Genomic DNA, 72,089 nt, shown 5'->3' with positions numbered 1-72,089 from the left:
TTCCACTCCTTGAAATTTTTGGATCATTAGGTCCTCTTGCATCCACAACATTTTTTTGGCATGCATATCCACCACATTGAAAACATGTTAGGATCATGTACAAGTCCCTTTCATATAAAATTCCACCAATCTTATTATTAGGGGTTGTACTAGTGAAATTTTCCAAACATGGATAACAAAACCTTGGAGTTCATTTTTAGTGAGTGAAATAATTTTCAAATTTTTTTTTGCATACATGAACTCTAAAATTTTCATTTTATTTTGCCATAATATCTTTTTGTTTACGAGAAAAAAATGGGCGAGTGAGAACTACCGTTTGGATCTGAAAACAAATTTGAGCATCCAAGATGGAATTGCACAAATGCTGGGAGAGCTAGTTCCAAAAAGTATCTGTGATTTTTATGGATAGGCAAATAGTGGGTTGTTTGGCTCTGGTAAATATCCAACCGCTTGGGAATTTGATTTATTCCACTCCTTGAAATTTTTGGATCATTAGGTCCACTTGCATCCTCAACATGTTTCTGGCATGCATATCCACCACATTTAAAGCATGTTAGGATCAGTTACAAGTCGCTTTCCTATAAAATTCCACCAAGCTTCTTATTAGGGGTTGTACTAGTGGAATTTCCCAAACATGGATAACAAAACCTTGGTGTTAATTTTTAGTGCGTGAAATAATTTTCAAATTTTTTTTTGCATACATGAACTCTAAAATTTTCATTTTGTTATGCCTTAATATCTTTTTTGTTTACTAGAAAAAATGGGAGAGTGAAAACTCAAGTTGGGATGTAAGAACAAATTTGAGCATCCAAGATGGAAATGCACAAATACTAAGAGAGATAGTTCCAAAAAGTATCTGTGATTTTTTAGGATAGGCAAAAAGTGGGCTGTTTGGCTCCTATAAATATCCAACCACTTGAGAATTTGATTTTTTCCACTCCTTCAAATTTTTGGATCATTAGGTCCACTTGCATCCTCAACGTGTTTCTAGCAAGCATTTCCTTCATATTTATAGCATGTTAGGATCAGTTACAAGTCCCTTTCCTATAAAGTTCCACCAAGCTTATTATTAAGGGTTGTACTAGTGGAATTTCCCAAACATGGATAACAAAACCTTGGAGTTCATTTTTAGTGTGTGAAATAATTTTCAAATTTTTTTTTCATACATGATCTCTAAAATTTTCAATTTGTTGTGGCTTAATTTCTTTTTTGTTTACGAGAAAAAATGGGAGAATGAAAACTCAAGTTTGGATTTGGAAAAAAATTTGACCATCCAAGATGGAAATGCACAAATGCTGAGAGAGGTAGTTCCAAAAAGTATCTGTGATTTTTAAGGAAAGGCAAAAAGTGGGTTGTTTGGCTCTGGTAAATATCCAACCAATTGAGAATTTGATTTTTTCCAATCCTTGAAATTTTTGGATCATTATGTCCACTTGCATCCTCAACATGTTTTTGGCATGCATATCCACCACATTGAAAGCATTTTAGGACCAGTTACAAGTCCCTTTCCTATAAAATTCCACCAAGCTTATTATTAGATGATGTACTAGTGGATTTCCCTAACGTGGATAATCAAACCTTGGAGTTCATTTTAAGTGCGTGAAATAATTTTCAATTTTTTTTTTCATACATGCACTCTTAAATTTTCGTTTTTATGCCTTAATATCTTTTTTGTTTACGAGAAAAAATGGAAGAGTGAAAACTCAAGTTTGGATCTGAGAACGAATTTGAGCATCCAAGATGGAGAAGGACCAATGCTGAGAGAGATAATTCCAAATAGTATCTGTGATTTTAAGGATAGGCAAAAAGTGGGTTGTTTGGCTCTGGTAAATATCCAACCACTTGAGAATTTGATTGTTTCCACTCTTTGAAATTTTTGGATCATTAGGTCCACTTGCTTCCGCAACATATTTCTGGCATGCATATCCACAACATTTAAAGCAAGTTAGGAACAGTTACAAGTCCCTTTCCTATAAAATCCCACCAAGCTTATTATTGGGGTTTGTACAAGTGCAATTTCCAAAACATGGATAAGAAAACCATGCAGTTCATTTTTAGTGCGTGAAATAATTTTCAAATTTTTTTTTGCATACATTAACTCTAAAATTATCATTTTGTTATGCCTTAATATCTTTTTTGTTTACGACAAAAAATGGGAGAGTGAAAACTCAAGTTTGGATCTGAAAAAAATTTGACCATCCAAGATGGAAATGCACAAATGCTGAGAGAGATAGTTCGAAAAAGTATCTGTGATTTTTAAGGACAGGCAAAAAGTGGGTTGTTTGCCTCTTGTAAATATCCAACCACTTGAGAATTTGATTTTTTCCACTCCTTGAAATTTTTGGATCATTAGGTCCCCTTGCATCGTCAACATGTTTCAGGCATGCATATCCACCACATTTAAAACATGTTAGGATAAGTTACAAGTCCCTTTCCTGTAAATTTCGACCAAGCTTATTATTAGGGGTTGTACTAGTGGAATCTCCAAAACATGGATAACAAAACCTTGGAGTTCATTTTTAGTGCGTGCAATAATTTTCAAATTTTTTTTTGGATACATGAACTCTAAAATTTTCATTTTGTTATACCTTAATATCTATTTGGTTTACGAGAAAAAATGGGAGAGTGAAAACTCAAGTTTGGATCAGAAATCAAATTTGAGCATCCAAGATGGAAATGCACAAATGCTGAGAGAGATAGTTCCAAAAAGTATCTGTCATTTTTAAGGATAGGCAAAAAGTGGGTTGTTTGGCCCTGGTAAATATCCAACCACTTGAGAATTTGATTTTTTCCACTCCTTGAAATTTTTGGATCATTAGGTCCACTTGCATCATCAACATGTTTCTGGCATGCATATCCACCACATTTAAAGCATGTTAGAATAAGTTACAAGTCCGTTTCCTATAAAATTCCACCAAGCTTATTATTAGGGGTTGTACTAGTGGAATTTCCCAAACATGGATAACAAAACCTTGGAGTTCACTTTTCAAATTTTTTTTTTTTTGCTTACATGAACTCTAAAATTTTCATTTTGTTATGCCTTAATATCCTTTTTGTTTAGGAGAAAAAATGGGTGAGTGAAAACTCAAGTTTGGATCTAAAACAAATTTGAGCATCCAAGATGGAAATGCGCAAATGCTGAGAGAGATAGTTCCAAATAGTATCTGTGATTTTTAAGGATAGGCAAAATGTGAGTTATTTGGCTCTGCTAAATATCCAACCACTTGGAAATTTGATTTTTTTCCACTCCATGAAATTTTTGGATCATTAGGTCCAATTGCATCCTCAACATATTTCTGGCATGGATATCCACCACATTTAAACCATCTTTGGATCAGTTAGAAGTCCCTTTCCCATAAAATTCCACCAAGCTTATTATTAGGGGTTGTACTAGTGGAATTTCCCAAACATAGATAGCAAAACCTAGGAGTTCATTTTTAGTACGTGAAATAATTTTTCGATTTGTTTTGTATACCTAAACTCTAAAATTTTCATTTTGTTATGCCTTAATCTCTTTTTTTGTTTACGAGAAAAAATGGGAGAGTGAAAAGTCGAGTTTGGATCTGAAAACAATTTGAGCATCCAAGATGGAAATGCACAAATGCTGAGAGACATAGTTCCAAAACGTATCTGTGATTTTTATGGATTGGCAAAAAGTGGGTTGTTTGGCTCTGATAAATTATCCAACGACTTGAGAGTTTGACTTTTTCCACTCCTTGAAATTTTTAGATCATTAGGTCCACTAGCATCCTCGACATGTTTCTGGTATGCATATCAACCACATTTAAAGCATGTTAGGATCAGTTACAAGTCCATTTCCTATAAAATTCCACCAAGCTTATTATTAGGGGTTGTACTAGTGAAATTTACCAAACATGGACAACAAAACCCTAGAGTTCATTTTTAGTGCGAGAAATAATTTTCAAATATTTTTTTTCATACTTGAACTCTAAAATTTTCATTTTCTTATGCCATTATATCTTTTTTGTTTACGAGAAAAAATGGGATGGTGAAAACTCAAGTTTGGATCTGAAAACAAATTGGAGCATCCAAGATGGAAATTCACAAATGCGTAGGGAGATACTTCCAAAAAGTTTCGGTGATTTTTAAGGATGGGCAAAAAGTGGGTTGTTTGGCTCTGGTAAATATCCAACCACTTGGGAATTTGATTTTTTCCACTCCTTGAAATTTTTGGATCATTAGGTCCACTTGCATCCTCAACATGTTTCTGGCATGCATATCCACCACATTTAAAGCATGTTAGGATCAGTTACAAGTCCTTTTCCTATAAAATTCCACCAAGCTTATTATTAGGGGTTGTACTAGTGGAATTTCCAAAATATGGATAACAAAACCTTGGAGGTCATTTTTAGTGCGTGAAATATTTTTCAAATTTTTTTTTTGCATACATGAACTCTGAAATTTTCATTTTGTTATGCATTAATATCTTTTTCGTTTACGAGAAAAAATGGGAGAGTGAAAACTCAAGTTTGGATCTGAAAACAAATTTGAGCATCCAAGAGGGAAATGCACAAATGTTGAGAGAGATAGTTCCAAAAAGTATCTATAATTTTTAAGGATAGGCAAAAGTTGGGTTGTTTGGCTCTAGTAAATATCCAACCACTTGAGAATTTTATTTTCTCCACTCCTTGAAATTTTTGGATCATTAGGTCCACTTGCATCCTCAAAATGTTTCTTGCATGCATATCCACCACATTTAAAGCATGTTAGTGCCAGTTACAAGTCCCTTTCTTATAAAATTCCACCAAGCTTATTATTAGGGGTTTTACTAGTGGAATTTCCCAAACATGGATAACAAAACCTTGGCGTTCATTTTTAGTGTGTGAAATAATTTTCAAATTTTTTTTTAGCATACATGAACTCAAAAATTTTAATTTTGTCATGCCTAAATATCTTTTTTGTTTACGAGAAAAAATGGGAGAGTGAAAACTCAAGTTTGGATTTGAAAACAAATTTGAGCGTCCAAGATGGAATTGCACCAATGCTGAGAGTGATAATTCCAAAAAGTATCTGTGATTTTTTAGGATAGGCAAAATGTGGGTTGTTTGGCTCTGGTAAATATCCAACCACTTGAGAATTTGATTTTTTCCACTCCTTGAACTTTTTGGATCATTAGGTCCACTTGCATCCTCAACATGTTTCTGGCATGCATATCCACCACATTTAAAGCATCTTACGATCAGTTACAAGTCCCTTTCCCATAAAATTCCACCAAGCTTATTCTTAAGGGTTGTACTAGTGGAATTTCACAAACATGGATAACAAAACCTTGGAGTTTATTTTTAGTGCGTGAAATAATTTTTAAATTTTTTTTTTGCATACATGAACTCTAAAATTTTCATTTTGTTATCCCTTAATATTATTTTTGTTTAAGAAAAACAATGGGAGAATGAAAACTCAATTTTGGATCTGAAAAAAAATTTGAGCATCCAAGATGGATTTGCATAAATGCTGAGAGAGATAGTACCAAAAATTATCTGTGATTTTTAAGGATAGGAAAAAAGTGGGTATTTTGGCTCTCGTAAATATCCAATGACTTGAGAATTTGACTTTTTCCACTCCTTGAAATTTTTGGATCATTAGGTCCACTTGCATCCTCAACATTTTTCTGGCATGCATATCCACCACATTTAAAGCATGTTAGGATCAGTTACAAGTCCTTTTCCCATATAATTCGACCAAGCTTATTATTAGGGGTTGTACTAGTGGAATTTCCCAAACATGGATAACAAAACCTTGGAGTTCATTTTTAGTGCGCGAAATTATTTTTAAATTTTTTTTTGCATACATGAATGCTTAAATTTTCATTTTGTTATGCCTTAATATCTTTTTTTTTTACGAGCAAAAATGGGAGAGCGAAAATTCAAGTTTAGAATTCAAAAAAAATTTGAGCATCCAAGATGGAAATGCACAAATGCTGAGAGAGATAATTCCAAAAAGTATCTGTGATTTTTTAGGATAGGCAAAAAGTGGGTTGTTTGCTTCTGGTAAATATCTAACCATTTGAGAATTTGATTTTTTCCACTCCTTGAAATTTTTGGATCATTAGGTCCACTTGCATCCTCAACATGTTTCTGGCATGCACATCCTCCACATTTAAAGCATGTTAGGACCAGTTACAAGTCCCTTTCCTATAGAATTCCACCAAGCTTATTATTAGGGGTTGTACTTGAGGAATTTCCCAAACATGGATAACAAAACCTTGGAGTTCATTTTTAGTGCGTGAAATAATTTCAAATTTTTTTTAGGTACATTAACTCTTAAACTTTCATTTTGTTATTCCTTCATATCTTTTGTTTTTACGAGAAAAAATGGGAGAGTAAAAACTCAAATTTTGATCTGAAAACAAATTTGAGGATCCAAGATGGAAATGCACAAACGCAGAGAGAGAGAGTTCGAAAAAGTATCTATGATTTTTAAGGATAGGCAAAAAGTGGGTTTGTTCGGATATGGTAAATATCCAACCACTTGAGAATTTGACTTTTTCCACTCCTTGAAATTTTGGATCATTAGGTCCACTTGCATCCTCAACATGTTTCTGGCATGCATTACCACCACATTTAAAGCATGTTAGGATCAGTTACACGTCCCTTTCCTATAAAATTCCACCAAGCTTATTATTAGGGGTTGTACTAGTGGAATTTCCCGAACATGGATAAAAAAACCTTGGAGATCATTTTTGGTGCGTGAAATAATTTTCAATTTTTTTTTGCATAAATGAAGTCTAAAATTTTCATTTTGTTATGCCTTAATATCTTTTTTGTTTACGAGAAAAAATGGGAGAGTGAAAACTCAAATTTGGATCTGAAAACAATTTTGAGCATCCAAGATGGAAATGCACAAATGCTGAGAGAGATAGTTCCAAAAAGTATCTGTGATATTTAAGGATAGGCAAAAATTGGGTTGTTAGGATATGGTAAATATCCAACGACTTGACAATTTGACTTTTTCCACTCTTTGAAATTTTTGGATTATTAGGTCCCCTTTCATCCTCTACATGTTTCTGGTATGCATATCCTCCACATTTAAAGCAAGTTAGGATCAGTTAAAAGTCCCTTTCCTATAAAATTCCACCAAGCTTATTATTAGGGGTTGTACTAGTGGCATTTCCCAAACATGGATAACAAAACCTTTGAGTTCATTTTTTGTGCGTGAAATAATTTTCAGATTTTTTTCTGCATACCTGAACTCTAAAATTTTCATTTTGTTATGCCTTGATATCTTTTATGTTTACAATAAAAACTGAGAGAGTGAAAAGTCAAGTTTGGATCTGAAAACAAATTTGAGCATCCAAGATGGAAATGCACAAATGCTGAGAGAGATAGTTCCAAAAATTATCTGTGATTTTTATGGATAGGCAAAAAATGGGTATTTTGGCTCTAGTAAATATCCAACCACTTGAGAATTTGACTTTTTCCAGTCCTTGAAATTTATGGATCATTAGGTCCACTTGCATCCTCAACATGTTTTTGGCATGCATATCCACCACTTTTAAAGCATGTTAGGACCAGTTACAAGTCCCTTTCCTATAAAATTCCACCAAGCTTGTTATTAGGGGTTGTACTTGAGGAATTTCCCAAACATGGATAACAAAACCTTGGAGTTCATTTTTAGTGCGTGAAATAATTTTGAAATTTTTTTTTGCATACATGAACTGTAAAATTTTCATTTTGTTATGCATTAATAGTTTTTTTGTTTACGAGAAAAAATGGGAGAGTGAAAACTCAAGTTTGGATCTGAAAAAAAATTTGAGCATCCAAGATGGAAATGCACCAATGCTGAGAGAGATAGTTCCAAAAAGTATCTGCGATTTTTTTGGATAGGCAAAAAGTGGGTTGTTTGGCTCTGGTAAATTTCCAACCACTTGAGAATTTGATTTTTTCCACTCCTTGAAAATTTTGGATCATTAGGACCACTTGCATCCTCAACATGTTTCTGGCATGCATATCCACCACATTTAAAGCATGTTAGGATCAGTTACATGTCCCTTTTCCTTTAAAATTCCACCAAGCTTATTATTAAGGGTTGTACAAGTGGAATTTCCCAAACATGGTTAACAAAACCTTGGAGTTCATTTTTAGTGCGTGAAATAATTTTCAGATTTTTTTTTGCATACCTGAACTCTAAAATTTTCATTTTGTTATCCCTTAATATTATTTTTGTTTACGAAAAACAATGGGAGAGTGAAAACTCAAGTTTGGATCTGAAATAAAATTTGAGCATCCAAGATGGATTTGTCAAATGCAGAGATAGATAGTTCCAAAATTTATCTGTAATTTTTATGGACAGGTAAAAAGTGGGTATTTTGGCTCTGGTAAATATCCAACCACTTGAGAATTTGACTTTTTCCACTCCTTGAAATTTTTGGATCATTAGGTCCACTTGCATCCTCAACATGTTTCTGACATGCATATCCACCACATTTAAAGCATGTTAGGATCAGTTACAAGTCCCTTTCCAATAAATTTCCACCAAGCTTATTATTAGGGGTTGTACTTGTGGAATTTCCCAAACATGGATAACGAAACCTTGGAGTTCATTTTAGTGCGTGAAATAATTTTCAAATTTTTTTTTGCGTACATGAACTCTAAAATTTTCCTTTTGTTATGCCTTAATATCTGTTTTGTTTAAGAAAAATAATGGGAGAGTGAAAACTCAAATTTGGATCTGAAAACAAATTTGAGCCTCCAAGATGGAAAAGCACAAATGCTGAGAGAGATAGTTCCAAAAAGTATCTGTGATATTAAAGTATAGGCAAAAAGTGGGTCGTTTGGATATGGTAAATATCCAACCACTTGAGAATTTCACTTTTTCCACACCTTGAAATTTTTGGATCATTAGGTCCACCTGCATCATCAACATGTTTCTGGCATGCATATCTTCCACATTTAAAGCATGTTAGGATCAGTTACAAGTCCATTTCCTATAAAATTCCACCAAGCTTATTATTAGGGGTTGTACTAGTGGAATTTCCCCAACATGGATAACAAAACCTTGGAGTTCATTTTTGGTACGTGAAATAATTTTCAAATTTGTTTTGCATACATGAATTCTAAAATTTTCATTTTGTTATGCCTTAATATCTTTTTTGTTTACGAGAAAAAATGGGAGAGTGAAAACTCAAGTTTGGATCTGAAAACAAACTTGAGCATCCAAGATGGAAATGCACAAATGCTGAGAGAGATAGTTCCAAAAAGTATCTGTCTTTTTTAAGGATAGGAAAAAAGTGGGTTGTTTGGATATGGTAATTATCCAACCACTTGCGAATTTGACTTTTTCCACTCCTTGAAATTTTTGGATCATTAGGTCCCCTTGCATCCTCGACATGTTTCTGGTATGCATATCCACCACATTTAAAGCATGTTAGGATCAGTTAAAAGTCCATTTCCTATAAAATTCCACCAAGCTTATTATTAGGGGTTCTACTAATGGAATTTCCCAAACATGGATAACAAAACCTTTGATTTCATTTTTAGTGCGTGAAATAATTTTCAGATTTTTTTTTGCATGCCTGAACAATATGATTTTCATTTTGTTATGCCTTAATATCTTTTTTGTTTACAATAAAAAATGAGAGTGTGAAAACTCAAGTTTGGATCTGAAAAAAAATTTGAGCATCCAAGATGAAAATGCACAAATGCTGATAGAGATAGTTTCAAAAAGTATCTGTGATTTTTAAGGATTGGCAAAAAGTGGGTTGTTTGGCTCAGGTAAATATCCAACCAATTGAGAATTTGATTTTTTCCACACCTTGAAAATTTTGGATCATTAGGTCCACTTGCATCCTCAACATGTTTCTGGCATGCATATCCACCACATTTAAAGCATGTTAGGATCAGTTAGAAGTCCCTTTCTTATAAAATTCCACAAAGCTTATTGTTAGGGGTTGTACTAGTGGAATTTCCCAAACACGGATAACAAAACCTTGGAGTTCATTTTTAGAGCGTTAAATAATTTTCAGATATTTTTTTGCATACCTGAACTCTTATATTTTCATTTTGTTAAGCCTGAATATTTTTTTTTTTTTACGAAAAAAAATGGAAGAGTGAAAACTCAAGTTTGGATATGAAAAAAAAATTGAGCATCCAAGATGGATTTGCACAAATGCTGAGAGAGATAGTTCCAAAAATTATCTGTGATTTTTTAGGATAGGCAAAAAGTGGGTATTTTGGCTCTGGTAATTATCCAACCACTAGAGAATTTGACTTTTTCCACTTCTTGAAATTTTTGGATCATTAGTTCCACTTGCATCCTCAACACGTTTCTGGCATGCATATCCACCACATTTAAAGCATGTTAGGATCAGTTTAGAAGTCCTTTTCCTATAAAATTCCACCAAGCCTATTGTAAGGGGTTGTACTTGAGGATTTTCCCAAACATGGATAACAAAACCTTGGAGTTCATTTTTAGTGCGTGAAATAATTTTCAAATTTTTTTTTGCATACATGAACTCTGAAATTTTCATTTTGTTATGCCTTAATATCTTTTTTGTTTACGAGAAAAAATGGGAGAGTGAAAACTCAAGTTTGGATCTGAAAACAAACTTGAGCATCCAAGATGAAAATGCACAAATGCTGAGAGAGATAGTTCCAAAAAGTATCTGTCTTTTTTAAGGATAGGAAAAAAGTGGGTTGTTTGGATATGGTAATTATCCAACCACTTGCGAATTTGACTTTTTCTACTCCTTGAAATTTTTGGATCATTAGGTCCCCTTGCATCCTCGACATGTTTCTGGTATGCATATCCACCACATTTAAAGCATGTTAGGATCAGTTAAAAGTCCATTTCCTATAAAATTCCACCAAGCTTATTATTAGGGGTTCTACTAATGGAATTTCCCAAACATGGATAACAAAACCTTTGATTTCATTTTTAGTGCGTGAAATAAGATTTTTTTTTGCATGCCTGAACAATATGATTTTCATTTTGTTATGCCTTAATATCTTTTTTGTTTACAATAAAAAATGAGAGTGTGAAAACTCAAGTTTGGATCTGAAAAAAAATTTGAGCATCCAAGATGAAAATGAACAAATGCTGAGAGAGATAGTTCCAAAAAGTATCTGTGATTTTTAAGGATAGGCAAAAACTGGGTTGTTTGGTTGTGGTAAATATCCAACCACTTGAGAATTTGATTTTTTTCCACACCTTGAAATTTTTGGATCATTAGTTCCACTCGCATCCTCAACATGTTTCTGGCAAGCATATCCACCACATTTAAAGCAAGTTAGGATCAGTTACAAGTGCCTTTCTAATAAAATTCCACCAAGCTTACTATTCGGGTTTGTACTAGTGGAATTTCCAAAACATGGATAACAAAACTATGGAGTTCATTTTTAGAGCGTGAAATAATTTTCAATTTTTTTTTTTGCATACATGAACTCTAAAATTTTCATTTTTTTATGCCTTAATATCTTTTTTGTTTGCAAGAAAAAATGAGAGAGTGAAAACTCAGGTTTGGATCTGAAAAAAAAATTGAGCATCCAAGATGGAAATGCACAAATGCTGAGAGAGATAGTACCAAAAAGTATCTGTGATTTTAAAGGATTGGCAAAAAGTTGGTTGTTTGGCTCTAGTAAATATCCAACCACTTGAGAATTTGATTTTTTCCACTCCTTGAAATTTTTGGATCATTAGGTCCACTTGCATCCTGAACATGTTTCTGGCATGCATATCCACGACATTTAAAGCATGTTATGATCAGTTACAAGTCTCTTTCCTATAAAATTCCACCAAGGTTATTATTAGGGTTTGTACTGGTGGAATTTCCAAAACATGGATAACAAAACCATGGAGTTCATTTTTAGAGCGTGAAATAATTTTCAAATTTTTTTTTTGCATACATGATCTCTAAAATTTTCATTTTGTTAAGCCTTAATATCTTTTTTGTTTACGAGAAAAATTGGGAGACTGAAAACTGAAGTTTGCATTTGAAAAAAATTTTGAGCATCCAAGATGGAAATGCACAAATGCTGTGAGAGATAGTTCCAAAAAGTATCTCTGATTTTTAAGGATAGGCAAAAAGTTGGTTGTTTGGCTCTAGTAAATATCCAACCACTTGAGAATTTGATTTTTTTCACTCCTTGAAATTTTTGGATCATTAGGTCCACTTGCATCCTCAACATGTTTCTGGCATGTATATCCACCATATTTAAAGCATATTAGGATCAGTTACAAGTCCCTTCTCTATAAAATTCCACCAAGCTTATTATTAGGGTTTGTACTAGTGGAACTTCCAAAACATGGATAAAAAAACCATGGAGTTCATTTTCAGAGCGTGAAATAATTTTCAAATATTTTTTTTGCATACTTGAACTCTAAAATTTTCATTTTGTTAGGCCTTAATATCTTTTATGTTTGTGAGAAAAAAATGGGAGAGTGAAAACTCGAGTTTGGATCTGAAAAAAAATTTGAGCATCCAAGATGGAAATGCACAAATGCTGAGAGAGATAGTTCCAAAAAGTATTTGTGATTTTTAAGGATAGAAAAAAAGTTGGTTGTTTGGCTTTAGTAAATATCCAACCACTTGAGAATTTTATTTTTTCCACTCCTTGAAATTTTTGGATGATTAGGTCCACTTGCATCCTCAATATGTTTCGGGCATGCATATCCACCACATTTAAAGCATGTTAGGATCAGTTACAAATCCCTTCCCTATAAAATTTCACCAAGCTTATTATAAGGGGTTGTACTAGTGGAATTTCTCAAACATGGATAACAAAACCTTGGAGTTCATTTTTAATGCGTGAAAAAACTTTCAGATTTTTTTTTTGCATACATTAACAGTAAAATTTTCTTTTTGTTATGCCTTAATATCTTTTTTGATTACGTGAAAAAATGGGAGCATGAAAACTCAAGTTTGGATCTGAAAACATATTTGAGCATCCAAGATGGAAATGCACAAATGCTGAGAGAGAATGTTCCAAAAAGTATCTGTGATTTTTAAGGATTGGCAAAAAGTGGGTTGTTTGGCTCTGGTAAATATCCAACCACTTGAGAATTTGATTTTTTCCACTCCTTGAAATTTTTGGATCATTAGGCCCACTTGCATCGTCAACAAGTTTCTGGCATGCATATCCACTACATTTAAAGCATGTTAGAATAAGTTACAAGTCCCTTTTCTATAAAATTCCACCAAGATTATTATTAGGGGTTGTACTAGTGGAATTTCCCAAACATAGATAACAAAACCATGGAGTTCATTTTTAGTGCGTGAAATAATTTTTCGATTTTTTTTGCCTACCTGAACTCTAAAATTTTCATTTTGTTATGCTTTAATATCTTTTTTGTTTACGAGAAAAAATGGGAGAGTGAAAACTCAAGTTTGGATCTGAAAACAAATTTGAGCATCCAAGATGGAAATACACAAATGCTGAGAGAGATAGTTCCAAAACGTATCTGTGATTTTTATGGATAGGCAAAAAGTGGGTTGTTTGGCTCTTGCAAATATCCAACCATTTGAGAATATGAATTTTTCCACTCCTTGAAATTTTTTGATCATTAGGTCCACTTCCATCCTCAACATGTTTCTGGTATGCATATCGACCACATTTAAAGCATGTTAGGATCAGTTACAAGTCCCTTTTGTATAAAATTCCACCAAGCTTATTATTAGGGGTTGTACTAGTGAAATTTCCCAAACATGGATAACAAAACCTTGGAGTTCATTTTTAGTGCGTGAAATAATTTTCAATTTTTTTTTTCATACAGGAACTCTAAAATTTTCATTTTGTTATGCCTTAATATCTTTTTTCTTTACGAGAAAAAATGGGAGAGTGAAAACTCAAGTTAGGATCTGAAAACAAATTTGAGCATCCAAGATGGAAATGCACAAATGCAGTGAGAGATGCTTCCAAAAAGTATCTGTGATTTTTAAGGATAGGTAAAAAGTGGGTTGTTTGGCTTTGGTAAATATCCAACCACTTGAGAATTTGATTTTTTCCACTCCTTGAAACTTTTGGATCATTAGGTCCACTTGCTTCCTCAACAAGTTTCTGGCATGCATATCCACCACATTTCAAGCATGTTAGGACCAGTTACAAGTCCCTTTCCTATGAAATTCCACCAAGCTTATTATTAGGGGTTGTACTAGTGGAATTTCCCAAACATGGATAACGAAACCTTGGAGTTTATTTTTAGTGCATGAAATAATTTTCAAATTTTTTTTTGCATACATGAAGTCTAAAATTTTCATTTTGTTATGCCTTAATATCTTTTTTGTTTTCGAGAAAAAATGGGAGTGTGAAGACTGAAGTTTGGATCTAAAAACAAATTTGAGCATCCAAGATGGAAATGCACAAATGCTAAGAGAGAAAGTTCCCAAAAGTATCTGTGATTATTAAGGATAGGCAAAAAGTGGGTTGTTTGGCTCCGGTAAATATCCACCCACTTGAGAATTTTATTTTTTCCACTCAAAATTTTTGGATTATTAGGTCCACTTGCATCCTCAACATGTTTCTGGCATGCATATCCACCACATTTTAAGCATGTTAGGATCAGTTACAAGCCCCTTTCCTATAAAATTCCAGCTAGCTTATTATTAAGCGTTGTACTAGTGGAATTTCCCAAACATGGATAACAAAACCATGGAGTTCATTCTTAGTGCATGAAATAATTTCCAAATTTTTTTTTGCATACATGAACTCTAAAATTTTCATTTTGTTATGCCTTAATATCTTTTTTGTTTACGAGAAAAAATGGGAGAGTGAAAACTCAAGTTTGGATCTGAAAACAAATTTGAGCATCCAATTTGGAAATGCCCAAATGCTGAGAGAGATAGTTCCAAAAATATCTGTGATTTTTTAGGATAGGCAAAAAGTGGGTTGTTTGGCTCTGGTACATATCCAACCACTTGAGAATTTGATTTTTTCAACTCAAAATTTTTGGATCATTAGGTCCTCTTGCATCCTCAACGTGTTTCTGGCATGCATATCCACCACAATTAAAGCATGTTACGATTAGTTACAAGTCACTTTCCTATTAAATTCCACCAAGCTTATTATTAGGGGTTGTACTAGTGGAATTTCCCTAACATGGATAACAAAACCTTGGAGTTCATCTTTAGTTCGTGAAATAATTTTCAATTTTTTTTTTGCATACATGGACTGTAAAATTTTCATTTTGTTATGTAATTATATCTTTTTTGTTTACGAGAAAAAATGGGAGAGTGAAAACTCAAGTTTGGATCTGAAAACAAATTTAAGCATCCAAGATGGAAATACACAAATGCTGAGAGAGATAGTTCCAAAACGTATCTGTGATTTTTATGGATAGGCAAAAAGTGGGTTGTTTGGCTCTTGCAAATATCCAACCATTTGAGAATATGAATTTTTCCACTCCTTGAAATTTTTTGATCATTAGGTCCACTTCCATCCTCAACATGTTTCTGGTATGCATATCGACCACATTTAAAGCATGTTAGGATCAGTTACAAGTCCCTTTCGTATAAAATTCCACCAAGCTTATTATTAGGGGTTGTACTAGTGAAATTTCCCAAACATGGATAACAAAACCTTGGAGTTCATTTTTAGTGCGTGAAATAATTTTCAATTTTTTTTTTCATACAGGAACTCTAAAATTTTCATTTTGTTATGCCTTAATATCTTTTTTCTTTACGAGAAAAAATGGGAGAGTGAAAACTCAAGTTAGGATCTGAAAACAAATTTGAGCATCCAAGATGGAAATGCACAAATGCAGTGAGAGATGCTTCCAAAAAGTATCTGTGATTTTTAAGGATAGGTAAAAAGTGGGTTGTTTGGCTTTGGTAAATATCCAACCACTTGAGAATTTGATTTTTTCCACTCCTTGAAACTTTTGGATCATTAGGTCCACTTGCTTCCTCAACAAGTTTCTGGCATGCATATCCACCACATTTCAAGCATGTTAGGACCAGTTACAAGTCCCTTTCCTATGAAATTCCACCAAGCTTATTATTAGGGGTTGTACTAGTGGAATTTCCCAAACATGGATAACGAAACCTTGGAGTTTATTTTTAGTGCATGAAATAATTTTCAAATTTTTTTTTGCATACATGAACTCTAAAATTTTCATTTTGTTATGCCTTAATATCTTTTTTGTTTTCGAGAAAAAATGGGAGTGTGAAGACTGAAGTTTGGATCTAAAAACAAATTTGAGCATCCAAGATGGAAATGCACAAATGCTAAGAGAGAAAGTTCCCAAAAGTATCTGTGATTATTAAGGATAGGCAAAAAGTGGGTTGTTTGGCTCCGGTAAATATCCAGCCACTTGAGAATTTTTTTTTTTCCACTCAAAATTTTTGGATTATTAGGTCCACTTGCATCCTCAACATGTTTCTGGCATGCATATCCACCACATTTTAAGCATGTTAGGATCAGTTACAAGCCCCTTTCCTATAAAATTCCAGCTAGCTTATTATTAAGCGTTGTACTAGTGGAATTTCCCGAACATGGATAACAAAACCATGGAGTTCATTCTTAGTGCATGAAATAATTTCCAAATTTTTTTTTGCATACATGAACTCTAAAATTTTCATTTTGTTATGCCTTAATATCTTTTTTGTTTACGACAAAAAATGGGAGAGTGAAAACTCAAGTTTGGATCTGAAAACAAATTTGAGCATCCAATTTGGAAATGCCCAAATGCTGAGAGAGATAGTTCCAAAAATATCTGTGATTTTTTAGGATAGGCAAAAAGTGGGTTGTTTGGCTCTGGTACATATCCAACCACTTGAGAATTTGATTTTTTCAACTCAAAATTTTTGGATCATTAGGTCCTCTTGCATCCTCAACGTGTTTCTGGCATGCATATCCACCACAATTAAAGCATGTTACGATTAGTTACAAGTCACTTTCCTATTAAATTCCACCAAGCTTATTATTAGGGGTTGTACTAGTGGAATTTCCCTAACATGGATAACAAAACCTTGGAGTTCATCTTTAGTTCGTGAAATAATTTTCAATTTTTTTTTTGCATACATGGACTGTAAAATTTTCATTTTGTTATGTAATAATATCTTTTTTTTTTACGAGAAAAAATGGGAGAGTGAAAACTCAAGTTTGGATCTGAAAACAAATTTGAGCATCCAAGATGGAAATGCACAAATGCTGAGAGAGATAGTTCCAAAAAGTATCTGTGATTTTTTAGGATAGGCAAAAACTGGTTGTTTCGTCTGGTACATATCCAACCACTTGAGAATTTGAATTTTACCACTCCTTGAAAATTTTTGGATCATTAGGTCCACTTGCAACCTCAACATGTTTCTGGCTTGCATATCCACCACATTTAAAGCATGTTAGGATCAGTTACAAGTCCCTTCCCTATAAAATTCCTCCAAGCTTATTATTAGGGGTTGTACTAGTGAAATTTCCCTAACATGCATAACAAAACCTTGGAGTTCATTTTTAGTGCGTGAAATAATTTTCAGATTTTTTTTTGCGTACCTGAACTCTAAAATTTTCATTTTGTTATGCCTAAATATTATTATTGTTTACAAAAAAAAAATGGGATAGTGAAAACTCAAGTTTGGATCTGAAAAAAAATTTGAGCACCCAAGATGGAATTGCACAAATGCTGAGAGAGATAGTTCCAAAAACTATCTGTGATTTTTCAGGATAGCCAATAAGTGGGTTGTTTGGCTATGGTATTTATCCAACCACTTGAGAATTTGATTTTTTCCACACCTTGAAATTTTTGGATCATTAGCTCCACTTGCATCCTCAACATGTTTCTGGCATGCATATCCACCATATTTAATGCAAGTTAGGATCAGTTAGAAGTCCCTTTCCTATAAAATTCCACCAAGCTTATTATTAGGGGTTGTAGTAGTGGAATTTCCAAAACATGGATAACAAAACCTTGGAGTTCATTTTTAGTGGATGAAATAATTTTCAATTTTTTTTTTGCATACATGAACTCTGAAATTTTCATTTTGTTATACATTAATATCTTATTTGTTTACGAGAAAAAATGGGAGGGTGAAAACTCAAGTTTTGGTTTGAAAACAAATTTGAGCATCCAAGATGGAAATGCACAAATGCTGAGAGAGATAGTTCCAAAAAGTATCTGTGATTTTTAAGGATAGGCAAAAAGTGGGTTGTTTGGCTCTGGTAAATATCCAACCACTTGAGAATTTGATTTTTTCCACTCCTTGAAATTTTTGGATCAATAGGCCTACTTCGATCCTCAACATGTTTCTGGCATGCATATCCACCACATTTAAAGCATGTTAGGACCAATTACAAGTCTCGTTCCTATAAAATTCCTCCAAGCTTATTATTAGGGGTTGTACTAGTGGAATTTCTCCAACATGGATAACAAAACCTTGGAGTTCAATTTTAGTGCGTCAAATAATTTTCAAATATTTTTTTTTTGCCTACATGAACTCTTAAATTTTTATTTTTTATGCCTTTATATCTTTTTTGTTTACAAGAAAAAAATGGGAGAGTGAAAACTCAAATTTGGATCTGAAAAAAAATTTGTGCATCCAAGATGGAAATGCCCAAAAGCTGAGAGAGATAGTTCCAAAAAGTATCTGTGATTTTTAAGGATAGAAAAAAAGTTGGTTGTTTGGCTTTAGTAAATATCCAACCACTTGAGAATTTTATTTTTTCCACTCCTTGAAATTTTTGGATGATTAGGTCCACTTGCATCCTCAATATGTTTCGGGCATGCATATCCACCACATTTAAAGCATGTTAGGATCAGTTACAAATCCCTTCCCTATAAAATTTCACCAAGCTTATTATAAGGGGTTGTACTAGTGGAATTTCTCAAACATGGATAACAAAACCTTGGAGTTCATTTTTAATGCGTGAAAAAACTTTCAGATTTTTTTTTTGCATACATTAACAGTAAAATTTTCTTTTTGTTATGCCTTAATATCTTTTTTGATTACGTGAAAAAATGGGAGCATGAAAACTCAAGTTTGGATCTGAAAACATATTTGAGCATCCAAGATGGAAATGCACAAATGCTGAGAGAGAATGTTCCAAAAAGTATCTGTGATTTTTAAGGATTGGCAAAAAGTGGGTTGTTTGGCTCTGGTAAATATCCAACCACTTGAGAATTTGATTTTTTCCACTCCTTGAATTTTTTGGATCATTAGGCCCACTTGCATCGTCAACAAGTTTCTGGCATGCATATCCACCACATTTAAAGCATGTTAGAATAAGTTACAAGTCCCTTTTCTATAAAATTCCACCAAGATTATTATTAGGGGTTGTACTAGTGGAATTTCCCAAACATAGATAACAAAACCATGGAGTTCATTTTTAGTGTGTGAAATAATTTTTCGATTTTTTTTGCCTACCTGAACTCTAAAATTTTCATTTTGTTATGCCTTAATATCTTTTTTGTTTACGAGAAAAAATGGGAGAGTGAAAAGTCAAGTTTGGATCTGAAAACAAATTTGAGCATCCAAGATGGAAATACACAAATGCTGAGAGAGATAGTTCCAAAACGTATCTGTGATTTTTATGGATAGGCAAAAAGTGGGTTGTTTGGCTCTTGCAAATATCCAACCATTTGAGAATATGAATTTTTCCACTCCTTGAAATTTTTTGATCATTAGGTCCACTTCCATCCTCAACATGTTTCTGGTATGCATATCGACCACATTTAAAGCATGTTAGGATCAGTTACAAGTCCCTTTCGTATAAAATTCCACCAAGCTTATTATTAGGGGTTGTACTAGTGAAATTTCCCAAACATGGATAACAAAACCTTGGAGTTCATTTTTAGTGCGTGAAATAATTTTCAATTTTTTTTTTCATACAGGAACTCTAAAATTTTCATTTTGTTATGCCTTAATATCTTTTTTCTTTGCGAGAAAAAATGGGAGAGTGAAAACTCAAGTTAGGATCTGAAAACAAATTTGAGCATCCAAGATGGAAATGCACAAATGCAGTGAGAGATGCTTCCAAAAAGTATCTGTGATTTTTAAGGATAGGTCAAAAGTGGGTTGTTTGGCTTTGGTAAATATCCAACCACTTGAGAATTTGATTTTTTCCACTCCTTGAAACTTTTGGATCATTAGGTCCACTTGCTTCCTCAACAAGTTTCTGGCATGCATATCCACCACATTTCAAGCATGTTAGGACCAGTTACAAGTCCCTTTCCTATGAAATTTCACCAAGCTTATTATTAGGGGTTGTACTAGTGGAATTTCCCAAACATGGATAACGAAACCTTGGAGTTTATTTTTAGTGCATGAAATAATTTTCAAATTTTTTTTTGCATACATGAACTCTAAAATTTTCATTTTGTTATGCCTTAATATCTTTTTTGTTTTCGAGAAAAAATGGGAGTGTGAAGACTGAAGTTTGGATCTAAAAACAAATTTGAGCATCCAAGATGGAAATGCACAAATGCTAAGAGAGAAAGTTCCCAAAAGTATCTGTGATTATTAAGGATAGGCAAAAAGTGGGTTGTTTGGCTCCGGTAAATATCCAGCCACTTGAGAATTTTATTTTTTCCACTCAAAATTTTTGGATTATTAGGTCCACTTGCATCCTCAACATGTTTCTGGCATGCATATCCACCACATTTTAAGCATGTTAGGATCAGTTACAAGCCCCTTTCCTATAAAATTCCAGCTAGCTTATTATTAAGCGTTGTACTAGTGGAATTTCCCGAACATGGATAACAAAACCATGGAGTTCATTCTTAGTGCATGAAATAATTTCCAAATTTTTTTTTGCATACATGAACTCTAAAATTTTCATTTTGTTATGCCTTAATATCTTTTTTGTTTACGAGAAAAAATGGGAGAGTGAAAACTCAAGTTTGGATCTGAAAACAAATTTGAGCATCCAATTTGGAAATGCCCAAATGCTGACAGAGATAGTTCCAAAAATATCTGTGATTTTTTAGGGTAGGTAAAAAGTAGGTTGTTTGGCTCTGATACATATCCAACCACTTGAGAATTTGATTTTTTCAACTCAAAAATTTTGGATCATTAGGTCCTCTTGCATCCTCAACGTGTTTCTGGCATGCATATCCACCACAATTAAAGCATGTTACGATTAGTTACAAGTCACTTTCCTATTAAATTCCACCAAGCTTATTATTAGGGGTTGTACTAGTGGAATTTCCCTAACATGGATAACAAAACCTTGGAGTTCATCTTTAGTTCGTGAAATAATTTTCAATTTTTTTTTTGCATACATGGACTGTAAAATTTTCATTTTGTTATGTAATAATATCTTTTTTGTTTACGAGAAAAAATGGGAGAGTGAAAACTCAAGTTTGGATCTGAAAACAAATTTGAGCATCCAAGATGGAAATGCACAAATGCTGAGAGAGATAGTTCCAAAAAGTATCTGTGATTTTTTAGGATAGGCAAAAAGTGGTTGTTTCGTCTGGTACATATCCAACCACTTGAGAATTTGAATTTTACCACTCCTTGAAATTTTTTGGATCATTAGGTCCACTTGCAACCTCAACATGTTTCTGGCTTGCATATCCACCACATTTAAAGCATGTTAGGATCAGTTACAAGTCCCTTCCCTATAAAATTCCTCCAAGCTTATTATTCGGGGTTGTACTAGTGGAATTTCCCAAACATGGATAACAAAACCTTGGAGTTCATTTTTAGTGCGTGAAATAATTTTCAGATTTTTTTTTGCGTACTTGAACTCTAAAATTTTCATTTTGTTATGCCTAAATATTATTTTTGTTTACAAAAAAAAAAATGGGATAGTGAAAACTCAAGTTTGGATCTGAAAAAAAATTTGAGCACCCAAGATGGAATTGCACAAATGCTGAGAGAGATAGTTCCAAAAACTATCTGTGATTTTTCCGGATAGCCAATAAGTGGGTTGTTTGGCTATGGTATTTATCCAACCACTTGAGAATTTGATTTTTTCCACACCTTGAAATTTTTGGATCATTAGCTCCACTTGCATCCTCAACATGTTTCTGGCATGCATATCCACCATATTTAATGCAAGTTAGGATCAGTTAGAAGTCCCTTTCCTATAAAATTCCACCAAGCTTATTATTAGGGGTTGTAGTAGTGGAATTTCCAAAACATGGATAACAAAACCTTGGAGTTCATTTTTAGTGGATGAAATAATTTTCAATTTTTTTTTTGCATACATGAACTCTGAAATTTTCATTTTGTTATACATTAATATCTTATTTGTTTACGAGAAAAAATGGGAGGGTGAAAACTCAAGTTTTGGTTTGAAAACAAATTTGAGCATCCAAGATGGAAATGCACAAATGCTGAGAGAGATAGTTCCAAAAAGTATCTGTGATTTTTAAGGATAGGCAAAAATTGGGTTGTTTGGCTCTGGTAAATATCCAACCACTTGAGAATTTGATTTTTTCCACTCCTTGAAATTTTTGGATCAATAGGCCTACTTCGATCCTCAACATGTTTCTGGCATGCATATCCACCACATTTAAAGCATGTTAGGACCAATTACAAGTCTCGTTCCTATAAAATTCCTCCAAGCTTATTATAAGGGGTTGTACTAGTGGAATTTCTCCAACATGGATAACAAAACCTTGGAGTTCAATTTTAGTGCGTCAAATAATTTTTAAATATTTTTTTTTTGCCTACATGAACTCTTAAATTTTTATTTTTTATGCCTTTATATCTTTTTTGTTTACAAGAAAAAAATGGGAGAGTGAAAACTCAAATTTGGATCTGAAAAAAAATTTGTGCATCCAAGATGGAAATGCACAAATGCTGAGAGAGATAGTTCCAAAAAGTATCTGTGATTTTTAAGGAAAGGAAAAAAGTGGGTTGTTTGGCTCTGGTAAATATCCAAACAATTGAGAATTTTATTTTTCCTACTCGAAATTTTTGGATCATTAGGTCCACTTGCATCCTCATCATGTTTCTTGTATGTATATCCACCATATTTAAAGCATGTTAGAACCAGTTACAAGTCCCTTTCCTATAAAATTCCACCAAGCTTATTATTTGATGTTGTACTAGTTGAATTTCCTTAAAATAGATAACAAAACCTTGGAGTTTATTTTTAGTGCTTGAAATAATTTTCTGATTTTTTTTTGCAGACCTGAACTCTAAAATTTTCATTTTGTTATGCCTTAATATCTTTTTTGTTTACGAGAAAAAATGGGAGAGTGAAAACTCAAGTTTGGATCTGAAAAAAAATTTGGGCATCCATGATGGAAATGCACAAATGTTGAGAGAGATAGTTCCAAAAAGTATCTGTGATTTTTAAGGCTAGGCAAAAAGTGGGTTGTTTGGCTCTGGTAAATATCCAACCTCTTGAGAATTTGATTTTTCCCACTCCTTAAAATTTTTGGATAATTTGGTGCATTTCTATACTCAACATGTTTCTGGCATGCATATCCACCACATTTAAAGCTTGTTAGGAACAGTTACAAGTCCCTTTCCTATAAAATTCCACCAAGCTTATTATTAGGGTTGTACCTGTGGAATTTCCCAAACATGGATAACAAAACCTTGGAGTTCATTTTTAGTGCGTCAAATAATTTTCAGATTTTTTTTGCGTACATGAACTCTAAAATTTTCATTTTGTTATGCCTTAATATCTTTTTTGTTTATAAGAAAAAATGGGAGAGTCAAAACTCAAGTTTGGATCTGAAAAACAATTTGAGCATCCAATTTGGAAATGCCCAAATGCTGAGAGAGATAGTTCCAAAAAGTATCTGCAATTTTTTAGGATAGGCAAAAAGTGGGTTGTTTGGCTCTGGTACATATCCAACCACTTGAGAATTTGATTTTTTCCACTCCTTGAAATTTTTGGCTCATTAGGTCCACTTGCATCCTCAATGTGTTTCTGGCATGCATATCCACCACATTTAAAGCATGTTACGATCAGTTACAAGTCCCTTTCCAATAAAATTCCACCAAGCTTATTATTAAGGGTTGTACTAGTGGAATTTCCTAAACATGGATAACTAAACCTTGGAGTTCATTTTTAGTGCGTGAAATAATTTTCAATTTTATTTTTGTATACATGGACTCTAAAATTTTCATTTGGTTATGCCTTAATATCTATTTTGTTTACGAGAAAAAATGGGAGAGTGAAAACTCAAGTTTGGATCTGAAAACAAATTTGAGCATCCAAGATGGAAATGCACAAATGCTGAGAGAGATAGTTCCAAAAAGTAACTGGGATTTTTTCGGATAGGCAAAAAGTGGGTTGTTTGGCTATAATACATATCCAACCACTTGAGAATTTGAATTTTTCCACTCCTTGAAATTTTTGGATCATTAGGTCCACTTGAATCCTCAACATGTTTCGGGCATGCATATCCACCACATTTAAAACATGTTAGGATCAGTTACAACTCCCGTCCGTATAAAATTCCTCCAAGCTTATTATTAGGGGTTGTACTAGTGGAATTTCCCAAACATGGATAACTAAACCTTGGAGTTCATTTTTAGTGCGTGAAATAATTTTCAGATTTTTTTTTGCATACCTGAACTCTAAAATTTTCATTTTGTTATGCCTAAATATTATTTTTGTTTACAAAAATAAAATGGGAGAGTGAAAACTCAAGTTTGGATCTGAAAAAAAATTTGAGCATCCAAGATGGAATTGCACAAATGCTGAGAGTGATAGTTCCAAAAAGTATCTGTGATTTTTAAGGATAGGCAAAAAGTGGGTTGTTTGGCTCTGGTAAATATCCAACCACTTGAGAATTTAATTTTTTCCACTCCTTGAAATTTTTGGATGAATAGGCCCACTTGCATCCTCGACATGTTTCTGGCATGCATATCCACCACATTTAAAACATGTTAGGACCAACAAGTCCCTTTCGTGTAAAACTCCACCAAGCTTATTAATAGGGGTTGTACTAGTGGAATTTCCCAAACATGGATAACAAAACCTTGGGCTTCATTTTTAGAGCGTGCGATAATTTTCATTTTTTTTTTTGCATACCTGAACTCTAAAATTTTCATTTTTTTATGCCTTAATATCTTTTTTTTTACGAGAAAAAATGGGAGAGTGAAAACTCCAGTTTGGATCTGAAAACAAATTTGAGCATCCAAGATGGAAATGCACAAATGCTGAGAGAGATAGTTCCAAAAAGTATCTGTGATTTTTAAGGATAGGCAAAAAGTGGGTTGTTTGGCTCTGGTAAATATCCAACCACTTGAGAATTTGATTTTTTCCACTCCTTGAAATTTTTTGAACATTAGTTCCACTTACATCATCAACATGTTTCTGGCATGCATATCCGCCACATTTAAAGCATGTTAGAATAAGTTACAAATCCCTTTCCTGTAAAATTCCACCAAGCTAATTACTAAGTGTTGTAGTAGTGGAATTTCCCAAACATGGATAACAAAACCTTGGAGTTCATTTTTAGAGCGTGAAATATTTTACAATTTTTTTTTTTTTTGCATACATGAACTCTAAAATTTTCATTTTATTATGCATTAATATCTTATTTGTTTACGAGAAAAAATGGGAGGGTGAAAATTCAAGTTTTGGTTTGAAAACAAATTTGAGCATCCAAGATGGAAATGCACAAATGCTGAGAAACATACTTCCAAAAAGTATCTGTGATTTTTAAGGATAGGTAAAAAGTGGGTTGTTTGGCTATGGTAAATATCCAACCACTTGAGAATTTGATTTTCTCCACTCCTTGAAATTTTTGGATCAATAGGCCCACTTCCATCGTCAACATGTCTCTGGCATGCATATCCACCACATTTAAAGCATGTTAGAATAAGTTACAAGTCCCTTTCCTATAAAATTCCACCAAGCTTATTATTAGGGGTTGTACTAGTGGAATTTCCCAAACATAGATAACAAAACCTTGGAGTTCATTTTTAGTGCGTGAAATAATTTTTTGATTTTTTTTGCATACCTGAACCCTAAAATTTTCATTTTGTTCTGCCTTAATATCTTTATTGTTTACGAGAAAAAATGGGAGAGTGAAAACTCAAATTTGGATCTAAAAACAAATTTGAGCACCCTAGATGGAAATGCACAAATGCTGAGAGAGATAATTCCAAAAAGTATCTGTGATTTTTAAGGATAGGCAAAAAGTGGGTTGTTTGGCTCTGGTAAATATCCAACCACTTGAGAATTTGATTTTTTCCACTCCTTGAAATTTTCGATCATTAGGTCCGCTTGCATCCTCAACATGTTTCTGGCTTGCATATCCACCATATTTAACTCAAGTTAGGATCAGTTACAAGTCCCTTTCCTATAAAATTCCTCCAAGCTTATTATTAGGGGTTGTAGTAGTGGAATTTCCCAAACATGGATAACAAAACCTTGGAGTTCATTTTTAGTGCGTGAAATAATTTTCAAATTTTTTTTTGCATACATGAACTCTGAAATTTTCATTTTGTTCTGCATTAATATCTTATTTGTTTACGAGAAAAAATGGGAGGGTGAAAACTCAAGTTTTGGTTTGAAAACAAATTTGAGCATCCAAGATGGAAATGCACAAATGCTGAGAGAGATAGTTCCAAAAAGTATCTGTGATTTTTAAGGATAGGCAAAAAGTGGGTTGTTTGGCTCAGTTAAATATCCAAACACGTGAGAATTTGATTTTTTCACTCCTTGAAATTTTTGGATCAATAGGCCCACTTGCATCCTCAACATGTTTCTGGCATGCATATCCACCACATTTAAAGCATGTTAGGACCAGTTACAAGTCCTTTTCCTATAAAATTCCTCCAAGCTTATTATTAGGGGTTGTACTAGTGGAATTTCCCAAACATGGATAACAAAACCTTGGAGTCCAATTTATGTGCTTGAAATAATTTTCAAATTTTTTTTTTACCTACATGAACTCTTAAATTTTTTTTTATGCCTTAATATGTTTTTTCGTTTACGAGAAAAAAATGGGAGAGTGAAAACTCAAATTTGGATCTGAAAAAAAATTTGTGCATCCAATATGGAAATGCACAAATGCTGAGAGAAATAGTTCCAAAAAGTATTTGTGATTTTTAAGGATAGGCAAAAAGTGAGTTGTTTGGCTCTGGTAAATATCCAACCACTTGAGAATTTGAATTTTTCCACTCCTTGAAATTTTTGGATCGTTAGGTCCACTTGCATCCTCAACATGTTTCTGGCATGCATATCCACCACATTTAAAGCATGTTAGGATCAGTTACAGGTCCCTTTCCTATAAAATTCCACCAAGCTTATTATTGGGGTTTGTACTAGTGGAATTTCCAAAACATGGATAACAAAACCTTGGACTTCATTTTTAGGGCGTGAAATAATTTTCAACTTTTTTTTTATTGCATACATGAACTCTAAAATTTTCATTTTGTTAGGCCTTAATATCTTTTTTGTTTACGAGAAAAAATGGAAGATTGAAAAATCAAGTTTGGATCTGAAAACAAATTTGATCATCCAAGATGGAAATGCACAAATGCTGAGAGAGATAGTTCCAAAAAGTATCTGTGATTTTTGAGGATGGGCAAAAAGTGGATTGTTTGTATCTAGTAAATATCCAACCACTTGAGAATTTGATTTTTTCCACTCCTTGAAATTTTTGGATCATTAGGTCCACTTGCATCCTCAACATGTTTCTGGCATGCATATCCACCACATTGAAAGCATGTTAGGATCAGTTACAAGTCCTATTCCTATAAAATTCCACCAAGCTTATTGTTATGGTTTGTACTAGTGGAATTTCCAAAACATGGATGACAAAACCATGGAGTTCATTTTTAGAACGTGAAATAATTTTCAATTTTTTTTTTTTTTGCATACATGATCTCTAAAATTTTCATTTTGTTATGCATTAATATCTTTTTTGTTTACGAGAAAAAATGGGGGAGAGAAAACTCAAGTTTGGATCTGAAAAAAAATTTGAGCATCCAAGATTGAAATGCAAAAATGCAGAGAGAGATAGTTCCAAAAAGTATCTGTGATTTTTTAGGTTAGGCAGGAAGTGGGTTGTTTGGCTTTGGTAAATATCTAACCACATGAGAATTTCATTTTTTCCACTCTTTGAAATTTTTGGATCATTAGGTCCACTTGCATCCTCAACATGTTTCTGGCATGCTTATCCACCACATTTAAAGCATGTTAGGACCAGTTACAAGTCCCTTTCCTATAAAAATCACCAAGCTTATTATTAGGGGTTGTACTTGAAGAATTTCCCAAACATGGATAACAAAACCTTGGAGTTCATTTTAAAAGCATGAAATAATTTTTTTTTTTTTTTTTTGCATACATGGACTCTAAAATTTTCATTTTGTTATGCCTTTATATCTTTTTTGTTTACGAGAAAAAATGGGAGAGTGAAAACTCAAGTTTGGATCTGAAAAAAAAATTGAGCATCCAACAGGTAAATTCACAAATGCTGAGAGAGATAGTTCCAAATAGTATCTGTGATTTTTAATGATCGGAAAAAAGTTGGTACTTTGGCTCTAGTAAATATCCAACCACTTGAGAATTTGATTTTTTCCACTTCTTGAAATTTTTGGATCATTAGGTCCACTTGCATCCTCCAGATGTTTCTGGCATGCATATCCACCACATTTAAAGCATGTTAGGATCAGTTACAAAATCCCTTCCCTATAAAATTTCACCAAGCTTATTATTAGGGGTTGTACTGCAGGAATTTCCCAAACATGGATAACAAAACCTTGGTGTTCATTTTTAGTGCGTGAAATAATTTTCAGATTTTTTTTGCATACCTGAACTCTAAAATTTTCTTTTTGTTATGCCTTAATATCTTATTTTTTTACGAAAAAAATGGGAGGGTGAAAACTCAAGTTTTGGTTTGAAAACAAATTTGAGCATGCAAGATGGAAATGCACAAATGCTGAGAGAGATAGTTCCAAAAAGCATCAGTGATTTTTAAGGATAGGCAAAAAGTGGGTTGTTTGACTCTGGTAAATATCCAACCACTTGAGAATTTGCTTTTTTCCACTCCTTGAAATTTTTGGATCATTAGGTCAACTTGTATCCTCAACATGTTGCTGGCATGCTTATCCACCACATTTAAAGCATGTCTGGACCAGTTACAAGTCCCTTTCCTATAAAAATCACCAATCTTATATTAGGGGTTGTACTTGAGGAATTTCCCAAACATGGATAACAAAACCTTGGAGTTCATTATTAGTGCGTAAAATAATTTTCAAATTTTTTTTTGCATACAATAACTTTAAAATTTTATTTTTGTTATTCCCTAATATCTTTTTTGTTTACGAGAAAAAATGGGAGAGTGAAAACTCAAATTCTGATCTCAAAACAAATTTGAGCATCCAAGATGGAAATGCACAAATGCTGAGAGAGATAGTTCCAAAAAGTATCTGTGATTTTGAAGGATAGGCAAAAAGTGGGTTGTTTGGATCTGGTAAATATACAACCACTTGAGAATTTGACTTTTTCCACTCCTTGAAATTTTTGGATCATTAGGGACACTTCCTCAACATGTTTCTGGCATGCATATCCACCACATTTAAAGCATGTTAGGATCAGTTACAATCCCTTTCCTATAATATTCCAGCAAGCTTATTATTAGTGGTTGTACTAGTGGAATTTCCAAAACATGGATAACAAAACCTTGGAGTTCATTTTTAGTGCGTAAAATAATTTCCAATTTTTTTTTTTAAATAGATGAACTCTAAAATTTTCACCTTGTTATGCCTTATTATCTTTCATGTTTACGAGAAGAAATGGGAGACTGAAAACACCAGTTTGGATCTGAAAAAAAATTTGAGCATCCAAGATGGAAATGCACAAATGCTGAGAGAGATAGTTCGAAAAAGTATCTGTGATTTTTAAGGAAAGGCAAAAAGGGGTTGTTTGGCTCTGGTAAATATCCAACCAATTGAGAATTTGATTTTTTCGACACCTTGAAATTTTTGGATCATTAGGTCCACTTGCATCCTCAACATGTTTCTGGCATGCATATCCACCACATTTAATGCATTTTACGACCAGTTACAAGTCCCTTTCCTATAAAATTCCACCAAGCTTATTATTAGATGTTGTACATGTGGAATTTCCCTAACATGGATAACAAAACCATGGAGTTCATTTTTAGTGCGTGAAATAATTTTAAAATTTTTTTTTGCATACCTGAACTCTAAAATTTTCATTTTCTTATGCCTTAATATCTTTTTTGATTACGAGAAAAAATGGGCGAGTAAAAACTGAAGTTTGGATCTAAAAACAAATTTGAGCATCCAAGAGGGAAATGCACAAATGCTGAGAGTGATAGTTCCAAAAAGTATATGTGATTTTAAGGAAAGGCAAAAAGTGGGTTTTTTGACTCTGGTAAATATCCAACCACTTGAGAATTTGATTTTTTTCAACCCTTGAAAATTTTGGATGATTAACTCCACTTGCATCCTCAACATGTTTCTGGCATAAATATCCACCACATTTAAAGCATGTTAGGATCAATTACAAGACCCTTTCCTATAAAATTCCACCAAGTTTATTATTAGGAGTTGTACTAGTGGAATTTCCCAAACATGGATTACAAAACCTTGGAGTTCATTTTAACTCCGTGAAATAATTTCCAAATTTTTTTTTTTTGCATACATGAACTCTAAAATTTTCATTTTGTTATGCCTTAATATCTTTTTTTTTTACGAGAAAAAAAGGGAGAGTGAAAAATCAAGATTGGATCTGAAAACAAATTTGAGCATCCAAGATGGAAATGCACAAATGGTGAGAGAGATAGTTCCAAAAAATATCTGTGATTTTTACGGATAGGCAAAAAGTGGGTTGTTTGGCTCTGGTAAATATCCAACCACTTGAGAATTTGATGTTTTTCACTTCTTGAAACTTTTGGATCATTAGGTCCACTTGCATCCTCAACGTGTTTTGGGCACGCATATCCACCACATTTAAAGCATGTTAGGATCAGATACAAGTCCTTTTGCTATAAAATTCCACCAAGCTTATTATTCGGGGTTGTACTAGTGAAATTTCATAAATATGGATAACAAAATCTTGGAGTTCATTTTAAGTGCGTGAACTAATTTTCAAATTTTTTTTTGCATACCCGAACTCTAAATCTTTCATTTTGTTATGCCTTAATATCTTTTTTGATTATAAGAAAAAACGGGTGACTGAAAACTCAAGTTTGGATCTGAAAGAAAATTTGAGCATCCAAGATGGAAATGCACAAATGCTCAGAGTGATAGTTCCAAAAAGTATCTGTGATTTTTAAGGATACGCAAAAAGTGGGTTGTTTGGCTCCGGTAAATATCCAACCACTTGGGAATTTGATTTTTTCCACTCCTTAAAATTTTTGGATCACTAGGTCCACTTGCATCCTCTACGTGTTTCTGGCACGCATATCCACCACATTTAAAGCATGTTAGGATCAGTTACAAGTCCCTTTCCTATAAAATTCCTCCAAGCTTACTATTAGGGGTTGTGCTAGTGGAATTTCCCAAACATGGATGACAAAACCTTAGAGTTCATTTTTACTGCGTGAAATAATTTCCAAATTTTTTTTTTTGCGTACATGAACTCTAAAATTTTCATTTTGCTATGCCTTAATATCTTATTTGTTTATGAGAAAAAATGGGAGGGTGAAAACTCAAGTTTTGGTTTGAAAACAAATTTGAGCATCCAAGATGGAAATGCACAAATGCTGAGAGAGATAGTTCCAAAAAGTATCTGTGATTTTTAAGGATAGGCAAAAAGTGGGTTGTTTGACTCTAGTAAATATCCAACCACTTGAGAATTTGATTTTTTCCACTCCTTGAAATTTTTGGATCATTAGGTTAACTTGCATCCTCAACATGTTTCTGGCATGCGTATCCACCACATTTAAAGCATGTTAGGATCAGTTACAAGTCCCTTTCCTATAAAATTCCACCAAGCATATTCTTAGGGGTTGTACTAGTGAAATTTCCCAAACATGGATAAAAAACCTTGGAGTTCATTTTTAGTGCGTGAAATAATTTTCAATTTTTTTTTCATACATGAACGCTAAAATTTTCATTTTGTTATGCCTTAATATCTTTTTTGTTTACGAGAAAAAATGGGAGAGTGAAAACTCAAGTTTGGATCTGAAAACAAATTTGAGCATCCAAGATGGAAATGCACAAATGCTGAGAGAGATACTTCCAAAAAGTTTCTGTGATTTTTAAGGATTGGCAAAAAGTGGGTTGTATGGCTCTAGTAAATATCCAACCAATTGAGAATTTGATTTTTTCCATTCCTTGAAATTTTTGGATCATTAGGTCCACTTGCATCCTCAACATGTTTCTGGCACGCATATCCTCCACATTTAATGCATTTTACGACCAATTACAAGTCTCTTTTGCTATAAAATTCCACCAAGCTTATTATTAGGGGTTGTACTAGTGGAATTTTCAAAACATGGATAACAAAATCTTGGAGTTCATTTTAAGTGCGTGGACTAATTTTCAAATTTTTTTTTTGCACACCTGAACTCAAAAATTTTCATTTTGTTATGGCTTAAAATCTGTTTTGATAAGGAGAAAAAATGGGTGACTGAAAACTCAAGTTTGGATCTGAAAGCAAATTTGAGCATCCAAGAAGGACATTCACAAATGCTGACAGTGATAGTTCCAAAAAGTATTTGTGATTTTTAAGGATAGGCAAAAAGTGGGTGTTTTGGCTCCGGTTAATATCCTACCACTTGAGAATTTAGTTTTTTCCAGTCCTTGAATTTTTTGGATCAATAGGTCAACTTGCATCCTCAACATGATTCTGGTATGCATATCCACCAGATTTAAAGCATGTTAGGATCAGTTACAAGTCCCTTTCCTATAAAATTCCACCAAGCTTATTTTTAGGGGTTGTACTAGTGGAATTTCCCAAACATGGATAACAAAACCTTGGAGTTCATTTTTAGTGCATGAAATAATTTTCAAATTTTTTTTTCATACATGAACGCTAAAATTTTCATTTTGGTATGCCTTAATATCTTATTTGTTTACGAGAAAAAATGGGAGGGTGAAAACAAGTTTTGGTTTGAAAACAAATTTGAGCATCCAAGATGGAAATGCACAAATTCTGAGAGAGATAGTTCCAAAAAGTATCTGTGATTTTTAAGGAAAGGCAAAAAGTTGGTTGTTTGACTCTTGTAAATATCCAACCACTTGAGAATTTGATTTTTTCCACTCCTTTAAATTTTTTGATCATTAGGTCAACTTGCATCCTCAACATGTTTCTGGCATGCATATCCACCACATTTAAAGCATGTTAGGATCAGTTACTAGTCCATTTCCTATAAAATTCCACCAAGCTTATTATTAGGGGTTGTACTAGTGAAATTTCCCAAACATGGATAAAAAAACCTTGGTGTTCATTTTTAGTGTGTGAAATAATTTTCAAATTTTTTTTTCATACATGAACGCTAAAATTTTCATTTTTTTATGCCTTAATATCTTTTTTGTTTACGAGAAAAAATGGGAGAGTGAAAACTCAAGTTTGGATCTGAAAAAAAATTTGAGCATCCAACATGGAAATGCACAAATGCTGAGAGAGATACTTCCAAACAGTTTCTGTGATTTTTAAGGATTGCCAAAAAGTGGGTTGTTTGGCTCTGGTAAATATCCAACCACTTGGGAATTTGATTTTTTCCACTCCTTGAAAGTTTTGGATCATTAGGTCCACTTGCATCCTCAACATGTTTCTGGCATAAATATCCACCATATTTAAAGCATGTTAGGATCAGTTACAACTCCCTTTCCTATAAAATTCCACCAAGCTTATTATTAGGGGTTGTAGTAGTGGAATTTCCAAAACATGGATAAGAAAACCTTGGAGTTCATTTTAAGTGCGTGAAATAATTTTCAAAATTTTTTTTTGCATACATGAACTCTAAAATTTTCATTATATTATGCCTTAATAACTTTTTTGTTTACGAGAAAAAAATGGGAGAGTGAAAAGTCAAGTTTGGATCTGAAAACAAATTTGAGCATCCAAAATGGAATGCACAAATGCTGAGAGAGGTAGTTCATAAAAGTATCTGTGATTTTTAAGGATACGCAAAAAGTGGGTTGTTTGGCACCGGTAAATATCCAACCACTTGGGAATTTGATTTTTTCCATTCCTTAAAATTTTTGGATCACTAGGTCCTCTTGCATCCTCTACATGTTTCTGGCACGCATATCCACCACATTTAAAGCATGTTAGGATCAGTTACAAGTCCCTTTCCTATAAAATTCCTCCAAGCTTATTATTAGGGGTTGTGCTAGTGGAATTTCCCAAACATGGATGACAAAACCTTGGAGTTCATTTTTACTGCGTGAAATAATTTCCAAATTTTTTTTTTTTGCATACATGACCTCTAAAATTTTCATTTTGCTATGCCTTAATATCTTTTTTGTTTACGAGAAAAAATGGGAGAGTGAAAACCCAAGATTGGATCTAAAAACGAATTTGAGCATCCAAGATGGAAATGCACTAATGCTGAGAGAGATACTTCTAAAAAGTATCTGTCATTTTTAAGGATAGGCAAATAGTGGGTTGTTTGGCTCTTGTAAATATCCAACCACTTGGGAATTTGATTTTTTCCACTCCTTGAAATCTTTGGATCATTAGGTCCACTTGCATCCTCAACATATTTCTGGCATGCATATCCTCCACATTTAAAGCATGTTAGGATCAGTTACAAGTCCCTTTCCTATAAAATTCCACCAGGCTAATTATTAGGGGTTGTACTTGTGGAATTTCCCAAACATGGATAACAAAACCTTTGAGTTCATTTTTAGTGCGTGAAATAACTTTCAGATTTTTTTTTTGCCTAAATGAACTCTTAAATTTTCATTTTATTGTGCCTTAATATCTTTTTTGTTTACAAAAAAAAATGGGAGAGTGAAAACTCAAGTTTGGATCTGAAAAAAAATTTGAGCTTCCAAGATGGAAATGCCCAAATGCGGAGAGAGATAGTTCCAAAAAGTATCTGTGATTTTTAAGGGAAGGAAAAAAGTGGGTTGTTTGGCTCTGGTAAATATCCAACCAATTGAGAATTTGATTTTTTCCACTCCTTCAAATTTTTGGATCATTAGGTCCACTTGCATCCTCAACATGTTTCTGGCATGCATATCCACCACATTTAATGCATTTTACGACCAGTTACAAGTCCCTTTCCTATAAAATTCCACCAAGCTTATTATTAGGGGTTGTACTAGTGGAATTTCTCAAACTTGGATAGCAAAACCCTGGAGTTCATTTTTAGGGCGTGAAATAATTTGCAGATTTTTTTTGCAAACCTGAACTCTAAAATTTTCATTTTGATTTGCCTTAATATCTTATTTGTTTACGAGAAAAAATGGGAGGGTGAAAACTCAAGTTTTGGTTTGAAAACAAATTTGAGCATCCAAGATGAAAATGCACAAATGCTGAGAGAGATAGTTCCAAAAAGTATCTGTGATTTTTAAGGATTGGCAAAAAGTGGGTTGTTTGACTCTGGTAAATATCCAACCACTTGAGAATTTGATTTTTTCCACTCCTTGAAATTTTTGGATCATTTGGTCAACTTGCATCCTCAACATGTTTCTGGTATGCATATCCACCACATTTAAAGCATGCTGGGATCAGTTACAAGTCCCTTTCCTATAAAATTCCACCAAGCTTTTATTAGGGGTTGTACTTGTGAAATTTCCCAAACATGGATAAAAAAACATTGGAGAAAATTTTTAGTGCGTGAAATAATTTTCAAATTTTTTTTTCATACATGAACACTAAAATTTTCATTTTATTATGCCTTAATATCTTTTTTGTTTACGAGAAAAAATGGGAGAGTGAAAACTCAAGTTTGGATCTGAAAACAAATTTGAGCATCCAAGATGGAAATGCACAAATGCTGAGAGAGATACTTCCAAAAAGTTTCTGTGATTATTAAGGATTGGCAAAAAGTGGGTTGTTTGGCTCTGGTAAATATCCAACCAATTGAGAATTTGATTTTTTCCACTCCTTCAAATTTTTGGATCATTAGGTCCACTTGCATCCTCAACATGTTTCTGGCATGCATATCCACCACATTTAATGCATTTTACGACCAGTTACAAGTCCCTTTCCTATAAAATTCCACCAAGCTTATTATTTGATGTTGAACTAGTGGAATTTCCCTAACGTGGATAACAAAACCATGGAGTTCATTTTTAGTGCGTGAAATAATTTTCAAATTTTTTTTTGCATACCTGAACTCTAAAATTATCATTTTCTTATGCCTTAATATATTTTTTGATTACGAGAAAAAATGGGCGAGTGAAAACTGAAGTTTGGATCTAAAAACAAATTTGAGCATCCAAGATGGAAATGCACAAATGCTGAGAATGATAGTTCCCAAAAGTATCTGTGATTTTTAAGGAAAGGCAAAAAGTGGGTTGTTTGACTCTGGTAAATATCCGGCCACTTGAGAATTTAATTTTTTCCACCCCTTGAAATTTTTGGATGATTAGCTCCACTTGCATCCTCAACATGTTTCTGGCATAAATATCCACCACATTTAAAGCATGTTAGGATCAGTTACAAGGCCCTTTCCTATAAAATTCCACCAAGTTTATTATTAGGAGTTGTACTAGTGGAATTTCCCAAACATGGATTACAAAACCTTGGAGTTCATTTTAACTGCGTGAAATAATTTCTAAATTTTTTTTTTCCATACATGAACTTTAAAATTTTCATTTTGTTATGCCTTAATATCTTTTTTGTTTACGAGAAAAAATGGGTGAGTGAAAATGCAAGTTTAGATCTGAAAACAAATTTGAGCATCCAACATGGAAATGCACAAATGCTGAGAGAGATAGTTCCAAAAAGTATCTGTGATTTTTACGGATAGGCAAAAAGTGGGTTGTTTGGCTCTGGTAAATATCCAACCACTTAAGAATTTGATTTTTTCCACTTCTTGAAATTTTTGGATCATTAGGTCCACTTGCATCCTCAACGTGTTTTTGGCACGCATATCCACCACATTTCAAGCATGTTAGGATCAGATACAAGTCCCTTTCCTATAAAATTCCACCAAGCTTATTATTAGGGGTTGTACTAGTGGAATATCCAAAACATGGATAACAAAATCTTGGAGTTCATTTTAAGTGCGTGAAATAATTTTCAAAATTTTATTTTGCATACATGAACTCTAAAATTTTCATTTTATTATGCCTTAATATCTTTTTTGTTTACGAGAAAAAATGGGAGAGTGAAAAGTCAAGTTTGGATCTGAAAACAAATTTGAGCATCCAAAATGGAATGCACAAATGCTAAGAGAGATAGTTCCAAAAAGTATCTATGATTTTTAAGGATACGCAAAAAGTGGCTTGTTTGGCTCCGGTAAATATCCAACCACTTGGGAATTTGATTTTTTCCACTACTTAAAATTTTTGGATCACAAGGTCCACTTGCATCATCTACGTGTTTCTGGCACGCATATCCACCACATTTAAAGCATGTTAGGATCAGTTACAAGTCCCTTTCCTATAAAATTCCTCCAAGCTTACTATTAGGGGTTGTACTAGTGGAATTTCCCAAACATGGATGACAAAACCTTGGAGTTCATTTTTACTGCGTGAAATAATTTCTAAATTTTTTTTTTGCATACATGAACTCCAAAATTTTCATTTTGCTATGCCTTAATATCTTTTTTGTTTGCGAGAAAAAATGGGAGAGTGAAAACCCAAGATTGGATCTAAAAACAAATTTGAGCATCCAAGATGGAAATGCACAAATGCTGAGAGAGATAGATCCAAAAAGTATCTGTGATTTTTAAGGATAGCCAAATAGTGGGTTGTTTGGCTCTGGTAAATATCCAACCACTTGGGAATTTGATTTTTTCCACTCCTTGAAATTTTTGGATCATTAGGTCCACTTGCTTCCTCAACATGTTTTTGCCATGCATATCCACCAAATTTAAACCATGTTAGGATCAGTTACAAGTCCCTTTCCTATAAAATTCCACCAGGCTTATTATTAGGGGTTGTACTAGTGGAATTTCCCAAACAAGGATAAAAAAACCTTGGAGTTCATTTTTAGTGCATGAAATAATTTTCAGATTTTTTTTTGCATAGCAGAAATCTAAAATTTTCAATTCTTTATGCCTTAATATCTTTTTTGATTGCGAGAAAAAATTGGAGAGTGAAAACTCAAGTTTGGAGCTGAAAACAAATTTGAGCATCGAAGATGGAATTGCACAAATGCAGAGACAAATAGTTCCAAAATGTATCTCTGATTTTTAAGGATAGGCAAAAAGTGGGTTGCTGTGCTCTGGTAAATATGCAACCACTTGAGAATTTGACTTTTTCCACTCCTTGAAATTTTTGGATCATTAGGTCCCCTTGCATCCTCAACATGTTTCTGGCATGCATATCCACCACATTTAAAGCATGTTAGGATCAGTTACAAGTCCCTTTCCTATAAATTAATATCGTTTTTGTTTACGAAAAAAAATGGGAGAGTGAAAACTCAAGTTTGGATCTGAAAAAAAATTTGAGCATCCAAAATGGAAATGCACAAATGCAGAGAGAGATAGTTGCAAAAAGTATCTGTGATTTTTAGGGATAGGCAAAAAGTGGGTTGTTTGGCTCTAGTAAAATCCAACTACTTGACAATTTGAATTTTCCACTCCTTGAAATTTTTGGATCATTAGGTCCACTTGCATCCTCAACATGTTTTTGGCATGCATATCCACCACATTTAAAGCATGTTAGGATCAGTTACAAGTCCCTTTCCTACGAAATTCCACCAAGCTTCTTAATAGGGGTTGTGCTAGTGGAATTTCCCAAACATGGATAACAAAACCTTGGAGTTCATTTTTAGTGCGTGAAATAAATTTCAGAGTTTTTTTTGCATTCCTGAACTCGAAAATTTTCTTTTTGTTTCAGCTTAATATGTTTTTTGTTTACGAGAAAAAATGGGAGAGAGAAAATGCAAGTTTGGATCTGAAAAAAAAATTTGAGCATCGAAGATGGAATTGCACAAATGCTGAGAGTGATAGTTCCAAAAAGTATCTGTGATTTTTAAGGATAGGCAAAAAAAGGGTTGTTTGGCTCTGGTAAATATCCAACCACTTTGAGAATTTGACCTTTTCCACTCCTTGAATTTTTTGGATCATTAGGTCCACTTGCATCCTCAACATGTTTCTGGCACGCATATCCACCACATTTAAAGCATGTTAGAATCAGTTACAAGTCCCTTTCCTATACAATTCCACCAAGCTTATTATTAGGGGTTGTACTAGTGGAATTTCCCAAACAAGGATAACAAAATCTTGGAGTTCATTTTTAGTGCGTGAAATAATTTTCAGATTTTTTTTTGTTTACCTAAACTCTAAAATTTTCATTTTGTTATGCCTTAATATCTTTTTTTTTTACGAGAAAAAATGGGAGCGTGAAAACTGAAGTATGGATCTGAACACAAATTTGAGCATCCAAGATGGAAATGCACAAATGCTGAGAGAGATAGTTCCAAAAAGTATATGTGATTTTTAAGGAAAGGCAAAAAGTGGGTTGTTTGGCCCTGTTAAATATCCAATCACTTGAGAATTTGACTTTTTCCACTTCTTGAAATTTTTGGATCATTAGGTCCACTTGCATCCTGAACATGTTTCTGGCATGCATATCCACCACATTTAAAGCATGTTAGGATCAGTTACAAGTCCCTTTCCTATAAAATTCCACCAAGCTTATTATTAGGGGTTGTACTAGTGGAATTTCCCAAACATGGATAACAAAACCTTGGAGTTCATTTTTAGGGCATGAAAAAATTTTCAAATTTTTTTTTTTGCATACATGAACTCGAAAATTTTCATTTTGTTATGCCTTAATATCTTTTTTGTTTACGAAAAAAATGGGAGAGTGCAAACTCAAGTTTGGAACTGAAAACAAATTTGAGCATCCAAAATGGAAATGGATTAATGCTGAGAGAGATACTTCCAAAAAGTTTCTGTGATTTTTTAGGATAGGCAAATAGTGGGTTGTTTGGCTCTAGTAATTATCCAACCACTTGGGAATTTTATTTTTTCTACTCCTTGAAATTTTTGGATCATTCTGTCCACTTGCATCTTCAACATGTTTCTGGCATGCATTTCCACCACATTTAAAGCATGTTAGGATCAGTTACAAGTCCCTTTCCTATAAAATTCCACCAAGCTTATTATTAGGGTTGTACTAGTGGAATTTCCCAAGCATATATAACAATACGTTTGAGATCATTTTAAGTGCGTGAAATAATTTTCAAATTTTTATTTTGCATACATGAACTCTAAAATTTTCATTTTGTTATGCCTTAATATATTTTTTGTTTACGAGAAAAAAGGGAGAGTGAAAACTCTAGTTTGGATCTGAAAACAAATTTGAGGATCCAAGATGGAAATGTACAAATGCTGAGTGAGATACTTCCAAAAAGTATCTGTGATTTTTAAGGATATGCAAATAGTTGGTTGTTTGGCTCTGGTAAATATCCAACCACTTGGGAATTTGATTTTTTCCACTCCTTGAAATTTCTGGATCATTAGGTCCACTTTCATCCTCAACATGTTTCTGGCATGCATATCCACCATATTTAAAGCGTGTTAGGATCTGTTACAAGTCCCTTTTCTATAAAAATCCAACAAGGTTTTTATTAGGGGTTGTACAAGTAGAATTTTCCAAACATGGATAACAAAACCATGGAGTTCATTTTTAGTGCACGAAAATATTTTTCAATTTTTTTTTTTTGCATACATGATCTCTATAATTTTCATTTTTTTATGCCTTAATATCTTTTTTATTTACGAAAAAAAATGGGAGAGTGAAAACTCAAGTTTGGATATGAAAACAAAGTTGAGCATCCAAGATGGAATGCACAAATGCTGAGTGAGATAGTTCCAAAAAGTATCTGTGATTTTTAAGGATACGGAAAAAGTGGGTTGTTTTGCTCCGGTAAATATCCAACCACTTGAGAATTTGATTTTTTCCACTCCTTAAAATTTTTGGATCACTAGATCCACTTTCATCCTCAACGTGTTTCTTGCTTGCATATCCACCGCATTTAAAGCATGTTAGGATCAGTTACAAGTCCCTTTCCTATAAAATTCCACCAGGCTTATTATTAGGGGTTGTACTAGTGGAATTTCTAAAACATGGATAACAAAACCTTGGAGTTCATTTTAAGAGCGTGAAATAATTTTCAAATTTTTTTTTTTTGCATACCTGAAGTCTGAAATTTTCATTTTGTTATGCCTTAATAAATTTTTTGATTACGAGAAAAAATGGGAGAGTGAATACTCAAGTTTGGATCTATAAAAAAATTTGAGCGTCCAAGATGGAAATGCACAAATGCTAAGAGTTATAGTTCCAAGGAGTATCTGTGATTTATAAGGATAGGCAAAAAGTGGGTTGTTTGGCGCTCGTGAATATCCAACCACTTGAGAATTTGATTTTTTCCACTACTTGAAAATTTTAGATCATTAGGTCCACTTGCATCCTCAACATGTTTCTGGCATAAATATCCACCACAATTAAAGCATGTTAGGATCAGGTACAAGTCCTTTTCCTAGAAAATTCCACCAAGCTTATTATTAGGGGTTGTATTAGTGGAATTTCCAAAACATGGATAACAAATCCTTGGAGTTCATTTTTAGTGCGTGAAATAATTTTTAAATTTTTTGTTGCATTCATGAACTCTAAAATTTTCATTTTGTTATGCCTTAATATCTTTTTTGCTTACGAGAAAAAATGGGAGAGTGAAAACTCAAGTTTGGATCTGAAAACAAATTTGAGCATCCAAGATGGAAATACACAAATACTGAGAGAGATAGTTCCAAAAGGAATCTATGATTTTTAAGGTTAGTCAAAAAGTGGGTTGTTCGGCTCTAGTAAATATCCAACCACTTGACAATTCGATTTTTTCTACTCCTAGTAATTTTTGGATCATTAGGTCCACTTGCATCCTCAACGTGTTTCTGACACGCATATCCACCACCTTTAAAGCATGTTAGGATCAGTTACAAGTCCCTTTCCTATAAAATTCCACCAAGCTTATTATTAGGGGTTGTAGTAGTGAAATTTCCAAAACATGGATAACAAAACCTTGGAGTTCATTTTTAGTGCGTGAAATAATTTTAAAATTTTTTTTTGGCATACCTAAACTCTAAAATTTTCTTTTTGTTATAACTTAATATCTTTTTTGATTACGAGAGAAAATGGGAGAGTGAACACTGAAGTTAGGATCTGAAAAAAAAATTTGAGCATCCAAGATGGAAATGCACAAATGCTTAGAGTGAAAGTTCCAAAAAGTATCTGTGATTTTTTAGGTTGGGCAAAAAGTGGGTTGTTTGGCTCTGGTTATCCAACCACTTGAGAATTTGATTTTTTCCACTCCTTGAAATTTTTGGATCATTAGGTCCACTTGCATCCTCAACATGTTTCTGGCATAAATATCCACCACATTTGAAGCATGTTAGGATCAGTTACAAGTCCCTTTCCTATAAAATTCCACCAAGCTTATTATTAGGGGTAGTACTTGTGGAATTTCCCAAACAAGGATAACAAAACCTTGGAGTTCATTTTTAGTATGTGAAATAATTTTCAAAATTTTTTTCTCATACATGAACTCTAAAATTTTCATTTTGTTATGCCTTAATATCTTTTTTGTTTACGAGAAAAATTGGGAGAGTGAAAACTCAAGTTTGGATCTGAAAACAAATATGAGCATCCAAGAAGGAAATGCACAAATGCTGAGAGAGATAGGTCCAAAAAGTATCTGTGATTTTTAAGGATAGGCAAAAAGTGGGTTGTTTGGCTCTAGAAAAAATCCAACCACTTGAGAATTTGATTTTTTCCACTCCTTGAAATTTTTAGGTCATTAGGTCCACTTGCATCCTCAACATGTTTCTGGCATGCATATCCACCATTTTTAAAGCGTGTTAGGATCCGTTAGAAGTCCCTTTCCTATAAAATTCCACCGAGCTTATTATTAGGGGTTGTATTAGTGGAATTTCCAAAACATGGATAACAAATCCTTGGAGTTCATTTTTAGTGCGTGAAATAATTTTAAAATTTTTTTTTGCATTCATGAACTCTAAAATTTTCATTTTGTTATGCCTTAATATCTTTTTTGCTTACGAGAAAAAATGGGAGAGTGAAAACTCAAGTTTGGATCTGAAAAAAAATTTGAGCATCCAAGATGGAACAAAGTGGGTTGTTTGGCTCTGGAAAATATCCAACCACTTCAGAATTTTATTTTTTCCACTCCTTCAAATTTTGGGATCATTAGGTGCACTTGCATCTCAACGTGTTTTTGGCACGCATATCCACCTCATTTAAAGCATTTTAGGATCAATTACAAGTCCCTTTCCTCTAAAATTCCACCAAGCTTATTATTAGGGGTTGTACTAGTGGAATTTCTCAAACATGGATAACAAAACCTTGGAGTTCATTTTTAGTGCGTGAAATAATTTTCAATTTTATTTTCTTGCATAACTGAACTCTTAAATTTTCATTTTCTTATGCCTTAATATCTTTTTATATTACGAGAAAAAATAGGCGAGTGAAAACTGAAGTTTGGATCTAAAAACAAATTTGAGCATCCACGACGGAATGCACAAATGCTGAGTGAGATAGTTCCAAAAAGTATCTGTGATTTTTAAGGATACACAAAAAGTGGGTTGTTTGGCTCCGGTAAATATCCAACCACTTGAGAATTTGATTTTTTCCACTCCTTAAAATTTTTGGATCACTAGATCCACTTGCATCCTCAACGTGTTTCTTGCACGCATATCCACAGCATTTAAAGCATGTTAGATCAGTTACAAGTCCCTTTCCTATAAAATTCCACCAAGCTTATTATTAGGGGTTGTACTAGTGGAATTTCCAAAACATGGATAACAAAACCTTGGAGTTCATTTTTAGTGCGTGAAATAATTTTAAAATTTTTTTTTTTTGCATACCTGAAGTCTGAAATTTTCATTTTGTTATGCCTTAATATCTTTTTTTATTACGAGAAAAAATGGGAGAGTGAAAACTCAAGTTTGGATCTATAAAAAAATTTGAGCGTCCAAGATGGAAATGCACAAATGCTAAGAATTATAGTTCCAAGGAGTATCCGTGATTTATAAGGATAGGCAAAAAGTGGGTTGTTTGGCTCCGGTAAATATCCAACCACTTGAGAATTTGATTTTTTCCACTCCTTAAAAGTTCTGGATCACTAGATCCACTTGCATCCTCAACGTGCTTCTTGCACGCATATCCACCGCATTTAAAGCATGTTAGGATCAGTTACAAGTCCTTTTCCTATAAAATTCCACCAAGCTTATTATTAGGGGTTGTACTAGTGGAATCTCCCAAACATGGATAACAAAACCTTGGAGTTCTTTTTTAGTGCATGAAATAATTTTCAATTTATTTTTTTTGCATACTTGAACTCTAAAATTTTCATTTTGTTATGCCTTAATATCTTTTTTTTTTACGTGATAAAATGAGAGACTGAAAGTTCAAGTTTGGATCTGAAAACAAATTTCAGCATCCAAGAAGGAAATGCACGAATGCTGAGAGTGATAGTTCCAAAAAGTATCTGTGGTTTTTAAGGATAGGCATAAAGTGGGTTGTTTGGCTTTTGTAAATATCCAACCACTTGACAATTTGACTTTTTCCACTCCTTGAAATTTTTGGATCAGTACGTCCACTTGCATCCTCAAAATGTTTCTGGCATAAATATCCACCACATTTAAAGCATGTTAGGATCAATCACAAGTCCCTTTCCTATAAATTTCCACCAAGCTTATTATTAGGGGTCTTACTAGTGGAATTTCCCAAACATGGATAACAGAACCTTGGAGTTCATTTTTAGTGCATGAAATAATTTTCAAATTTGTTTTTTTTGCATACCTGAACTCTAAAATTTTCATTTTTTTATGCTTTAATAACTTTTTTGATTACGAAAACAAATGGGAGAGTCAAAACTAAAGTTTGGATCTGAAAAAAAATTTGAGCATCCAAGATGGAAATGCACAAATGCTGAGAGTGATAGTTCCAAAAAGTATCTGTGATTTTTAAGGATAGGCAAAAAGTGGGTTATTTGGCTCTGGTAAATATCCAACCACTTGACAATTTGATTTTTTCTACTCCTTGAAATTTTTGGATCATTAGGTCTACTTGCATCCTCAACGTGTTTCTGGCACGCATATCCACCACATTTAAAGCATGTTAGGATAAGTTACAAGTCGCTTTCGTATAAAATTCTACCAAGCTTATTATTTGGGGTTCTACTAGTGGAATTTCCAAAATATGGATAACAATACCTTGGAGTTCATTTTTAGTGCGGGAAATAATTTTCAAAATTTTTTTTTTTGCTTACTTGAACTTTGAAATTTTCATTTTGTTATGCTTTAATATCTTTTTTGTTTACGAGAAAAATTGGGAGAGTGAAAACTGAAGGTTGGATCTATAAAAAAATTTGAGTATCCAGGATGGAAATGCACAAATGCTAAGAGTTATAGTTCCAAAAAGTATCTGTGTTTTTTAAGGATAGGCAAAAAGTGGGTTGTTTGGCTCTCCTAAATATCCAACCACTTGAGAATTTGATTTTTTCCACTTCTTGAAAATTTTAGATCATTAGGTCCACTTGCATCCTCAACATGTTTCTGGCATAAATATCCACCACATTTAAAGCATGTTAGGATCAGGTACAAGTCCCTTCCCTTTAAAATTCCACCAAGCTTATTATTAGGGGTTGTACTAGTGGAATTTCCAAAACATGGATAACAAATCCTTGGAGTTCATTTTTAGTCCGTGAAATAATTTCAATTTTTTTTTTGCATTCATGAACTCTAAAATTTTCATTTTGTTATGCCTTAATTTGTTTTTTGTTTACGAGAAAAAATGGGAGAGTAAAAACTAAAGTTTGGATCAGAAAAAAATTTTAAGCATCCAAGATGGAAATGCACAAATGCTGAGAGAGATAGATCCAAAAAGTATCTATGATTTTTAAGGATAGGCAAAAAGTAGGTTGTTTGGCTCTAGAAAATATCCAACCACTTGAGATTTTGATTTTGTCCACTCCTTGAAATTTTGGGATCATTAGGTCCACTTGCATCCTCAACGTGTTTCTGGCTCGCACATCCACCACATTTAAAGCATTTTGGGATCAATTACAAGTCCCTTTCCTATAAAATTCCACCAAGCTTATTATTAGGGGTTGTACTAGTGGAATTTCCCAAACATGGGCAACAAAACCTTGGAGTTCATTTTTAGTGCGTGAAATAATTTTCATATTTTTTTTTTCATACCTGAATTCTAAAATTTTCATTTTGTTATGCCTTAATTTGTTTTTTGTTTATGAGAAAAAATGGGCGACTGAAAACTAAAGTTTGGATCTATAAACAAATTTGAGCATCCAAGTTGGAAATGCACAAATGCTGAGAGTGATAGTTCCAAAAAGTACCTGTGATTTTTAAGGATAGGCAAAAAGTGGGTTGTTTGGCTCTGGTAAATATCCAACCACTTAAGAATTTGATTTTTTCCACTCCTTGAAATTTTTGGATCATAAGGTCCACTTGCATCATCAACATGTTTCTAGCATGCATATCCACCACATTTAAAGCATGTTAGGATCAGTTGCAAGTCCCTTTCGTATAAAATTCCACCAAGCTTATTATTAGGGGTTGTACTAGTGGAATTTCCCAAACATGGATAACAAAACCTTGGAGTTCATTTTTAGTGCGTGAAATAATTTTCATATTTTTTTTTCATACCTGAACTCTAAAATTTTCATTTTGTTATGCCTTAATTTGTTTTTTGTTTACGAGAAAAAATGGGAGAGTGAAAACTCAAGTTTGGATCAGAAAAAAATTTAAAGCATCCAAGATGGAAATGCACAAATGCTGAGAGAGATAGTTCCAAAAAGTACCTATGATTTTTAAGGATAGGCAAAAAGTAGGTTGTTTGGCTCTAGAAAATATCCAACCACTTGAGAATTTGATTTTGTCCACTCCTTGAAATTTTGGGATCATTAGGTCCACTTGCATCCTCAACGTGTTTCTGGCACGCATATCCACCACATTTAAAGCATTTTGGGATCAATTACAAGTCCCTTTCCTATAAAATTCCACCAAGCTTATTATTAGGGGTTGTACTAGTGGAATTTCCAAAATATGGATAACAAAACCTTGAAGTTCATTTTTAGTGCGGGAAATAATTTAAAATTTTTTTTTTCCATACCTGAACTTTGAAATTTTCATTTTGTTTTGCCTTAATATCTTTTTTGATTACGAGAAAAAATGGGAGAGTGAAAACTGAAGTTTGGATCTATAAAAAAATTTGAGCATCCAAGATGGAAATGCACAATGCTAAGAGTTGTAGTTCCAAAAAGTATCTGTGATTTTTAAGGATAGGCAAAAAGTGGGTTGTTTGGCTCTGGTAAATATCCAACCACTTGAGAATTTGATTTTTTCAACTCCTTGAAAATTTTAGATTATTAGGTCCACTTGCATCCTGAACATGTTTCTGGCATAAATACCCACCACATTTAAAGCATGTTAGGATCAGGTACAAGTCCCTTTCCTATAAAATTTCACCAAGCTTATTATTAGCGGTTGTACTAGTGGAATTTCCAAAACATGGATAACAACTCCTTGGAGTTCACTTTAGTGCGTGAAATAATTTTCAAATTTTTTTTTTGCATTCATGGACTCTTAAATTTTCATCTTTTTATGCCTTAATATCTCTTTTGTTTACGAGAAAACAAATTTGAGCATCCAAGATGGAAATGCACAAACGCTGAGAGAGATAGTTCCATAAAGTATCTATGATTTTTAAGGATAGGCAAAAAGTGGGTTGTTTGGCGTTGGCAAATATCCAACCCCTTGAGAATTTGATTTTTTCCACTCCTTGAAATTTTTGGATCATTAGGTCCACTTGCATCCTCAACATGTTTCTGGCATGCATATCCACCACATTTAAAGCAAGTTAGGATCAGTTACAAATCCCTTTCCTATAAAATTCCACCAAGCTTATTATTAGGGGTTGTACTAGTGGAATTCAAAAACATGGATAACAAAACCATGGAGTTCATTTTTTGTGCGTGAAATTATTTTCAAATTTTTTCATTTAATTATGCCTTAATATGTTTTTTGATTACGAGATCAAGTGGGTGAGTGAAAACTCATGTTTGGATCTAAAATCAAATTTGAGCATCCAAGATGTAAATGCACAAATGCTGAGAGAGATACTTGCAAAAAGTATCTGTGATTTTTAAGGATAGGCAAATAATGGGTTGTTTGGCTTTGGTAAATATGCAACCACTTGGGAATTTGAGTTTTTCCACTCCTTGAAATTTTTGGATCATTAGGTCCACTTGCATCCTCAACATGTTTCTGGCATAAATATCCACCACATTTAAAGCATGTTAGGATCACAACTCCCTTTCCTATAAAATTCCACCAAGCTTCTTATTAGGGGTTGTACTTTTGGAATTTCCCAAACATGGATAACAAAACCTTGGAGTTCATTTTTAGTGCGTGAAATAATTTTCAATTGTTTTTTTTGCATACATGAACTCTAAAATTTTCATTTTGTTATGCCTTAATATCTTTTTTGTTTACGAGAAAAATTGGGAGTGTGAAAACTCAATTTTGGATCTGAAAACAAATTTGAGCATCCAAGATGGAAATGCACAAATGTTGAGAGAGATAGATCCAAAAAGTATCTGTGATTTTTAAGGATAGGCAAAAAGTGGGTTGTTTGGCTCTACAAAATATCCAACCACTTGAGAATTTGATTTATTCCACTCCTTTAAATTTTTGGATCATTAGGTCCACTTGCATCCTCAACGTGTTTCTGGCACGCATATCCACCACATATAAAGCATGTTTGGATCAGTTACAAGTCCCTTTCCTATAAAATTACACCAAGCTTATTATTAGGGGTTGTACTAGTGGAATTTCCCAAACATGGATAACAAAACCTTATAGTTCATTTTTAGTGCGTGAAATAATTTTCAAATTTTTTTTTTGCATACGTGAACTCTAAAATTTTCATTTTGTTATGCCATAATATCTTTTTTGATTACGACAAAAAAGGGGAGAGTGAAAACTCAAGTTTGGATCCGAAAACAAATTTGAGCATCCAAGATAGAAATGCACAAATGCTGAGAGTGATAGTTCCAAAAAGTATCTGTGATTTTTAAGGATAGGCAAAAAGTGGGTTGTTTGGCTTTGGTAAATATCCAATCACTTGAGAATTTGATTTTTTCCACTCCTTGAAATTTTTGGATCATTAGCTCCACTTGCATCCTCAACATGTTTCTGGCATAAATATCCACCACATTTAAAGCATGCTAGGTTCAGTTACAAGTCCCTTTCCTATAAAATTCCACCAAGATAATTATTAGGGGTTGTACTAGTGGAATTTCCCAAACATGGATAACAAAACCATGGAGTTCATTTTTAGTGCATGAAATAATTTTCAAATTTTTTTTTTGCAAACCTGAACTCCAAAATTTTCATTTTGTTATGCCTTAATATCTTTTTCGATTACGAGAAAAAATGGGCGAGTTAAAACTGAAGTTTGGATCTGAAAAAAATTTGAGCATCCAAGATGGAAATGCGCAAATGCTGAGAGTGATAGTTCCAAAAAGTATCTGTGATTTTTATGGATAGGCAAAAAGTGGGTTGTTTGGCTTTGGTAAATATCCGTCCACTTGAGAATTTGATTTTTTCCACTCCTTGAAATTTTTGGATCAGTACGTCCACTTAGATCCTCAAGATGTTTCTGGCATAAATATCCGGCACATTTAAAGCATGTTAGGATCAGTTACAAGTCCTTTTCCTATAAAATTCCACCAAGCTTATTATTAGGGGTTGTACTAGTGGAATTTCCCAAACATGGATAACAGAACCTTGGAGTTCATTTTTAGTGCATGAAATAATTTTCAAATTCTTTTTTTGCATACCTGAATTCTAAAATTTTCATTTTTTTATGCTTTAATATCTTTTTTGATTACGAGAACAAATGGGAGAGTGAAAACTCAAGTTTGGATCTGAAAACAAATTTGAGCATCCAAGATGGAAATGCACAAATGCAGAGAGAGATTGTTCCAAAAAGTATCTGTGATTTTTAAGGATAGGCAAAAAGTGGGTTCTTTAGCTCTAGTAAATATCCAACCACTTGACAATTTGATTTTTTCTACTCCTTGAAATTTTTTGATCATTAGGCCTACTTGCATCCTCAACGTGTTTTTGGCACGCATATCCACCACATTTAAACCATGTTAGGAGTAGTTACAAGTCCCTTTCGTATAAAATTCCACCAAGCTTATTATTAGGGGTTGTACTAGTGGAATTTCCCAAACATGGATAACAAAACCTTCGAGTACATTTTTTGTGCGTGAAATAATTTTCAAATTTTTTTTTTGCATACCTGAACTCTAAAATTTTCATTTTCTTATGCCTTAATATCTTTTTTGATTACGAGAAAAAATGGGCGAGTGAAAACTAAAGTTTGGATCTAAAAACAAATTTGAGCATCCTAGATGGAAATGCACAAATGCTGAGAGTGATAGATCCAAAAAGTATCTGTGATTTTTAAGGATAGGCAAAATGTGGGTTGTTTGGCTTTGTTAAATATCCAACCTCTTGAGAATTTGATTTTTTCCACTCCTTGAAATATATGGATCATTAGGTCCACTTGCATCCTCAACATGTTTCTGGCATGCTTATCCACCACATTTAAGGCACGTTAGGATCAGTTACAAATCCCTTTCCTATAAAATTCCACCAAGCTTATTATTAGGGGTTGTACTAGTGGAATTTCCAAAACATGGATAACAAAACCTTGGAGTTCATTTTAAGTGTGTGAACTACTTTTCAAATTTTTTTTTTGCATACATGAACTCTAAAATTTTAATTTTCTTATGCCTTAATATCTTTTTTGATTACGAGAACAAATGGGAGAGTGAAAACTCAAGTTTGGATCTAAAAAGAAATTTGAGCATCCAAGATGGAAATGCACAAATGCTGAGAGAGATACGTGCAAAAACTATCTGTGATTTTTAAGGATATGCAAATCGTGGGTTGTTTGGCTCTGGTAAATATCCAACCACTTGGGAATTTGATATTTTCCACTCCTTGAAACTTTTGGATCATTAGGTCCATTTGCATCCTCAACATGTTTGTGGCATGCATATCCACCACATTTAAAGCATGTTAGGATCAGTCACAAGTCTCTTTCCTATAAAATTTCACCATGCTTACTATAAGGGGTTGTACTAGTGGAATTTCCCCAACATGGATAACAAAACCTTTGAGTTCATTATTAGTGGGTGAAATAATTTTCAAATTTCTTTTTTGCATACATGAACTCTTAAATTTTCATTTTGATATGCCTTAATATCTTTTTTGCTTACGAGAAAAAAAGGGAGAGAAAAAACTGAAGTTTGGATCTGAAAACAAATTTGAGCATCCAAGATGGAAATGCACAAATGTTGAGAGAGATAGTTCCAAAAAGTATCTGTGATTTTTAAGGATAGGCAAAAAGTGGGTTGTTTGGCTTTGGTAAATATCCAATCACTTGAGAATTTGATTTATTCCACTCCTTGAAATTTTTGGATCATTAGCTCCACCTGCATCCACAACATGTTTCTAGCATAAATAACCACCACATTTAAAGCATGCTAGGATCAGTTACAAGTCCCTTTCCTATAAAATTCCACCAAGCTTATTATTAGGGGTTGTACTAGTGGAATTTTCCAAACATGGATAACAAAACCTTGGAGTTCATTTTTAGAGCGTTAAATAATTTTCAAATTTTTTTTTTGCATACCTGAACTCTAAAATTTTCATTTTCTTATGCCTTCATATCTTTTTTGATTACGAGAAAAAATGGGCGAGTGAAAACTAAAGTTTGGATCTAAAAACAAATTTGAGCATCCTAGATGGAAATGCACAAATGCTGAGAGAGATAGTTCCAAAAAGTGTCTGTGATTTTTAAGGATAGGCAAAAAGTGGGTTGTTTGGTTCTGGTAAATATCCAACCTCTTGAGAATTTGATTTTTTCCACTTGAAATTTTTGGATCATTAGGTCCACTTGCATCCTCAACATGTTTCTGGCATGCATATCCACCACATTTAAGGCATGTTAGGATCAGTTACAAATTCCTTTCCTATAAAATTCCGCCAAGCTTATTATTCGGGGTTGTACTAGTGGAATTTCCAAAACATGGATAAAAAAACCTTGGAGTTCATTTTTAGCGCGTGAAATAATTTTCAAATTTTTTTTTTTACATTCATGAACTCTAAAATTTTCATTTTGTGATGCCTTAATTTCTTTTTTGTTTACGAGAAAAAATGGGAGAGTGAAAACTCAAGTTAGGATCTGAAAACAAATTTGAGCATCCATGATGGAAATGCACAAATATTGAGAGAGATAGTTTCAAAAAGTATCTATGATTTTTAAGGATAGGAAAAAAGTGGGTTGTTTGGCTCAGGATATCCAACCACTTGAGAATTTGATTTTTTCCACTCCTTGAAATTTTGGAATCATCAGGTGCACTTGCATCCTCAACGTGTTTTTGGCACGTATATCCACCACATTTAAAGCATTTTAGGATCAGTTACAAGTCCCTTTCATATAAAATTCCACCAAGGTTATTATTAGGGGTTGTACTAGTGGAATTTCCCAAACAAGGATAACAAAACCTTGGAGTTCATTTTTAGTGCGAGAAATAATTTTCAAATTTTTGTTTTGCATACTTCAACTCTAAAATTTTCATTTTCTTATGCCTTAATATCTTTTTTCATTCCGAGAAAAAATGGGCGAGTGAAAACTGAAGTTTGGATCTAAAAACAAATTTGAGCATCCAAGATGGAAATCCACAAATGCTGAGAGTGAAAGATCCAAAAAGTATCTGTGATTTTTAAGGATAGGCAAAAAGTGGGTTGTTTGGTTCTGGTAAATATCCAACCACTTGAGAACTTGATTTTTTCCACTCCTTGAAATTTTTGGATCATTAGGTCCACTAGCATCCTCAACATGTTTCTGGCATGCATATCCACCACATTTAAAGCTTGTTAGGATCAGTTACAAGTCCCTTTCCTATAAAATTCCACCAAGCTTTTTATTAGGGGTTGTACGAGTGGAATTTCCAAAACATGGATAACAAAACCTTGGAGTTCATTTTTAGTGCGTGAACTATTTTTCAATTTTTTTTTTGCATGACTAAACTCTTAAATTTTCATTTTGTTAGGCCTTAATATATTTTTTGATTATGAGAAAAAATGGGAGAGTGAAAACTCAAGTTTGGATCTGAAAACAAATTTCAGCATCCAAGATGGAAATGCACAAATGCTGAGAGAGATAGTTCCAAAAAGTATCTGTGATTTTTAAGGATAGACAAAAAGTGGGTTGTTTGGCTTTTGTAAATATCCAACCACTTGAGAATTTAGTTTTTCCACTCGAAATTTTTGGATCATTAGGTCCACTTGCATCCTCAACATGTTTCTGGCATGCATATCTACCACATTTAAATCATGTTAGGATCAGAGTTACAAGTCCCTTTCCTATAAAATTCCACCAAGCTTATTATTAGGGGTTGTACTAGTGGAATTTCATAAACATGGATACCAAAACCTTGGAGTTCATTTTTAGTGCGTGAACTATTTTTCAAAATTTTTTTTTGCATACCTATACTCTAAAATTTTCATTTTGTTATGCCTTAATATCTCTAATGATTATGAGAACAAATGGGAGAGTGAAAACTCAAGTTTGGATCTGAAAACAAATTTGAGCGTCCAAGGTGGAAATGCACAAATGCTGAGAGAGATACTTGCAAAAAGTATCTGTGATTTTTAAGGATAGGCAAATAGTGGGTTGTTTGGCTCTGGTAAATATCCAACCAGTTGGGAATTCGATTTTTTCCACTCCTTCAATTTTTTGATCATTAGGTCCACTTGCATCCTCAACATGTTTCTGGCGTGCATATCCAGCACATTTAAAGCATGTTAGGATCAGTTACAAGTCTCTTTCCTTTAAAATTCCACCATGCTTATTATTAGGGGTCGTACTAGTGGAATTTCCCCAACATGGATAACAAAACCTTTGAGTTCATTATTAGTGAGTGAAATAATTTTCAATTTTTTTTTTTTGCAAACGTGAACTCTTACATTTTCATTTTGATATGCCATAATATCTTTTTTGTTTACGAGAAAAAAAGGGAGAGTAAAAACTGAAGTTTGTATCTGAAAACAAATTTGAGCATCCAAGATGGAAATGCACAAATGCTGAGAGAGATAGTCACAAAAAGTCTCTGTGATTTTTATGGATAGGCAAAAAGTGGATTGTTGGCTCTGATAAACATCCAACCACTTAACAATTTGATTTTTTCAACTCCTTGAAATTAATTGATCATTAGGTCCACTTGCATCCTCAACGTGTTTTTGGCACGCATATCCACCACATTTAAAACATGTAAGGATCAGTTACAAATCCCTTTCCTATAAAATTCCACCGAGCTTATTATTAAGGGTTGTACTAGTGGAATTTCCCAAACATGGATAGCAAAACCTTGGAGTTCATTTTTAGTGTGTGAATTAATTTTCAAATTATTATTTTGCATACATGAACTGTTAAATTTTCATTTTGTTATGGCTTAATATCTTTTTTGTTTACGAGAAAAAAAGGGAGAGTGAAAACTCAAGTTTGGATTTGAAAAAAAAATTTGAGGATCCAAGATGGAAAAGCACAAATGCTGAGAGAGATACTTCCAAAAAGTATCTGTGATTTTTAAGGATAGGTAAATAGTTGGTTGTTTGGCTCTAGTAATTATCCAACCACTTGGGAATTTGATTTTTTCCACTCCTTGAAATTTTTAGATCATTAGGTCCACTTGCATCCTCAACATGTTTCTGGCATGCACATCCACCACATTTTAAGCGTGTTAGGATCCGTTATATGTCCCTTTCCTATAAAATTCTACCAAGCTTTTTATTAGGGGTTGTACTAGTAGAATTTCCCAAACATGGATAACAAAACCTTGGAGTTCATTTTTAGTGCGTGAAAATATGTTTCAAATTTTTTTTTTGCATACCAGAACTCTAAAATTTTCATTTTGTTATGCCTTAATATCTTTTTTGTTTACGAGAAAAATTGGGAGAGTGAAAACTCAGGTTTGGATCTGAAAACAAATTTGAGCATCCAAGACGGAAATGCACAAATGCTGAGAGAGATAGTTACAAAAAGTATCTGTGATTTTTAAGGATAGACAAAAAGTGGGATGTTTGGCTCTGGTAAATATCCAACCACTTGATAATTAGATTTTTTCTACTCCTTGAAATTTTAGGATTATTAGGTCCACTTGCATCCTCAACGTATTTCTGGCACGCACATCCACCACATTTAAAGCATGTTAGGATCAGTTACAAGTCCCTTTCTTACAAAATTCCACCAAGTTTATTATTAGGGGTTGTACTAGTGGAATTTCCTAAACATGGATAACAAAACCTTGGAATTCATTTTTAGTGCGTGAAATAATTTTCAAATTTTTTTTTTGGCGTACCTGAACTCTTCAATTTTCATTTTGTTATACCTTAATATCTTTTTTGATTACGAGAAAAAATGGGAGAGTGAAAACTGAAGTTTGGATCTGAAAACAAAGTTTAGCATCCAAGATGGAAATGCACAAATGCAGAGTGTGAAAGTTCCAAAAAGTATCTGTGATTTTTAAGGTTGGGCAAAAAGTGGGTTGTTTGGCTCTTGCAAATATCCAACCACTTGTGAATTTGATTTTTTCCACTCCTTGAAATTTTTGGATCATTAGGTCCACCTGCATCCAAAGCATGTTTCTGGCATAAATATCCACCACTTTTAAAGCATGTTAGGATCAGTAACAAGTCCCTTTCCTATAAAATTCCACCAAGCTTATTATTAGGGGTTGTACTAGTGGAATTTCCCAAACATGGATAACAAAACCTAGGAGTTCATTTTTAGTGCGTGAAATAATTTTCAATTTTTTTTTTGCATACATGAACTCTAAAATTTTTATTTTGTTATGCCTTAATATCTATTTTGTTTACGAGAAAAAATGGGAGAGAGAAAACTCAAGTTTGGATTTGAAAACAAATTTGAGCATCCAAGATGGAAATGAACAAATGCTGAGAGTGATAGATACAAAAAGTATCTATGATTTTTAAGGATAGGCAAAAAATGGGTTGTTTGGCACTAGTAAATATCCAACTACTTGAGAATTTGATTTTTTCCACCCCTTGAAATTTTTTGATCATTAGCCCCACTTGCATCCTCAACGTGTTTCTGGCACGCATATCCACCACATTTAAAGCATGTTAGGATCAGTTACAAGTCCCTTTCCTATAAAATTCCACCAAGCTTATTATTAGGGGTTGTACTAGTGGAATTTCCCAAACATGGATAACAAAACCTTGGAGTTCATTTTTAGTGCATGAAATAATTTTCAATTTTTTTTTTTTGCGTACCTGAACTCTTAAATTTTCATTTTGTTATGCCTTAATATCTTTTTTGATTACGAGAAACAATGGGAGAGTGAAAACTGAAGTTTGGATCCGAAAACCAATTTGAGCATTCAAGATGGAAATGCACAAATGCTGAGAGTGATTGTTCCAACAAGTATATGTGATTTTTAAGGATAGGCAAAAAGTGTGTTCTTTGGCTTTGGTAAATACCCAATCACTTGAGAATTTGATTTTTTTCACTCCTTGAAATTTTTGGATCATTAGCTCCAGTTGCATCTTCAACATGTTTCTGGCATAATTATCCACCACATTTAAAGCATGTTAGGATCAATTACAAGTCCCTTTCCTGTAAAATTCCACCAAGCTTATTATTAGGGGTTGTTCTAGTGGAATTTCCCAAACATGGATAACAAAACCTTGGAGTTCATTTTTAGTGCGTGAAATAATTTTCAAACTTTTTTTTTGCATAGCTGAACTCTAAAATTTTCATTTTGTTATGCCTTAATCTCTTTTTTGATTACGAGAAAAAATGGGAGAGTCAAAAGTGAAGTTTGGATATGAAAACAAATTTGAGCATCCCAGATGGAAATGCACAAATGCTGAGAGTGATAGTTCAAAAAAGTATCTGTGATTTTTAAGGATAGGCAAAAAGTGGGTTGTTTGGCTCTGGTAAATATCCAACCAGTTGAGAATTTGATTTTTTCCACTCCTTGAAATTTTCTGATCATTAGGTCCACTTCCATCCTCAACATGTTTCTGGCATAGATATCCTCCACATTTAGAGAATGTTAGGATCAGTTAAAAGTCTCTTTCCTGTAAAATTCCACCAAGCTTATTATTAGGGGTTGTACTAGTGGAATTTCAAAAACATGGATAACAAAACTATGGAGTTCATTTTTAGTGCGTGAAATAATTTTCGAATTTTTTTTTTGCATAAATGAACTTTAAAATTTTCATTTTGTTATGCCTCAATATCTTTTTTGTTTTCAAGAAAAAATGGGAGAGTGAAAACTCAAGTTTGGATCTGAAAACAAATTTCAGCATCCAAAATGGAAATGCACAAATGCTGAGAGAGATAGTTCCAAAAAGAATCTGTGATTTTTAAGGATAGGCAAAAAGTGGGTTGTTTCGCTCCGGTAAATATCCAACCACTTGAGAATTTGATTTTTTCCACTCCTTGAAATTTTTAGATCATTAGGTCCACTTGCATCCTCAACATGTTTATGGCAAAAATATCCACCACATTTAAAGCATGTTAGGATCAGTTACAAGTCCCTTTCCTATAAAATTCCACCAAGCATATTATTAGGGGCTGTACTTGTGGAATTTCCCAAACATGGATAACAAAACCTTGGAGTTCATTTTTTGTGCGTGAAATAATTTTCAATTTTTTTTTTTTGCATACCTGAACGCTAAAATTTTCATTTTGTTATGCCTTAATATCTTTTTTGATTACGAGAAAAAATGGGAGAGTGAAAACTGAAGTTTGGATGTGAAAACAAATTTCAACATCCAAGATGGAAATGCACAAATGTTGAGAGTGATAGTTCCAAAAAGTATCTGTGATTTTTAAGGATAGGCAAAAGTGGATTGTTTGGCTCTGGTAAATATCCAACCACTTGAGAAATTATTTTTTTCACACCTTGAAATTTTTGGATCATTAGCTCCACTTGCATCCTCGACATGTTTCTGGCATAAATATCCACCACATTTAAAGCTTGTTAGGATCAGTTACAAGTCACTTTCCTATAAAATTCCTCCAAGCTTATTATTAGGGGTTGTACTAGTGGAATTTCCCAAACATGGATAACAAAACCTTGGAGTTCATTTTTAGTGCGTGAAATAATTTTCAAATTTTTTTTTGCTTACCTGAACTCTAAAATTTTCATTTCGTTATGCCTTAATATCTTTTTTGATTTCGAGAAAAAATGGGAGAGTGAAAACTGAAGTTTGGATCTATAAACAAATTTGAGCATCGAAGACGGAAATGCACAAATGCTGAGAGTGATAGTTCCAAAAAGTATCTGTGATTTTTAAGGATAGGCAAAAAGTGGGTTGTTTGGCTTTGGTAAATATCCAATCACTTGAGAGTTTGATTTTTTCCACTCCTTGAAATTTTTGGATCATTAGCTCCACTTGCATCCTCAACAAGTTTCTGGCATAAATATCCACCACATTTAAAGCATGTTAGGATCAGTTTACAAGTGCCTTTCCTATAAAATTCCACCATGCTTATTATTAGGGATTGTACTCGTGGAATTTCCCAAACATGGATACCTTGGAGTTCATTTTTAGTGTGTGAAATAATTTCAAATTTTTTTTTTTTTCATACCTGAACTCTAAAATTTTCATTTTTGTTCTCCTTAATATCTTTTTTGATTACGAGAAAAAATGGGAAAGTGAAAACTGAAGTTTGGATCTGAAAACAAATTTGAGCATCCAAGACGGAAATGCACAAATGCTGAGAGTGATAGTTCCAAAAAGTATCTGTGATTTTTAAGGATATGCAAAAAGTGGGTTGTTTGGCTATGGTAAATATCCAACCACTTGAGAAAATTATTTTTTCCACTCGAAATTTTTTGATCATTAGCTCCGCTTGCATCCTTGACATGTTTCTGGCATAAATATCCACCACATTTAAAGCATGTTAGGATCAGTTACAAGTCACTTTCCTATAAAATTCCACCAAGCTTATTATTAGGGGTTGTACTAGTGGAATTTCCCAAACATGGATAACAAAACGTTGGAGTTCTTTTTTAGTGCGTGAAATAATTTTCAAATTTTTTTTTGCATACCTGAACTCTAAAATTTTCATTTTGTTTCGCCTTAATTTCTTTTTTTATTACGAGAAAAAATGGGAGAGTGAAAACGGAAGTTTGGATCTGAAAACAAATTTGAGCATCCAAGAAGGAAATGCACAAATGCTGAGAGTGATAGTTCCAAAAACATCAGTGATTTTTAAGGATAGGCAAAATGGGGGTTGTTGGGCTCTGGTAAATATCCAACCACTTGACAATTTGATTTTTTCCACTCCTTGAAAATTTTGGATCATTAGGTCCACTTGCATCCTCAACGTGTCTCGGGCACGCATATCCACCACATTTAAAGCATGTTAGGATCAGTTACAAGTCCATTTCCTATAAAATTCCACCAAACTTATTATTAGGGGTTGTACTAGTGGAATTTCCAAAACATGGATAACAAAACCTTGGAGTTCATTTTTAGTGCGTGAAATAATTTTCAAACCTTTTTTTTGCATACATGAACTCATAAAATTTTTATTTTTTTATGCCTTTATATCTTTTTTGGTTTACGAGAAAAGATGGGAGGGTGAAAACTCAAGTTTGGATCTGAAAACAAATTTGAGCATCCAAGATGGAAATGCACAAATGCTGAGAGAGATACTTCCAAAAAGTATCTTGGACTTTTAAGGATAGGCAAATAGTGGGTTGTTTGGCTCAAATCAAAATCCAACCTCTCGGGAATTTGATTTTTTCCACTCGTTGAAATTTTTGGATCATTAGGTCCACTTGCATCCTCAACATGTTTCTGGCATGCATATCCACCACATTTAAAGCATGTTAGGATCAGTTACAAGTCCCTTTCCTATAAAATTCCACCAATCTTATTATTATGGGTTGTACTAGTGGAATTTCCCAAACATGGATAACAAAACCTTTGAGTTCATTTTTTGTGCGTGAAATAATTTTCAAAATTTTTTTTTGTATACATGAACTCTAAAATTTTCATTTTGTTATGCCGTAATATCTTTTTGTTTACGAGAAAAAATGGCAGAGTGAAAACTCAAGTTTGGATCTGAAAACAAATTTGAGCATCCAAGATGGAAATGCACAAATGCTGAGAGAGATAGTTCCAAAAAGTATCTGTGATTTTTAAGGATAGGCAAAAAGTGAGTTGTTTAGCTCTTATAAATACCCAACCACTTGACAATTTGATTTTTTCTTCTCCTTGAAATTTTTGGATCATTAGGTCTACTTGCATCCTCAACGTATTTCTAGCACGCATATCCACCTCATTTAAAGCATGTAAGGATCAGTTACAAGTCCATTTCGTATAAAATTCCACCAAGGTAATTATTAGGGGTTGTACTAGTGGAATTTCCCAAACATAGATAACAAAACCTTGGAGTTCATTTTAAGTGCGTGAAATAATTTTCAAACTTTTTTTTTGCATACATGAACTCTAAAATTTTCATTTTTTTATGCCTTAATATATTTTTTGTTTACGAGAATTGATGGGAGAGTGAAAACTCAAGTTTGGATCTGAAAACAAATTTGAGCATCCAAGATGGAAATGCACAAATGCTGAGAGAGATAGTTCCAAAAAGTATCTGTGCTTTTTATGGATAGGCAAAAAGTGGGTTGTTTGGCTCTAGTAAATATCCAACCACTTGACTATTTGATTTTTTGTACTACTTGAAATTTTTGGATCATTAGGTCCACTTGCATGCTCAACGTGTCTCTGGCACGCATATCCACCACATTTAAAGCATGTTAGGATCAGTTACAAGTCCATTTCGTATAAAATTCCACCTGGCTTATTATTAGGGGTTGTACTAGTGGAATTTCCCAAACATGGATAACAAAACCTTGGAGTTCATTTTTAGTGCGTGAAATAATTTTCAAATTTTTTTATTTGCATACCTGAACTCTAAAATTTTCATTTTGTTATACCTTAATATCTTTTTTAATTACGAGAAAAAATGGGAGAGTGAAAACTGAAGTTTGGATCTGAAAACAAATTTGAGCATCCAAGATGAAAATGCACAAATGCTGAGAGTGAAAGTTCCAAAAAGTATCTCTAATTTTTAAGGTTGGGCAAAAAGTGGGTTGTTTGGCTCTGGTAAATATCCAGCCACTTGAGAATTTGATTTTTTCCACTCCTTGAAAACTTTGGATCATTAGGTCCACTCGCATCCTCAACATGTTTCTGGCACAAATACCCACCACATTTGAAGCATGTTAGGATCAGTTACCAATCTCTTTCCTATAAAATTCCACCACGCTTATTATTAGGGGTTGTACTAGTGGAATTTCCCAAACATGGATAACAAAACCTAGGAGTTCATTTTTAGTGCGTGAAATAATTTTCAAATTTTTTTTTACGTAGACGAACTCTAAAATTTTCATTTTGTTATGCCTTAATATCTTTTTTATTTACGAGAAAAAATGGGAGAGTGAAAACTCAAGTTTGGATCTAAAAACAAATTTGAGCATCCAAGATGGAAATGCACAAAAGCTGAGAGAGATAGATCCAAAATGTATCTGTGATTTTTAAGTATATAGGCAAAAAGTGGGTTGTTTGGCTCTAGTAAATATCCAACCACTAAAGAATTTGATTTTTTCCACTCCTTGAAATTTTTGGATAATTTGGTCCACTTTCATCCTCAACGTGTTTCTGGCACGCATATCCCCCACATTTAAAGCATTTTAGGATCAGTTACAAGTCCCTTTCCTATAAAATTCCACCAAGCTTATTATTAGGGGTTGTACTAGGGGAATTTTCCAAACAAGGATAACAAAACCTTGGAGTTCATTTTTAGTGCGTGAAATAATTTTCAAATATTTTTTTTTTGCATACCTGATCTCTAAAATTTTCATTTTGTTATGCTTTAATTTCTTTTTTGATTACGAGCAAAATGGGAGAGTGAAAACTGAAGTATGGATCTGAAAAAAAATTTGAACATCCAAGATGGAAATGCACAAATGCTGAGAGTGATAGTTCGAAAAAGTTTCTGTGATTTTTAAGGATTGGCAAAAAGTGGGTTGTTGGGTTTTGGTAAATATCCAACCACTTGAGAATTTGATTTTTTCCACTCCTTGAAATTTTTGGATCATTAGGTCGACATGCATCCGCAACGTATTTTTGGCACGCATATCCACCACATTTAAAGCATGTTAGGATCAGTTACAAGTCCCTTTCCTATAAAATTCCACCAAGCTTATTATTAGGGGTTGTACTAGTGGAATTTCCCAAACATGGATAACAAAACCTTGGAGTTCATTTTTAGTGTGTGAAATAATTTTCATATTTTTTTTTTTGCATACCTGACTCTAAAATTTTCATTTTTTTATGCTTTAATATCTTTTTTGATTACGAGAAAAAATGGGAGAGTGAAAACTAAAGTTTGGATCTGAAAACAAATTTGAGCATCCAAGATGGAAATGCACAAACGCTGAGAGTGATTGTTCGAAAAAGTTTCTGTGATTTTTAAGGATTGGCAAAAAGTGGGTTGTTTGGCCTTGGTGAAATATCCAACCACTTGAGAATTTGATTTTTTCCACTCCTTGAAATTTTTGGATCATTAGGTCCACTTGCATTGTCAACATGTTTCTAGCATGCATATCCACCACATTTGAAGAATGTTAGGATCAATTACAAGTCCCTTTCCTATAAAATTCCACTAAGCATATTATGAGCGGTTGTACTAGTGCAATTTCCTAAACATGGATAACAAAACCTTCGACTTCATTTTTAGTTCGTGAAGTAATTTTCAAATTTTTTTTTGCATACTTGAACTTTTAAATTTTCATTTTGTTATGCCTTAATATCTTTTTTGTTTTCGAAAAAAAATGGGGGTGTGAAAACTTAAGTTTGGATCCGAAAACAAATTTGAGCATCCAAGATGGAAATGCACAAATGCAGAGAGAGATAGTTCCAAAAACTATCTGTGATTTTTAAGGATCGGCAAAAAGTGGGTTGTTTGGCTCTGGTAAATATCCAATCACTTGAGAATTCGATTTTTTCCACTACTTGAAATTTTTGGATCATTAGGTCCACTTGCATCCTCAATATGTTTCTGGCATGCATAAAGCATGTTAGGATCAGTTACAAGTCCCATTCCTATAAAATTCCACTAAGCTTATTATTCGGGGTTTTACTAGTGGAGTTTCCCAAACATGGATAACAAAACCTTGTAGTTCTTTTTTAGACCGTGACATAATTTTCAATTTTTTTTTTTGCATACAAGTTCTCTAAAATTTTCATTTTGTTATGCCTTAATATCTTTTTTGTTTACGAGAAAAAATGGGAGTGTGAAAACTCAAGTTTGGATCTTAAAACAAATTGGAGCATCCAAGATGGAAATGCACAAATGCATAGAGAGATAGTTCCAAAAAGTATTTGTGATTTTTAAGGATAGGCAAAAAGGCGGCCGTTTGGCTCTAGTAAATATCCAACCACTTGAGAATTTGATTTTTTCCACGATGAAATTTTTGGATCATTAGGTCCACTTGCATCCTCAACATGTTTCTGGCATCCATATCCACCACATTTAAAGCATGTTAGGATCAGTTACATGTCCCTTTCCTATAAAATTCCACCAAGCTTATTATTAAGGGTTGTAGTAGTGGAATTTCCCAAACATGGATAACAAAACCTTGGAGTTCATTTTTAGTGCGTGAAATAGTTTTCAAATATTGTTTTTGCATACGTGATCTCTAAAATTTTCATTTTGTTATGCTTTAATATCTTTTTTTATTACGAGAAAAAAAGGGAGAGTGAAAACTGAAGTTTGGATCTGAAAACAAATTTGAGCATCCAAGATGGAAATGCACAAACGCTGAGAGTGATAGTTCAAAAAAGTTTCTGTGATTTTTAAGGATTGGCAAAAAGTGGGTTGTTTGGCCTTGGTGAAATATCCAACCACTTGAGAATTTGATTTTTTCCACTCCTTGAAATTTTTGGATCATTAGGTCCACTTGCATTGTCAAGATGTTTCTCGCATGCATATCCACCACATTTAAAGAATGTTAGGATCAATTACAAGTCCCTTTCCTATAAAATTCCACCAAGCTTATTATGAGGGGTTGTACTAGTGGAATTTCCCAAACATGGATAACAAAACCTTGGACTTCATTTTTAGTGCGTGAAGTAATTTTCAAATTTGTTTTTTGCATACTTGAACTCTTAAATTTTGATTTTGTTATGCCTTAATATCTTTTTTGTTTACGAAAAAAATGGGGGTGTGAAAACTTAAGTTTGGATCCGAAAACAAATTTGAGCATCCAAGATGGAAATGCACAAATGCTGAGAGAGATAGTTCCAAAAACTATCTGTGATTTTTAAGGATTGGCAAAAAGTGGGTTGTATGGCTCTGGTAAATATCCAACCACTTGGGAATTTGATTTTTTCCACTCCTTGAAATTTTTGGATCATTAGGTCAACTTGCATCCTCAAAATTTTTCTGGCATGCATATCCACCACATTTAAAGCATGTTAGGATCAGTTACAAGTCCCTTTCCTATAAAATTCCACCAAGCTTATTATTAGGGGTTGTACTAATGGAATTTACCAAACATGGATAACAAAACCATGGAGTTCATTTTTAGTTCGTGAAATAATTTTCAATTTTTTTTTTTGCATACATGAACTCTTAAATTTTCATTTTCTTATACCTTAATATCTTTTTTGTTTACATGAAAAAATGGGAGAGTGAAAACTCAAGTTTGAATCTGAAAACAAATTATAGCATCCAAGATGGAAATTCACAAATGCAGAGAGAGATAGTTCCAAAAAGTATCTGTGATTTTTAAGGATAGGCAAAAGTGGGTTTTTTGGCTCTGGTAAATATCCAACCACTTGAGAATTCGATTTTTTCCACTACTTGAAATTTTTGGATCAATAGGTCCACTTGCATCCTCAACATGTTTCTGGGATGCATATCCACCACATTTAAAGCATGTTAGGATCAGTTACAAGTCCCTTTCCTATAAAAATCCACTAAGCTTATTATTCGGGGTTTTACTTGTGGAGTTTCCTAAACACGGATAACAAAACCTTGGAGTTTATTTTTAGTGCGTGAAATAATTTTCAAATTTTTTTTCGCATACAAACACTCTAAAATTTTGAGCATCCAAGATGGAAATGCACAAAGGCTGAGAGAGATACTTCCAAAAAGTATCTGTAATTTTTATGGATCGGCAAAAAGTGGGTTGTTTTGCATTGGTAAATATCCAACAACTTGGGAATTTGATTTTTTCTAGTCCGTTGAATTTTTGGATCATTAAGCTCACTTGCATCCTCAACATGTTTTTGGCATGCATATCCACCACATTAAAAGCATGTTAGGATCAGTTACAAGTCCCTTTCTTATAAAATTCCATCAAGCTTATTATTAGGGGTTGTACTAGTGGAATTTCCAACACATGGATACCAAAACCTTGGAGTTCATTTTTAGTGTGTGAAATACTTTTCAAATTTTTTTTTTTTGCATACATGAACTCTTAAATTTTAAAAAACATTTCATTATGCCTTAAAATCTTTTTTGTTTCCGAGAAAAAATGGGAGTCTGGAAACTCATGTTTTGATCTGAAAACAAATTTGAGCATCCAAGATGGAAATGCACAAATGCTGAGTGAGATAGTTCCAAAAAGTATCTGTGATTTTTAAGGATAGGCAAAAAGTGGGTTGTTTGGCTCTGGTAAATATCCACCCACTTGGGAATTTGATTTTTTCCACTCCTTGAAATTTTTGGATCATTAGGTCCACTTGCATCCTCAACATGTTTCTGGTATGCAAATCCACCATATTTAAAGCATGTTAGGATCAGTTACAAGTCCCCATCCTATAAAATTCCACCAAGCTTATTATTAGGGGTTGTACTAATGGAATTCCCCCAACATGGATAACAAAACCTTGGAGTCCATTTCTAGTGCGTGAAATAATTCTCAAATATTTTTTTTGCTTACATGAACTCTAAAATTTTCATTTTGTTATGGCTTAATATCTTTTTTATTTACGAGAAACAATGGGAGAGTAAAAACTCAAGTTTGGATTTGAAAACAAATTGGAGCATCCAAGATGCAAATGCACAAATGCTGAGAGAGATAGTTCCAAAAAGTATCTGTGATTTTTAAGGATAGGTAAAAAGTGGGTTGTTTGGCTCTGGTAAATATCCAACCACTTGAGAATTTGATTTTTTCCACTACTTGAAATTTTTGGATCATTAGGTCCACTTGCATCCTCAACATGTATCTGGGATGCATATCCACCACATTTAAAGCATGTTAGGATCAGTTACAAGTCTCTTTCCTATAAAAGTCCACTAAGCTTATTATTAGGGGTTTTACAAGTGGAGTTCCCCAAACAGGGATAACAAAACCTTGCATTCCATTTTTAGTGCGTGAAATAATTTTCAAATTTTTTTTTTTGCATACATGAACTCTAAAATTTTCATTTTGTTATGCCTTAATAACTTTTTTGTTTACGAGAAAAAATGGGAGAGTGAAAACTCAAGTTTGGATCTGAAAACAAATTTGAGCATCCAAGAAGGAAATGCACAAATGCAGAGAGAGAAACTTCCAAAAAGTATCTGTGATTTTTAAGGATAGGCAAAAAGAGGGTTGTTTGGCTTTGGTAAATATCCAACCACACGAGAATTTGATTTTTTCCACCCCATGAAAGTTTTTTATCATTAGGTCCACTTCCATGCTCAACATGTTTCTAGCATGCATATCCACCACATTTAAAGCATGTTAGGATCAGTTACAAGTCCCTTTCCAATAAAATTTCACCAAGCTTATTATTAGGGGTTGTACAAAACCTTGGAGTTCATTTTTAGTGCGTGAAATAATTTTCAAATTTTTTTTTTGCATACATGAACTCTTAAATTTTCATTTTGTTATGCCTTAATATCTTTTTTGTTTACGTGAAAAAATGGAAGAGTGAAAACTCAAGTTTGGATCTTAAAACAAATTGGAGCATCCAAGATGGGATATGCACAAATGCTGAGAGAGATAGTTCCAAAAAGTATATGTGATTTTAAAGGATAGGCAAAAATTGGGTTGTTTGGCTCTAGTAAATATACAACCCCTTGAGAATTTGATTTTTCCCACTCCTTGAAATTTTTGGATCTTTAGGTCCACTTGCATCCTCAACATGTTTCTGGCATGCATATCCACCACATTTAAAGCATGTTTGGATTAGTTACAAGTCCCTTTTGCTATAAAAGTCCACCAAGCTTATTATTAGGGGTTGTACTAGTGGAGTTTCCCAAACATGGATAACAAAACCTTGGAGTCCATTTTTAGTGCGTGAAATAATTTTCAAATTTTTTTTTGCGTACATGAACTCTAGAATTTTCATTTTGTTATGCCTTAATATATATTTTTTTTACAAGAAAAAATGGAAGAGTGAAAACTCAAGTTTGGATTTGAAAACAAATTTGAGCATCCAATATGGAAATACTCAAATGCTGAGAGAGAAACTTCCAAAAAGTATCTGTGATTTTTAAGGATAGGCAAAAAGAGGGTTGTTTGGCTCTGGTAAATATCCAACCACTTGAGAATTTGACATTTTCCACTCCTTGAAATTTTTTGATCATTTGGTCCGCTTGCATCCTCAATATATTTCTGGCATGCATATCCACCACATTTGAAGCATGTTAGGATCAGTTACAAGTCCCTTTCCTATAAAAGTCCACTAATCTTATTTTTAGGGGTTGTACTAGTGGAGTTTCCCAAACATGGATAACAAAACCTTGGAGTTCATTTTTGGTGCGTGAAATAATTTTCAAATTTTTTTTTTGCATGCATGAACTCTAAAATTTTCATTTTGTTATGCCTTAATAACTTTTTTGTTTACGAGAAAAAATGGAAGAATGAAAACTCAAGTTTGGATCTGAAAACAAATTTGAGCATCCAATATGGAAATGCACAAATGCTTAGAGAGAAACTTCCAAAAAGTATCTGCGATTTTTAAGGATAGGCAAAAAGAGGGTTGTTTGGCTCTGGTAAATATCCAACCACTTCAGAATTTGATTTTTTCCACTCCTTTAAATTTTTTGATCATTAGGTCCGCTTGCATCCTCAATATATTTCTGGAGCGCATATCCACCACATTTAAAGCATGTTAGGATCAGTTACAAGTCCCTTTCTTATAAAATTTCAACAAGCTTATTATTAGGGGTTGTACTAGTGGAATTTCCCAAACATGGATAACAAAACCTTGGAGTTCATTTTTAGTGCGTGAAATAATTTTCAAAATTTTTTTTGCATACATGAACTCTAAAATTTTCATTTTGTTATGCCTTAATATCTTTTTTGTTTACGTGAAAAAATGGGAGAGTGAAAACTCAAGTTTGGATCTGAAAACAAATTGGAGCATCCAAGATGGAAATGCATAAATGCTGAGAGAGATAGTTCCAAAAAATATCTGTGATTTTAAGGATAGGCAAAAAGTGGGTTGTTTGGCTCTGGTAAATATCCAACCACTTGGGAATTTGATTTTTTCCACTCCATCAATTTTTTGGATCATTAGGTCCACTTGCATCCTCAACGTGTTTCTGGCATGCATATCCACCACATTTAAAGAATGTTAGGATCAGTTACAAGTCCTTTTCTTATAAAATTCTTCCAAGCTTATTATTTGGGGTTGTACTAGTGGAATTTCCCAAACATGGATAACAAAACCTTGGACTTCATTTTTAGTGTGTGAAATAATTTTCAAAATTTTTTTTTGCATACATGAACTCTAAAATTTTCCTTTTGTTATGCCTTAATATCTTTTTTGTTTACGAGAAAAAATGGGAGAGTGAATACTCAAGTTTGTATCTGAAAACAAATTTGAGCATCTAAGATCGAAATGCACAAATGCTGAGAGAGATAGTTCCAAAAAATATCTGTGATTTTAAGGATAGGCAAAAAGTGGGTTATTTGGCTTTGGTAAATATCCAACCACTTGGGAATTTGATTTTTTCCACTCCTTCAAATTTTTGGATCATTTGGTCCATTTGCATCCTCAACATGTTTCTGGCATGCATATCCACCACATTTAAAGAATGTCAGGATCAGTTAAAAGTCCCTTTCCTATAAAATTCCACCAAGCTTATTATTAGGGGTTGTACTAGTGGAATTTCCCAAACATGGAAAACAAGAGCTTGGACTTCATTTTTAGCGCGTGAAATAATTTTCAAAATTTTTTTTTGCATACATGAACTCTAATATTTTCATTTTGTTATGCCTTAATAACTTTTTTGTTTACGAAAAAAATGGGAGAGTGAAATCTCAAGTTTGGATCTAAAACAAATTTCAGCATCCAAGATGTAAATGCACAAATGCTGAGAGAGATACTTCCAAAAAGTATCTGTGATTTTTAGTGATAGGCAAAAAGTGGGTTGTTTTGCTCTGGTAAATATCCAACCACTTGGGAATTAGATTTTTTCTAGTCCTTGAAAGTTTTGGATGATTAGGTCCACTTGCATCCTCAACATGTTTCTTGCATGCATATCCTCCACATTTAAAGCATGTTAGGATCAGTTACAAGTCCCTTTACTATAAAATTCCACCAAGCTTATTATTAGGGGTTGTACTTGTGGAATTTCCAAAACATGGATAACAAAACCATGGAGTTCATTTTTTAGTGCGTGAAATAATTTTCAAATTTTTTTTTTGCATACATGAACTCTAAAATTTTCATTTTGTTATGCCTTAATATCTTTTTTAGTTTACGAGAAAAAATGGGAGAGTGAAAACTCAAGTTTGTATCTGAAAACAAATTTGAGCATCCAAGATGGAAATGCACAAATGCTGAGAGTGATAGTTCCAAAATGTATATGTGATTTTTAAGGATAGGCAAAAAATGGGTTGTTTGGCTCTGGTAAATATCCTACCACTTGGGAATTTGATTTTTTCCACTCATTAAAATTTTTGGATCGTTAGGTCCACTTGCATCCTCAACATGTTTCTGGCATGCATATCCACCACATTTCAAGCACGTTCAGATCAGTTACAATTCCCTTTCCTATAAAATTCCACCAAGCTTATTACTAGAGGTTGTACTAGTGGAATTTCCCATACATGGATAACAAAACCTTGGAGTTCATTTTTAGTGTGTGAAATACTTTTCAATTTTTTTTTTTTTGCTTACATGAACTCTAAAATTTTCATTTGTTTATGCCTTAAAATCTTTTTTGTTTACGAGAAAAAATGGGAGAGTGAAAACTCAAGTTTGGATCTGAAAACAAATTTGAGCATCCAAGATGGAAATGCACAAATGCTGAGTGAGATAGTTCCAAAAAGTATCCGTGATTTTTAAGGATAGGCAAAAAATGTGTTGTTTGGCTCTGGTAAATATCCAACCACTTCAGAATTTGATTTTTTCCTTGAAATTTTTGGATCATTTGGTCCATTTGCATCCTCAACATGTTTCTGTCATGCATATCCACCACATTTGAAGCATGTTAGGATCAGTTACAAGTCCCTTTCCTATAAAAGTCCACCAAGCTTATTATTAGGAGTTTTACAAGTGGAGTTTCCCAAACATGGATAACAAAACCTTGGAGTCCATTTTTAGTATGTGAAATAATTTAAAATTTTTTTATTTGCATAGATGAACTCTAAAATTTTCATTTTGTTATGCCTTAATATCTTTTTTGTTTAACAGAAAAAAGGGGAGAGTGAAAACTCAAGTTTGGATCTGAAAACAAATTTGAGCATCCAAGATGGAAATGCACAAATGCTGCGACAGGAACTTCCAAAAAGTATCTGTGATTTTTAAGGATAGGAAAAAAGAGGGTTGTTTGGCTCTGGTAAATATCTAACCACTTGAGAATTTTATTTTTTCCACTCGAAATTTTTTGATCATTAGGTCCACTTGCATCCTCTACAAGTTTCACGCATGCATATCCACCACATTTAAAGCATGTTATTATCAGTTACAAGTCCCTTTCCTATAAAATTTCACCAAGCTTATTATTAGGGGTTGTACTAGTGGAATTTCCCAAACATAGACAACAAAACCGTGGAGTTTATTTTTAGTGCGTGAAATAATTTTCAAAATTTTTTTTGCATACATGAACTCTAAAATTTTGATTTTGATATGCCTTTATATCTTTTTTGTTTACGTGAAAAAATGGGAGAGTGAAAACTGAAGTTTGGATCTGAAAACAAATCGTAACATCCAAGATGGAAATGCACAAATGCTGAGCGAGATAGTTCAAAAAAGTTTCTGTGATTTTTAAGGATTGGCAAAAAGTGGGTTGTTTGGCCTTGGTCAAATATCCAACCACTTGAGAATTTGATTTTTTCCACTCCTTGAAATTTTTGGATCATTAGGTCCACTTGCATTGTCAAGATGTTTCTGGCATGCATATCCACCACATTTAAAGAATGTTAGGATCAATTACAAGTCCCTTTCCTATAAAATTCCAACAAGCTTATTATGAGGGGTTGTACTAGTGGAATTTCCCAAACATGGATAACAAAACCTTGGACTTCATTTTTAGTGCGTGAAGTAATTTTCAAATTTGTTTTTTGCATACTTGAACTCTTAAATTTTCATTTTGTTATGCCTTAATATCTTTTTTGTTTACGAAAAAAAATGGGGGTGTGAAAACTTAAGTTTGGATCCGAAAACAAATTTGAGCATCCAAGATGGAAATGCACAAATGCTGAGAGAGATAGTTCCAAAAACTATCTGTGATTTTTAAGGATTGGCAAAAAGTGGGTTGTTTGGCTCTGGTAAATATCCAACAACTTAGGAATTTGATTTTTTCCACTCCTTGAAATTTTTCGATCATTAGGTCAACTTGCATCCTCAAAATTTTTCTGGCATGCTTATCCACCACATTTAAAGCATGTTAGGATCAGTTACAAGTCTCTTTCCTATAAAATTCCACCAAGCTTATTATTAGGGGTTGTACTAATGGAGTTTACCAAACATGGATAACAAAACCTAGGAGTTCATTTTTAGTGCGTGAAATAATTTTCAATTTTTTTTTTTTTGCATACATGAACTTTAAAATTTTC

The sequence above is a fragment of the Aristolochia californica genome, unplaced genomic scaffold (assembly GCF_029961685.1).
Source record: "Aristolochia californica isolate CCGP_79_NKW_82.1479 unplaced genomic scaffold, dmAriCali1.0.hap1 SCAF_16, whole genome shotgun sequence".
NCBI classification, from domain to species: domain Eukaryota; kingdom Viridiplantae; phylum Streptophyta; class Magnoliopsida; order Piperales; family Aristolochiaceae; genus Aristolochia; species Aristolochia californica.
This window is presented reverse-complemented; position numbering follows the sequence as displayed.